This window comes from Megalobrama amblycephala, linkage group LG7, assembly GCF_018812025.1.
Source record: "Megalobrama amblycephala isolate DHTTF-2021 linkage group LG7, ASM1881202v1, whole genome shotgun sequence".
In the NCBI taxonomy this organism is placed as follows: domain Eukaryota; kingdom Metazoa; phylum Chordata; class Actinopteri; order Cypriniformes; family Xenocyprididae; genus Megalobrama; species Megalobrama amblycephala.
The window spans coordinates 26,558,897-26,630,985 of record NC_063050.1 but is presented as its reverse complement, the minus strand read 5'-3'; the positions used below and the strand labels follow the sequence as shown (position 1 = coordinate 26,630,985).

Here is a 72,089-nt window from a genome sequence, read left to right as displayed (position 1 = left end):
ACTGCAGCTTCAAATTGTTCTAGATCATCCCAGATGAGAAATAAGGGTCTTATCTAGTGAAACCATCCCTCATTTTCTGAAAAAATTGAAAATTATATAAGTTTTATCCATAAATGCTCATCTTGAACTAGCTCTCTTCTTCTTCTCTATTAGAAATCCGGCAGTGTAGATGCTGCTAAGCGTATTACTGCCCTCCTCAGGTCAAAGTTTGAACTAATTGTTATATACTATTGAATTAGCATATTGCATATAAAAATTTGTTCAAACTTTGGCCTGTGGAGGGCAGTAATACACTTAGCAGAGAAGAAGAAGAGAGCTAGTTCAAGATGAGCATTTATTGTTAAAACTTATATAATTTTCAATTTTTTCAGAAAATGAGCAATGGTTTCACTAGATAAGACCCTTATTTCTCATCTGGGATGATCTAGAACAATTTGAAGCTGCAGTGAAACTAATTTTGACCTTCAACCGTTTGGTGCCCATTCAAGTCTACTATAAGGAGAAAAATCCTGGAATGTTTTCATCAAAAACTTTAATTTCTTTTCGACTGAAGAAAGAAAGACATGGACATCTTGGATGACATGGGGGTGAGTAAATTATCAGGAAAAGTTTATTTAAAAGTGGACTAATCCTTTAAGACACAGAAACATAATGGCTATGTTTATGCAACTGGCCCCTGTGGTTTCACAAGGCTTAAGCTAGTCCTAGACTAAAATGCATGTTTGGGCTGTTTTAACTGAAAGCAACTTACTGACATATCTTAATATATTCAGCATTATTATTTTGTCTCAAGACGCAGTAATGAATTTTTCTAGTATACGTTTATAAAAGCTACTTAAAAGGCCTAATTCTGGCTTATGCTAAGCCCTGTCTGTGAAACTGGGCCAATATGTTTTTGTGTGTACTTATTTCAGTGTGAACCTTTTTCAAACTGAAAGAACGTTAAAATCACAGACCAAAAGACACACACACACACACACACACACACACACACACACACACACACACACACACACACACACACACACACACACACACACACCAGGAGTCCTGATAGTGCCATATCTGAGAAGTTTCCACCAACAGATGTTGAAAGGGAATTAATATGTCTTTTGAATGTATCTGCATTCCCAGTCCTTATCAGAGGTCCAGAATCTGTCATTGGAAACATACACACATTACAGAGACCAAGAATACAGGCAGTTCATTTTAAACATAAACTGTGCCTGACTCATGTATGATTTCCATGTTGCACCAACCACCATGCCATGTTTAAAGTCACTAAAAATCATTTTTGCTTGGTTTAAATATGAGCAGATTGTCGTGACCATGTCTGCATGAATAAATTCATTGAGTTTAGATATTTACATTAGCAAGCAGTTAAACAGCAGTACCTAATAAAGTGGCTGGTGAGTGTATATTTTATGTAGACTGCCAGTCAAAAGTTTGGAATAATTAAGATTTAGATGATCATTTTAAAATGAAAATTAAGATAAGTCATTTATGCTCACCAACGCAGCATTTATTGAATCAAAAATACAGGAAAAACTGTATTTTTTGTGAAATATTGTTACAATTTAAAACATTTTCTATATATTTTAAAATGTATTTTATTACTGTGGTGGCAAAGCTGAATTTTCCAATAGTATCCAGCTGCAGAACCACAGCGCCAGCAGTTTCAAACCAGCAGCGCCAAATTAGCAGCCGCGGTGTGGAGGTGAGGGGCGGAGCTTATAGAGTCTTAATAGAGTTGCAATATCTTTTGTAATTTTATTAAATATTAACTGTTTTCATGTGGATTTTGATTGGATCGATATCTACAATATTTAACAACAATACTTTTAAATAAAGTCTCTTTCAATTTATACATGCATATAAGATATCAAGATGTACAATGAGCAATATTTGAAAAAAAGTAATCATGTTAATGGATAATACAAATACTGCGTATTTGTTCATACTGCATGAACTAATGAAACATATAATGAAACAATATTTGACATTAAATGCCTATACTTTGTGTCTTTAAGTACTATTTGAAAGAACATTTATTAATATATTTTTTAAAAGTATTTGTTCTCATTAGTTTCATTAGTTCATGCCGTATGAACTAAAAATAAAATATTGTGTTAATATTATTCATTAACATGATTTTTTAAAAATATTGCTCATGATATCTTGAAACTGACTTTATTTAAAAGTATTGTTGTTAAATATTGTAGATATCGACTGAGTCAAAATCCATGTAAAAATAGCTCATATAGAATAAAAGAACAGTTGGTTCAACAGTTCATCATTGGTTCGACTTTATTAAGACTTTATAAGCTCGTCCCTCACTTCTTCCCTGTGTCTGCTGGTCTGAAACTCTGTCACATGATCCTTCAGAAATCATTCTAATATGCTGATTGGTGGCAGTGTGTTGTTCATTGGTTTTAGGTATAATCCATAGTATGTTATAGAGGAGAAGCAAAGGCCCCATGAAGCACCAGTACAGATGGATAAAGGGCAATGGGACATAAATGATGGCATTATAGGAACTTAAAAAGGTTCTCCTTTGCATTTAGACTATAAAGCCCTTTTTAGTTAAAACTGAAAACGTTCTTTAAATCCATTTAAACAATTCAGTACAGCCTCTCCCTGTACATATGTAGATAGGGCATCAAACTAAGGTGAAGTTCTGCATAGAGCACCCCTTTAGACCAGCAGCGGCAAACAATTTTATCTAATAGCATATTTCAAGCACAATAGACCTACCCTGGTTATTAAATGGGACTAGAATATATTCTGAAGGTTCCTCCGATGTTCCTCTCCTGCTGTCTATGATACTGAAGGACGCTCTCTTGGCCTTTGAGATGTAACTAGACAAATCTCCTGTGATGTCAAACACAAAAGCCAGAACTGAGGTCTGATTGAGGCCCATCAATCTAAAAAGAGAATGAGAGAGAGAGAGAGAGAGAGAGATGAAAGATTAAAGGTACAGTTCACTCTTCTATTCCCTTTACTGAATGAAAAATGGACAGTCTGGACATTATTCTGAATAGCCTATTTTGTGTTCCTAGAATCATACAGGTTTTGAAAGGTCATACTGAAGAAAGGCTTGGTTTCCTGTTGCCACTCGGATGTCTTCCAGCAGTTCCACAGTAGCGTTGATGGCCATTTCAGCAGCACGCTGGTGAAGGAAGCCATGATTTGAGCTGATGCCGTCCTTATTGATGCCTCCGGTGGGGTCTCTAGAACTGGTCCTATCAAGAAAGCCGCCATGGCTACATTTGCCTGACAGACACATATTTTCATAGAAATTCTGTTGAGAAAATAATGCATTTCAGAAATATTTGTTCTAGCCAGATAAGCATCAGAGCTACTCTTTGTTTCAGCAGCACGAGACAGCAAGCCAACCAAAATATTGGTTAATAGGCTATATTAAGCCTAATCAATATCAAACAAAGACAAGATCTGAAGGGTTTTTTTTTAAAAAAAACTTTTAAAAAAATTCAGAAATCCTTCAGTACCCTGTTGAAAAAAACACCATATGACGGTTAGGTATGTTTTGAAGAATGGCAGCTAGTTTGAGCTGGTTTATGCTGGTCCTTAGTTGGTCATGTGCTGGTTTAAGCTGGTCAAGTCCTGGTCCTAAGCAACTAGCTCCAGCTCAGGACCATCTTATAACCAGCACAGGACCAAACTAAGCCAACTAAGCTGAAGTATCAGGTTCTCAGGTTCGAGAACTATCTGACTTAGGCCTGAAAACCAAAACACCAACCAGTTCTAATGCATGAAATGCTAAGCTTCCCTACCTTCAGGTTTGTTTGAGGAAAACAAGTGGAAATATCCTGAAGTTAAGATCTTCTGCTGCAGTATCTCTGGGAGAATGTTGTCACTGCAGTCTTTTCCAACACAGCTTTTGCATATCTTTGTATTGGGACCTAGACATCCATCCAGAAACGTAAGTGTGTGTGGAATGGCACAATATTCAAAGTGTGGTAAAATTGTTATTTGGCTTTGGTGGGCAACTGTAAAGATGGCTAATCATCATATGATACAAGTGACTGGGGAATTTAATTTTGAGATGAATACAAAGAAACTACTTCAGAAACAGCTATACAGTGCGTACAGCACCTGCTAGATTGTTGAGGGGAAGGTCAGGTCTGATCAGAGTGCTGAAAGGAGCAGTGCTTCCCAGTTCCACCCAGTTACTGTGGCTATAGAAGTCCTGCACACAACAACACATTCATTTGTTAAATTGATCTTGAATTGAGTTGAGTACTCAATTCAGTTCAGTCTACAGGCTAATATGTTCTCCAGGACTAGCATACCTGTAATGTATGACATACAGCCCCCAGACTGGTGCGGGCAGACAAATATCTCCCCTGTTTCATGCTGACTTTCACTGCAGCAATGCCCTGAGTGATGAGGTCCCGTCCATTTTTGAAATCTTCATTATCAAAATGATGAGCAGTACTTAACAGCTTTCCATCCACAGCTGCATTGCTAAGGGAAGTCTGAGAAATAGCCAGACTGAAAGTGGGTATTTTTAATAAGGAGGAATATGAATTTGAGCAGGCTCTCTGGACGGCAGTTGGAGTCAATTTGCTGTTGATCTGGAGGTGAGGAGTGGGAAGTAGAGGGAAAAAAATGAACATGGGCCGAGTAATGTTTCCAGATAATTAGTATAACCTTGTAATTGCCACTAAATACATGGTTAATATCAATGTTAAGAAAAAATAAAATCATATTAACTAATAATTCTGGTCCTATACAGAAAGGGATTGCTATGTCAGTTTGCCTGTTTAAGTGTAATATTGTGATGATGTTCATCATTGTTGATTATCAAAAGTTAATTAATTTACAACTGGACATCTTTCTGTTTGTATGAAGGTGAAATATGTAATTGTAATAAAAATAAAATTATTTTGGTCATTAGTGCACATTCTTGTCGTGGTGCCATCTCTTCTGGGAAGTCCTGCTCCATCTGAGGAACTGCTAATGAGATGAATGAGAATGCTAATAGAGAGCTTACTCAAACCTTATAGACAAACGTCTGTGATCTGCGCTTCGATTTCAACAAATATGTATGTTTGTAACAGCAAACAAAAACGCATTACGCGATTACAATGGATCTTCAAATGCAGATGAACAAATTAATATTGGGGTGAAAAAATGTATACAAATATAAATATATGCAGTTGTATTCACCAATTTACCTGACATTCTACAAGTAGCCTATGTGAGTTCTGGTCAAATAATTTGAAGCATAACTAAACACCATGCGCAGTTCCCGAATTTGTTCACAACCATGAATTATTATTATTTCCTATTTTTTCTTACAGGTAGTGTAAAGTCTCGCCCCCGGGCAGCGGCTACATCACGACACACTTCTGCCATCTTGCGGAGGAAAGCTGCCTCAGTGATTTGTTGATGTGTGAGGGATCCATCAGCAGGGAGGATTTTGAATCCTGACGCCTGAGGGGGCTGAAAGAGAGCCCCCTGGAGGAGAAATACAGCCACTACAACCAGTGAAACCATGTTCACATTCACAACTGTGGGAAAATTCATAATGGGAATTAATTCATTTTTATTTATTTTTTAAGAAATCTGCCATATGTACCTTTTTCTTTTGTTTCCTGTCAAACCCCCTAATGAATAGTATCTCAAACCTGCAGATCAAGTCCTCCAGTTCAGATCAAGTCATCTTCAGTCAAGCTGAATTAGCACCAAACATGGCTGTCTAGCTACTCCTTTAGTTTAGTGTCTCCCTAATATAATATTTCTATTCGTCGTGGTTAACTGTGTGTTTGCATGTGTTTGTAGTGCTGTCTACGGTTGTCTTTTGAGGACAAGAAAGATAAAGACTGAAATTGAAAGTGGTGGCCAAAATGTTTAGTGGGGGTTCTAGGTATGTAAACACATAATCAAACTCACAAAACTCTACATAGGCCTATTGAACATGTATTAAAATGAAGACCTTTAGATTTAACAATAAATAAATAACCACAAACCTGTGTGATAGCTATATTTTTCTTTCTTGGAACAAAAAAAATAGTGTTTGAAATAATAACTTGTTTTTCAAAAAGTGTCTGAAAGTGTCTGAAAATTGTCAATTTTATTTTAAATTTCTTTCAGCTTTTAATCTAGCAAATGAGTGGTACATTTCTCAGATAAATACAATATAAAATCAGAAGATTTAACATCACACACACACACACACACACAAACAATGATCGAGGCATTTCATTACATTACCTTGTAATAGAGGTTCTCTTTCTATATTTATATCACTGTACACACGATGTCAACGTTACATGTAAATGTAGCAAGCAGCGGAGTAACTTTGTTTTAAAAAGTGGTTGGGGTGGGACGTGACTGGGGGGTTTCGGGGGACACACGTTTGTGAGCATCTTGTTTTGTAATTTCACTGGAACGAATAGAGTCTCTGCAGCGGCTAGATTGAAGCGCTCGTCCCTGTGAAGTCTGCACGAGCGCCAAGAGAACACTACTTCCGCCACTGATAAGAGCACTCAGCAATGCATGATTTCAGAAACAACACTTTCCATGCAGCGCCTGATCGCCTCTTATTTAACAAACGAACGATTAGTTAATCAAAATGGAGATGTTTCTTTTATATTAGTACATCCGTGCTGCGAGATGTCTCAAAAAAAGTTGTGGGGACATGTCCCACCCGCAAATTAGGCCTACGCGTGCATAAGTGATTGCATAAATGATACAATTTAAATACAACCTTTTTCCATTTTAAGCATCATTATATGCTTCTAATATATATATATATATATATATATATATATATATATATATATATATATATATATATAATAAATCACATATTGACCATATCTACAGAATCCACCCAGACTGTGATCTAATACCCTAAAATAACGAGATGCTTAATGAGAATAGAGGAAAAAGGAAGTAACACATGCTTTGCATAATGCTATTTGCCTTTTGCAATTAGACTTGATACAGTTTGTGCTGGAATCAAGTCTGGTTTCATTCCTGCTGGTGTTCCTGGTCCTTGTCCTGGAACAATAGCCATTTCTACCACCAATCAGGTGAGGGCTAATGTTAGGACTGGGTTAGGGTAGGACATGCACACCATTTTTATCAATTTAACATGTCCCTCCAGTTTAAGGTTAAAGGATTAGTTCACTTTCAAATGAAAATTAGCCCAAGCTTTAACTCAAGCCATCCTAGGTATATATGACTTTCTTCTTTCTGATGAACATAATCGAAGAAATATTAATAAATATCCTGACGCATCCGTGCTTTATAATGGCAGTGAACTGGACTCACAAGTGTGAGCTGAAGAAAGTGTCTCCATCCGCATCCATCCATACATCCATCATAAACATATAGTCCACATGGCTCCGGAGGGTTAAGAAAGGCCTTCTGAAGCGAAGTGATGCGTTTGAATAAAAAAAATATCCATATTTAAACAAGTTATGAAGTCAAATATCTAGCTTCCGCTAGAATGTCTTCCGTATTCAAATTATGGAAAAACGGAACTGGTGTTGCATTAGTTCCGTAAGTTGCATAAGGAAGGTGTAGGACATAAGCTTTTTGAAGAATACGGAGGGCGGTCTGGCGTAAGCACTTGCAAGGCGAGCATTTGTGTTTATAAAGCATATACTTTTTTTTTTTTTTTAGAGAATGTCCTATCGTTTCACTAGATAAGTCCCTTATTTCTCGTCTGGTATCGTTTAAAGCCCTTTGAAGCTGCACTGAAACTAATTTTGAACTTCAACCGTTTGGAGACCACTGAAGTTCACTATAAGGAGAATAATCCTGGAATGTTTTCATCAAAAACCTTAAATTCTTTTCAACTGAATTTTCATTTGAAAGTGAACTAATCCTTTAAGGTTGGGTTTGGGTTATAACTTTACAGGATTGTGTTCCAGTAAAACATGCTGCCCCATACCTGCAAAATCAAGATGTGCCGGACAGTCCTTATAACTCAAAAGGTTGTCCTGCATCCTCAAACAAGCTACAATTAGTCCAAAATGCAGCTGCTAGAGTCAAGAAAATAGGATCATATAACCCCTATTTTATCATCTCTAGTTTTTTTCCAACTGCTTACACACATTTTCAAAACTTTGCCTCTTTTTTTTAAAACTAATTTTAAAACAAATCCAAGAATTGCACACACAAAATACCTCACAACTCTTGCAAAACGAAGCACTGCTTTCAAAATATCACAAACACATCTCAAAAGCAAACATTTGTCTTTGTAAACACCTTTGCCATAATATTTTTGGATATATCATATTCACACAGTTATTCAAAACCTAAAGCTCTTCTTTCATGAGCTCCTATGTACATCTCTGTACAAGATTAAAAGTAATTAACAGAGAGATGTTGAAAAATTCTCAGTAAACACGAAAGCAAGATTGAAACCGAACTATTTATTTTTTTACTATAAGCATTTGTGGTTGTGAATTCAGTATTACACAGAAAGAAAAGAAATACATCAACCATGTGTAGATGGACAGAAACAATGGTTGTGTTTGAAAAAGGAAATCACGATACTTCCTGTTAGATTTTGTTAAAATTGTGTGTTGTGTTTTGCAAAAAAAAAGTGTTTTATGAAATTGAAAACTGAATCGAAGAATTAGTGTATGGTTTTTTGCAGATTTGGCATGTGGTTCTGGTGTTTGAGTGTCAGGTTTCAGAAATTGTGTGACAAGTAAGAATTTTGTGTGTAAGCAGTTAAAAAAAAAAAAAAAACTAAGTTCGATTACAAAGTATTGCTGCTGACTTTTAAGGCCCTAAATGGTTCAGCTCCAATGTATTTAACATATCTTCTATCGCCCTACTATCCATCAAGCTCTTTAAGGTCACAAAACTCTGGGATATCTACCTAGGATATCTAAATTCACTAAAGTAAAGAGAGCGTTTTCACATTTGGCTTCTAAACTCTGGAAGAGCCTTCCTGATAATGTTCGGGGCTCAGACACTCTCCCAGTTTAAATCTTAAAGACACGTCTCTTTTTCTGTAAAGCGGCTTTGAAATGATATGCATTGTGAAAAACGCTATCCAAATAAATGTAAACTGAATTTGTTTACTTAAATCTTTCAGTACTTAGATCTACTTTTTTTACTGTGTTTGAGCTAATGCTTTTAATTTAATAATCACTCTGCAACCAGTTTTCCTCCTCCTGTATTCATGGAGGACATTTAGGCTACTCATTCATGTGTCATCATTACAAAATGAAGCCACCCACACTGTCACATTCAAGTCAACTCTGACAAACGTTAGTGGAGGTAGCAGGGGTACAGTTCAGCCCTCCAGCAACAAGGAGATGCTAAATTAAAGTGAATAAAAAGTGATTTTATGCTCTAAGCTTGCCTAGTGATGCTTGCCTCTTGTGTGAATGTTTTTAATAATACTAAAACCAGATGAAGAATACAAAGAAATAAAGCAAAAGTGTAAAACTGTTAAAGGTGCCCTAGAATTAAAAATTGAATTTATCTTGGCATAGTTAAATAACAAGAGTTCAGTACATGGAAATGACATACAGTGAGTCTCAAACACCATTGTTTCCTCCTTCTTATATAAATCTCATTTGTTTTAAAGACCTCCGAAGAACAGGCAAATCTCAACGTAACACCGACTGTTATGTAACAATTGGGATTATTAATATGTACGCCCCAATATTTGCATATGCCAGCTCATGTTCTCAACATTATGAAAGGCATTACACAAGGGCAGCCAGTATTAACGTCTGGATGTGCACAGCTAAATCATCAGACTAGGTAAGCAAGCAAGAACAATAGCGAAAAATGGCAGATGGAGCAATAATAACTGACATGATCCATGATATTTTTTGTGATATTTGTATATTGTCTTTCTAAATGTTTCGTTAGCATGTTGCTAATGTACTGTTAAATGTGGTTAAAGTTACCATTGTTTCTTACTGTATTCACGTAGATCAGAGCCATGCCGTTATTTTCATTATTAAACACTTGCAGTCTGTATAATTCATAAACACAACTTCATTCTTTATAAATCTCTCCAACAGTGTGTAATGTTAGCTTTAGCCACGGAGCACCATCAAACTCATTCAGAATCAAACGTAAACATCCAAATAAATACTATACTCACATAATCTGACGCATGCATGCAGTATGCATGACAAACACTATGTAAAGATCCATTTTGAGGGTTATATTAGCTGTGTAAACTTGGTTTATGCACTGTTTAAGGGAAGCGCGAGCTCCAGGGGCGGAGAGCGCGAGCATTTAAAGGGGCCGCAGCATGAATCGGCGCATTTCTCATTATGCCCCAAAATAGACAGTTAAAAAATAATAAAAAAAAAAATCTATGGGGTATTTTGAGCTGAAACTTCACAGACACATTCAGGGGACACCTTAGACTTATATTACATCTTGTAAAAAAACGTTCGATGGCGCCTTTCAATGACAGGTAGGGTAAACGGTCACGTATTATGCTACCCCATATTCTATATAAGGAAATCTATTTATAAACAATATTTTGCAATATAGATTCATGAAGCAACAAAATAATGGAGCGAACCACTCGCCAACTGTTCAAGAAGAGATCAAGATCAAGGTTGATACTAGTTAGATTATGGTCAAGGTCGATGCAAGTTGATGCACACACAGCCACTTTCTGTATTACCCGTTTGTCAGGATGGAAATGTGCCAATGCTTGCCTTAAAAGATGTCCTTGGTGATGATAAAGATGAAATGCTATGAATAGCATGATTGTAAACACCATGCAGATGCAACAAAACTTAGAGCCGATGCTGTGAGCTGGCCAGTGGCCACTAGCAATTTATGGAGCTACAAAAAATACTCTGGACAAACAGATTTTAGAGAAACCTTTAACAATACAACGCATGAATAAACCAAGCAAACAACAGGCAACCATCATCTCAGTGTCTGAGACAATAAACTAGCTAGTAGTGTAGAAATACACTTCACCGCAAGATAAACTTCTGAAGAACAAAAACAACATTCTCAATAAGATTTTTTTTTTATAATTGTGTTTATTGATCCTGAAAAAAAGACATTTAATATGAGTTACGTGTGAACACAGGGACATACAGAGGTAATCCTTCATTATGGAAATGGATGACAGATTTTATAAGGCAGAATCTGACCAGCTAAAACGATTAAATGAAAGTCCATTTATGAATAACAAAACAAGTGGACATGTTTTGTTAGTGAAATTTGAGCTTGGGCTGCACAGGAAACATTTTTGAGTGTCATATCAGGCTTAGTTTTTGTATTGGTTCACCATCTCTTCCAGTTTAGCCTGGTTGGACCCCGAAAAATCATCCAGCTACAACAGAAAACAAGTGATTAAATCATCCAAACAATAACTGAAAGTAAATTAAACGCTGCATATTCATAGAGAGACATCTGTAACTTTGTACAGTTGATATGCGACTAATATTAGTTCAGTTGAGGACTTTATGCAATACTCAAGAAAGACAACAGAACAAACCTTCTTCCCGTTCTTGTAGAAGTGGAATGTCGGCATACATTTGATCTCACAAGACTGGGCTACATCCTGAAAAACACAGAACAACGTCACTTAAATAGTTTACAACTTTTTATTGCTCTCACCCTACTGCTTTAAGCTTAAAAAAATAATAATAATAATTTCAGCTTTTATGTATAGTTAAAAAATTCATTTGAAGGTAATTATGTAAAGTCAATGCATCATTCATATATGAATAAATGGGAAACAAGGAATCAAAGCAAAAACATAAAAGTATGACTGAGATGTAACCATAGCATTTTACACTTTATTCTAATTCTACTACCCTCTAGTGGTGTATGTCATGCATTAAAACAGCAAAAAAAAATACATAGATCAGTGCAAAGTTTTTTTCTGCCGATGTGACTTTGTTACAGGTACTTCCCTGTAGACATTTTCCATTGTATTGCACATACAATACCTGAAATGACTACACAGCAAGTATTTGCCCATCTATGTTACAAAAGAGAACCAATTACTGTGAAACAATCTTAATAAATTCTCTCTGATTGCAGCAGTTTCAGTCTAAACAGGTTTTGTACTGGCCTGTCTGTGACTCTAACAACAAATACACATTATTATTTGGTATCCTCTAACCGGCACTATTTAAGAAGACTGCAACATAACCTTTTGATTAAAAAAAATAAATAAATAAGTAAAATTAGGGTAGATAATACCTGACAAAAACTGTTACAAAGAAAAAAAGTAAAAAAAAAAAGATTCACGCCATGTCTTTCTACTCTGAGCTGTTCAGAATTATGCATTCCTATAGCAACACTTAAAGCAACAATGAATTTATGTAATCAATAGACAAAACACAATAAATGTTATTATAAAATAACAGTTGTCGCGCAAATGCTTAATACACTTTTAAAGTTTATTTAGCAGGATATTAGACGTTAAATGGTTATTTAATGAACAGGATAATATGATTGCGTTTACTGAGTTCGCTCTGGGGCAAAAGTAATTTTTTATATCGGGAAAAAGACCCACATTAGCTTCTGCTACTGCAGCAACTTGCATTTTTCTTTGTGATTTTTGGCACCAGCTTATCATGAACTGACTACTTACTCCTCTTCGTCTTGCTGGACGGAAATGGGGCTCTATTGGCAAATGTTTTATGCGATATTCCTATTTTGCACACACGTTAAATTTGCAACTTCGGATGAAAAACAAAGCTATTAACTCTTCCTTGCATCATTCCAAACCATAAGACTTTCGTTCACCTTCAGAACACAAATGAAGAAAATTAATGAAATCTGAGAGATTTCTGTCCCTCTATTGAAAGACTATTCACCCAAAACACTGACACTTCAAAACGTTCAAAGAGATTGTAAAATAAATCAACATGAATCGAACACTTTAACCAAAGTTTTCTAAAGAGACACGATCGATCGCTTTATATTAGTGTTTCTCAACGGGGGCATTCAGAGAACAACGGGGGGCGTTGGAAGCAAGATTTTAAAAAGGGGGGCATTCAGGTGTTCTTGGGGGGGCGTTCACGAGTTTACACCAAAGATCTAGGCAAGACAAGATTAAACTTGTAATTACTTGCAAAAGAATTGCTATAACATTCTAAAATCTGCCAGTTTAATGCAACATGTAAGTTACGTATAGTTTCTTTTGCAACGATTATTTTTCCAGTCATAGACCAGCGCTAAAGCGCTGACAAGAATTCACGTGCAGAAAAATGTGTTTTGCGCTGACAACAATCCAGTGATGGCTTGAATCCAGCGCTGACTAGAATCACACAGCGGAGGAATGGAAAGCTGACAAGCCATTAAAAAAAGTATTGACTTAAGAACCACTTATATTTTCAAATATTTTCAATAAATCATGTTTCCATTGACTCCGGTGATGAATTTTTAAATTAATGAAACTAAATTCTATTTATATGGTAATTTTTTTTTTTTTTTTTTTTTTTTTTTTTTTTTACATTTTTAGGCATTAAAGGTGCTCTAAGCGATCCTGGGTGGAGTAACTTCCTGTTGACGTTAGAAGTGTTGTCAAACAAAACAGAGGCTAGCTAGACCCTCCCTCCTCCTCCTCCTCCTCCTCCTCCTCCTCCTTCCCCTCCCATCCGTGCTTCCTGAAACAGTCATGAACGCGCATTTAAAATCATTCTTGTCGGTTATTGGCTGGAGCATGTTTATTATTTTTTGTGGTCCAGGCTGCACCAGTTTGTTTTAATTGCCATTTTCGGAGCTTGTGGCGACTACAGAGACCGCGTTTTTTTACAGTGTGTTCAGGGGACAGGCAGCTAGCGGATAGTGAGGAGATGTTTGCTCTATGTGACAAAAAATGTTTTGGCCTAAAAACGCGTGACATCGCTTAGAGCACCATTAACTAATGCCATTACCTAATGCCAAAATGTTTTCTTTGTTCACCAAGTAATTTACTGGTCAGGCATCATTGTTAACTCGCAAGACTGAAAGCAGAAAATGTCAATTTGATGGATAATTTAAATGTATTCTTTAATCACATTTAGGTAATGTATTAATTCCGCCGTCACATCTGAGCACGAAGCGCTGCTTGGATAGTTTCAAGCTAGTTAAAAATTAATAATACAATAATAATTGAATCTAATTGTTCATATGTGTTTATTCTGATAATGAACACAAATAAATCATGACAAACCAAATAAATTTGAATTGAATTAATTATACCATTGATGAAAACAAGCTGATACCAAGGTATTTAGGCCTATAATTCTAACATAATTTTTCATGTAAAAATCATGATTGTAATTATTTATTTTTTCGAAAGTAAGATTAATGTGAGCAGCTTCTTGCAATACTCTCCTAAATGCGTAACAAAACATTACCGCTTAAATGACCGTATAGCCGGTCGTTTTTACTGTCCAATGACAGCCTATATTTAGTGGCATGGGAGAGAGTCGGAAGTTGATTTGTTGCCCCTAAGAGTTTATAATAGCATATTTTAACTATATTTTCAAATGGATAAAAACTGTCAAATTGTTTTTAAATGCTGGCTTTATTAAACTGTTTTAAAGATATCAATAAACAGTCTCATATGTCTATTTATTTTTAATACTATTTATTAATTTATTGTTCCATTTTATTTAATGTTTTTACATTTAACATGAATAATCAAACATTTAACATAAAACAAGTATTGCACAACAATTTTCAGTTCGCTGCACTCAGGGCCCCTGAGTGCAGCGAACTGAAGTTCCACAGCAGAGCAGCTGAACGTCTTGCAACGGTAAATAAATATATTGTTGTTTGAATAAGTAGGCTACAATGTAGTCTTTGGGGGGCGGTAAGGGATCTGGATAACGGATAGGGGGCGCTGGCCCAAAAAAGTTTGAGAACCACTGCTTTATATGATGAACAGATTTAATTTAGTCATTTATTCACATATAAACATTGATCAGCAAACAAACAGAGCACTCAAATAAGGTAAATGGAAACCGCTTGATTCATATGGATTTATTTTACGATCTCCTTATGAATGTTTTGAAGCATCAGCATTTTGGGTGAATAGACTTTCAATGGAGAGACAGAAATCTCTTAGATTTTATTAAAAATATCTTTATTTGTGTTTCAAAGATGAACGAAAATGGGTTTGGAATGACATGAAGGTGAGTAAATAATGACAAAGTTTTTAACTTTTGGGTGAATTAACCTTTAATTATCCAGCTCTGTGCTTGCTACATTAAACCAAAAAGTATGTCTTTTGTTTAAATTAGAGTTTGTAACTACGAGTTCTACAAGGATGTGAATGCTTCTTTGGAATCTCATAATTGGGGCAATTCTGACATGAACGCAACTGCAATGCCTTGCATGTATGAAGATGCATTATACAGTTTTGTATTTGTGCAGCATATTACTTAACATGAGGTGGCATGAATTATTTTACAACACAACGGTCGCAACAAAAGAAACTGCAAAAGAAATCTCACCTGTGCGTCGTCCACGTCCACTTTGAGGAAGACCACATTAGCATAGGAAGGATTTTCAGACAGACCCTGGGAGTGAGTCAGATAAGTTCATTCCAACAACCCAATGAATATAGTGACTCAGATGCCAAAAAACAAAAGTTACTTACTTTGTAAAAAGGTGCGATGCTCTGACAAGGCCCACACCACGTGGCTGTAAAGTCAACCACTACAAGCTTATCACCTGCCTCAGCCAGAGCTTTGTCAAAGCCTTCCTGTGAACACAAGTCAATGCTGGATTTCATGTTCTGTCACCAATACTGTAAAAAGCCATTTTAAAAACCAGAGACTGTTGCTTTGGACCCTTTTTAATATACAGCAAAAACATGATTGTATTAAATTACAAAGACATGATTACATGAACCTTATCTGCCTTTACATCATTCCAGACTGTGGAGTGGAAGTGGAATTTGTTGAAAAGATAAAAGCTGCCACTCCACTCCACTCACATGCTGTTCCAGACCAGCTTTTATTAGTCTTTGCGCTGCTTGATGATGCACAAAGCTTGATGCTTTGCCTGGTTATGGAACAATTTTCATTCAGAGGGGAGAAGAAATAAACTTAATGGCTATATTTTTGTCAGTTACTCAATTATTTACTTGTTTATAGAACTGTTATTCAAAAAAAAATATAGTTAATAATTCTTAACTGAATTGTATAATATATTGTTTAGATAAATGCATATTTTTTGAGCATCTCGTTTGGTATAATTAAACATTATGTATATACCGACCACAAGCCCTCTAGTTACAACACAAAAAACCACATTGGTAGGCCACAACAGTTTATACATCTGTAATATTAAAATTTGGGCTATTATCTGGAACATAATCAAACAACAAGGGTTATTCGCGTAAGTTTAAACAAACAGTAAGAGAAAGTCAACATGACAGTTAATGATGCCCTTGTATGCAGTCTTGCCTCTTTCACTGCGGCAAATGATCGAAAAAAGAAAAACTCAGTCAGAAGAGTCCAACCCACGTGACTTGATGGCGCGCTTCGTCCCATCAGGCCGCGATCGCCGAAATAAACAAAATGATACAGGAGTGTGATGTCTTAGTTATCGAAGTTAAAACTGTAAATGGGAACGCATTTTTCCAACGGTAGGTTTAGACGGCACTTCGTTGTCATGAGCAGGAAGTTATGTAACAAAGCGGCATTCCAGGTGCCGCAAAACTATGTATTGCACGTGCGTTTTCATAATTTTACAACAAAACTTGTTGCAGTGCGAATAACGTGATACGAGAGCGGCATTTTTAATATTTTTTAGCTTTCGGGTGTTGTTGTGGCTAGGTAGACATTAGCTTGTGTAAAAACTGGTTAGCAGATAAGCTAACTATATTTTTCACAATCACAATCTGAACTGACATATTATTTAATGCTATCCCTTGCTAATACTTTGTGAATTCTCACTCAGAGCTGTTTATTTTTCGACAAACTTAATTGAAATCGGTTTGATGGGCAGCCGAGGGCTCTTGTGAGTCAGCAAAACGTGTCCTCCCTAGGCATACCGCGTGATTTTGCTTTTTTTTTGGTTAAATAAAGTTTTAAATGAAGGTCTTTTGAATTAAAGTAGCGCTCTTACCTGATCTTCAATGACGATGATCATTTTATCGCTTTACTGCAGCCTCTAGCTCAGAGAACAAACCTTCAACTCAACACGCCTGTCCAGAAATGGTCCGTCTGCTCTGCCTGATTCAAGCGTGTAGTTTAGCAATATCGATTCATTCAAAAGCCCTGCCCATAAACGCGCTGGCGGACAAGAGGCTAGAAATGCCACATTGTATGGGACTGTAATGTGGGAGTAGAACTGGACATTCTTGCTAAAATAAGCTTCTTTAGCTTTTTTCTCTTGTAAAATGCTTCAGATATTTTAGAGAAGTTGTTAAATCCACGACAGACTTCACAAGCAGTTAAACTAAAACAAAGCCAACCATGATTTAATATTGATATAAATATCATTTATAACTTTGCATGATCATATAGTTGATGGCATACCATTCTTTTCATTTCGCATTGTTTTTTCCTCGTCTGTGATCAGACACCAACCACTTTTAAATTTCCACAAACAAATGACCATACACTCGACACTTTAGCAATTCACTTAGGCTATGTTAACTTTACAGTGATTGTACATTTATATTAAACACTTTTAGTAGCCAGTGACAACTACCACGTTTTTTAGTATTGCAATATAATTTCACATTGTTATATTTCTGATTATCACAGTGCAGATATTTTATTGAATAAACTTGTGTTACTTTTAAAACATAGGTGTGAAATATAACAGTAAACATGTTCATAGAACATTCACGCTCAAAATCATGAATATCTGATTTAAACTCACACAAGCACTACCACAGGTGATGAATGACCTCTGCTAAAAGTCCATATCAAAATTAATAGTAAAGCAATGATTAAATGAAAAAATAAAACATTTAAATGAGCATGTTTATGATTTTTTAAAGTGGTCACACTGTTAATATGCACACAAATTGCCCACACAGGTAATTCTCATGTCTAGATGTGCTGTTCCTTTTTTCTGCTCTTTAGAACAGCCTTCAGTTTCACTCGGCCCGTTCTGTGATGTCTCATTCCATCCCATCCAATCACATGTTAATCATTTTCTTTGAACACTGATGAAAATGCATGAGATGATGGTGATGAGTGTGTTGTAATAGGGTCTGGAATAATTGCTCTTTGAAGTCTCTGAGTACGATGTTGCCACAGATACGAAACACTGCCTCTAGCAGCTATTCATCGTTTCCAGGTGTCTACATTTGGGAAGAAAGCCTTACAGCCGCATAAAGGTCATGTGAGCATGGTTGTATAGCCCTAAACGTTTGACTGAGGCATGAACATCATGTTATAGTTTAATAAATAGATCACAGTCTGTGAAGGTTTTCATTGTGGAACCTAGAACTTATTTAGAAACATCTGGTTTAAACCTGTTCACAGCGAATTGGGGTAAATGATGCAAGAATGCTAACTGATTAAGCCAAACAGATAATCAGCAAAATTAACCTCAACAAAAGTCCATCTGCTTAAAAATTAACTATATCACACATTTTACAAACACATGGATGAATGCAAACCTTCACATAAAAAAACAAACAGAAAAGACATTTTGTGGACTGCTGAAGCATCAAGTGCTGAAAGCATGGTCTACAGTCCATATCTGACATCCAATTTAAGAGCCAACATTTTTACATAAAGACTATAATTAGCATGTTTAGTGTTGGGTAACCTTGATGACAGCTCTTGTATCTAATCAGTCTGCAGCAATAGAGTGCTGATTGTAAAGTGGACCTGTCTCGCTCATTCCATTTCCTAGGTGTAGAGTGTAGACAGAGTAACAAGTGAAACAGAAAAAAAAATTAAGATTGAAAACATGGAAATAGTCCCAATGTAGGGGACAAACTAACCTGGAGGCAAAAGAGTGTCAACTCATCACTCCCTAAGAGTAAAGTGAACATGTGAATTTTTACCTGGCTGAATTGATCTTACAATAATAATAATGTACCCAAAACACCTTGTTAAAAACAAATTTTTTTCAATTGTACAGTAGACAAGCCATAATGTGTAATGCTGTCACCTTATGGTCACATATGCTATGGTCAAAAGGATGCATAACTTTGGACTGATGTCATCACAAAATATAGATAAAATTGACAGCTTTAATATTAAAAGCCATTTATACTCTGCAAAAATAACTTAAAATGTGCCTGTATTTAAAATAAATTATTTAATTATATTTATAGGTTACACAACTGATCATATCATATGTATAAATAGCAGTTTTAATAGTTATTTTATATTAAAATACTTTCTCCGATCTCAGTTTAATGTGCAAAGACATAAGTGTGGTCCTCACTACAGAACACAAGATCCAGGATATAGATCCAACTCCTCCCATTTTACCTATTCCTAAACCTACACGTCTCAGCCCCCTGGATCTAAACCTATCCATCTCCGCCCCCTGGATCTAAACCTATCCATCTCCGCCCCCTGGATCTAAACCTATCCATCTCCACCCCCTGGATCTAAACCTACCCATCTCCACTTTACATATCCCTTCACCTACCCGTCACCACCCCCTGGATCTAGATCCAACTCCTCCCACTTTACATATCCCTAAACCTACACGTCTCCACCCCCTGGATCTAGATCCAACTCCTCCCACTTTACATATCCCTAAACCTACACGTCTCCGCCCCCTGGATCTAGATCCAACTCCTCCCACTTTACATATACCTTCACCTACCCGTCTCCGCCCCCTGGATCTAGATCCAACTCCTCCCACTTTACATATCCCTTCACCTACCCGTCTTCACCCCCTGGATCTAGATCCAACTCCTCCCACTTTACATATCCCTTCACCTACCCGTCTTCACCCCCTGGATCTAGATCCAACTCCTCCCACTTTACATATACCTTCACCTATCTGTCTCCGCCCCCTGGATCTAGATCCAACTCCTCCCACTTTACATATCCCTTCACCTACCCGTCTTCACCCCCTGGATCTAGATCCAACTCCTCCCACTTTACATATCCCTTCACCTACCCGTCTTCACCCCCTGGATCTAGATCCAACTCCTCCCACTTTACATATACCTTCACCTACCCGTCTCCGCCCCCTGGATCTCAAGTGTTCTGCAGTGAGGGGCTACTGGATAAGTAAGCTATTTGTAGGATCTTGAAATGTGTAGAAATTGTGGTGGTTTTAAGTTTTTGTGTTTATGTTTATCAACAAAGTTTATTTTATTAGCACACTAATGGGTGAATCTGAGTAACTTTGAATATTGTGATATTTACTTTTTTTGAAGGAAGAGAGAAAAAAAAATAGTCTTCAGTTATTTGAAATATCCCTACATCCGACAGATTTTGACCCTTGTCTGACTTAATTTATGATCCCTTCAGCATTACACAATAAATGCATGTAATATCATCTGTTGTCCATATTTTCTTTTGAAATGATGACATGTTTGATGTTGATGAGGTTTGACATGCTTTGACATGCATCATCAACATTCAAATACCCCCGAAGCCATATTTATTGAGAAGATTTAAAAATATATTAAGACAGATATTGCCCTCAATATTTGGGAAAATCACATTAAAAGAGTCCTTTTTATTCAGTGTTACCGCTTTAGGTGCATTATTTAATACGTCAGCAGATTACAAAATGTTTGAACGGAATTTTCAGAGAAACCACAACAAAATATGAGTAATAAAGGATAAGAAAACAAGGGTTTGCCAATGCCCAACACTTAAAATGCCCCAGCATGTTATTTACTTCTAAATATGATTGCTTTACATCCTTTGAGTGCAACAAAACTTCTTCCTTCTAAAACACTGAAACCTGCTTATGGCATATTCAACATAAAACAGATTTGTCAGAAGAAAGAGCCTGCTCTTGAAAAGCCTGTTAAAGAGAACACAGTGAACAGTACAAATACTTGTTCAAACATCCTTGTTTTTAGTGCATGAAAGTAAAAAAAAAGTGCTGTTATGAAATTAAATACAGTATTGTTCACATAGTTATAAAGTTATTAAATATCTCATGTAATCATCCAGTTTCTTATGAATAAAATAAAGTTTTCATATATCAATGTAAACACAAATGCAGCCCTCTAAAACATGTCAGTTAATGTAAAATGCATTCTGCACTTAAATGTAAGTAAGCTTTGGATGGTTACACGTGTTGTATATGTGATACACTACGTGTTGTTGGTTATGTGGTCCAGTTGTTGCAGATGCATGAGATGGGTTAAGGCTTGGCTGTTGTCTTGCCTGGTTCCCTCCAGCCACCAAAAGCTTTCTCCAAGTAGAGGGCAGTGGCCAAAGAGAGACGGTCCTGTAATTTACCTGTCACAATCTGTACGCCCAGGGGCAAACCCTCTGCACTCAGCCCTAATGGACACTGGGTAACTGGTAGACCCAGGATATTAAAGATACCTGCAAAGAATACAACCGCTTAGAGCCTAGACCCCCTCCGGAAAGGTGGCCCATAAATGCCATGATACACCAAACCGACGGTCAGCTAAGCACCTGTAAGCTCAGTTTTGGCAGTGTGTTCGCACTGTCAACACTGTTGGACCCTGTTGGCAGCTTTTTTGCCGACTGAGCATGTTGAATCAGTGTCGGTGAAAAAAAGATTGCTTTGAGTGGCTGTGCTGGGGGTCGAGAAAGGTCCACGAGCAGGGAGCGCAACTGCGCTATATGTTGGTGCGCTGCCCACGAGGCTATTGGCGGCGACACAAAAAAGCATGTTGAATTGAAATTAAATTAGTCCACTGAGCAGCGTTAAGCGGTTTCTTTATAACGGGTTATGAATAGGCTACATCAGCGTCGATTAACATTATAATCTCTTTTATAATCAGCTTTTCTGCATATATACTGGCTCTGATAATCATAACATATACTTACGGCTTGCTCTACTTCTGCAAATAAGTTTTTGTGACTGAAAGACTTTGCTCTACCTGTTGCTTTGGTCTTTGTCAACACGTGCTTGGACCACCTGCTGGTGAGACAACTAACAGCAGATGCATCGGTACTCTTCTGCTATTCCTGCATTTCCTGAATGTGCAATGTTGAAATTTTCTGCAAAATTTGAAACACTGAATTTGTGGAAACAAATTTGTAAAGCGAAATAAACACTGACCGAAAATTGCCAGTCGAATATTATAGGTTGTATTTTAAACAGACTGAATATTTTGGAAGTGAAGCCTGGAAGGCGAATATGGATTATTGAATTTTTAAAAATGAAAATGTGGGCAAAATATTTTACATTTAAATATTCACAGTTTAAACATACAACAATGTTGAATTTCAGATACTAAAAATACAATGCATTAAAATGCAAGCCCTGTCAATGCAATGGATTTTTTTTTCAAATAGTGCAAATTAACATGCTTTTTAGTTTCAAATACATTTGTCATTATTTAACTTCCATAGACATGGCCGTCTGAATGAAGAAAGTGATCATCATTATTCATTTCAAAACAGTAAGCAAGTGCAGCTTTGTTCACGGTTTGTAAATCCATGGTCCTAGTTTTGGTTTCTCATTTTGAATTACTAAAATAGACTACTGCCACCTACTGATGTAGACTGTAATTTCCTCTCATGCAGACGCAGAACGTGTCTACTAGTGGGCCAATGGCTGTAGTCTTTGTGGTGTGTTCAAGCACAACTTTTCCCAGACGCATGCGAGGTGAGGCCACAGTTGGCTTTTGATGTTGGTTTGGTGTGTCGTGGCCTTAATATGTAGAACATGAGTAGATCAAAACCAACAACACTTACCAGTGTAAGAGAAGTTGAAGGGCGTGAAAATTGGGTGGTGGTGTTTGGGGGCAATCTGTGGATGAGAGGGGTACAGCAGCACTCCGTCTGTTCCTAGTAACTCCTCCAACTCCTGCTGCAGACTCTCCTTCTGCTGTATAATGAATGGAGATGGGTGGGAACTCTGGAATAGCTCAACTAGAGCCAGACCTGAGAAAGAGAGACAGAAAGGGACACTATTATTATATGTATTCATCTTAAGATACACTAAATACTGTCAAAAACACACGTCTTTGCAAAATCTGGATACTTTAGGGAACACTCAGCACAAGAAGACTTGCTAGTGCTGATCTCAGGCCAGTAAAGTTAATCAGAATTTGGGAGACATGGAGCAGAAGGAATTGAGAAATTCAATCAGTCACATGTAGAGTTAAAAGTACACAAGCTCATTTGCTTTGTCACAGACCTATTGCTGCTATAGTGTGAGAAGAAAATCCCAGAAACCACTTGAACAGCTCCCAGACTGGCCACACCTTCTTTCCGCTTTCACTCATTAGCTCCGCAAAGGTGGTGGGAGACTGAGATGGGGAAAAAGAAAATGACAAAACCATCGGATAAAAACTACGTTGACAACTAGAACATCATTCATGTTATGCAGAATCCTAACATACAGTATAAAAATTAATATGCTTGTATTGTAAGAAAACATGTATATAAAAAGGAAAAACAGGCTCTGTTCTGGTTAAGCTCAGACACTTAAACTTAAATGTGCAATATGTAAGAATTTTGCTGTAAAATATCCAAAAACCACTAGGCCAATGTTATATATTTTGTTCACTTGAGTACTTACAACATCCCAAATGTTTCCAACTATTTGTAAATTGTGATAAAATTGCAGTTTTAACCAAGACTCCAGGACGTGTGAGAAGAGACGCCTGTCAATTGCGTCATACCCGCGTTATCCTCGGTTTCCGGTTTTATTTTGGAAACACCAAAGACACTTAAATATATTACATGTTTTAAAGGTGCCCTAGATTCAAAAATTGAATTTACCTCGGCATAGTTGAATAACAAGAGTTCAGTACATGGAAATGACATACAGTGAGTCTCAAACTCCATTGTTCTTATATAAATCTCATTTGTTTAAACGACCTCCAAAGAACAGGCGAATCTCAACATAACACAGACTGTTACGTAACAGTCGGGGTGTACGCCCACAATATTTGCATATGCCAGCTCATGTTCAATGCATTACACAAGGGCAGCCAGTATTACCGTCTGGATGTGCACAGCTGAATCATCAGACTAGGTAAGCAAGCAAGAACAATAGCGAAAAATGGCAGATGTAGCAATAATAACTGACATGATTCATGATATCATGATATTTTTAGTGAAATTTGTAAATTGTCTTTCTAAATGTTTCGTTAGCATGTTGCTAATGTACTGTTAAATGTGGTTAAAGTTACCATCGTTTCTCACTGTATTCACGGAGACAAGACTGTCGTTATTTTCATTTTTTAAACACTTGCAGTCTGTATAATGCACAAACACAACTTCATTCTTTATAAATCTCTCCAACAGTGTGTAATGTTAGCTTTAGCCACGGAGAATAGCCTCAAACTCATTCAGAATCAAATGTAAACATCCAAATAAATACTGTACTTACGCGATTAGACATGTTGCATGACGAACACTTTGTAAAGATCCATTTTGAGGGTTATATTAGCTGTGTGAACTTCGTACCCTGAATCGGCGCATTTATAATGATAGGCAGTTAAAAAAATTAATAAAAAAAAAAAACTATGGGGTATTTTGAGCTGAAACTTCACAGACACATTCAGGGGACACTTAAGACTCATATTACATCTTTTGAAAACATGTTCTTCGGCACCTTTAATAGACAAGGTAACAACTGTTTGGTTACGTTTATAGACAGAAAACTAATTATGGTTATATAGCTCAACACGTTTAGTCTTATTGTTTAAATCTAGTTTTCTTGATTTTTTGCGAATACCATGCTTTACCATGCCTCAGAGAAAAACACTATTTTGTGAAGTAGCTAACATAACATAATCAGATGCAGCTTTATTTTTAGTAACAGTAATACAGCATTTTTTTCATTTTTGGGTGAACTATCCCTTTAATTATAACTTAATTATTTACAGAATTGCAAAAAACATCAAGAGGACACTTAACTGAATGAAAACAAAGAGCTAAAGTTAGCTTTAATTTGATACTTTGTCATCTTCTAAAATTGACTTCCATCTTTAAAATTTCAAGTTTAATATTTTATCCAATATAGCTGTACATTCACTTATTCAATATATTCAGTGTTATATACAAATACAACACACACCTTTCCATCCTTGCCAGGTGAAGCCATCATAGTTCCCCAGATCTGAAAGGAGTATTTGAGCTGTGGGATGAACAGCTCTTGGACCTTAACCCCAAGGTCTGCCTCTAAACGTTTGACCACCTAAAAATAAAGCCCATTTTGAGATGAATATCAGTTTTACTGAAGCCCATCTACACGCACCTGCTTACCATCTTCTGTGCCTGAAGCAGCTGTGTGTCCACTGGAGAGACTAAATGAGAGCCCCCATTGTGGGGAACAGAGAAGAACCTCAGCTTTTTCAAATCTACTTCAGTAGAGAGAGACAGTCTAAAGAGAGTGAAACAGAGAGACATTTTCATTTGGGATGCATTCATAATAGGGGTTCATTTAAACCACTGAAAATAATCAAGTTGAAAGAGTAAGATGAAAGCCACCCTATGAATATGCTGCAAGGAAAAATAATGAAACTATAATGCAAATACACAACCGTTCAAAAGTTTGGGGTCAGCAAGTTGTTTTTCTGGGAAGAAATTAAAGGTACACATACACAATGTAACTTTTGGCCCATAGAAGCCGTTACTGTAAGATAACCATTAATAGACTATAAACCATTAATAGACAGTAATTCTAAATTCCAGCACAGCGCTACAACAACCATCATGAAATGACCCTTCACAATAGATAATGCTTTACACTGAACTCTGTTAGAGAGCTACATATGGCAATTTATCTGTTCAATAAAATACCACTCTTACTTGTTGAGTAATAAAAATGCTATCTCCACGTCACTTTTACAACATTTCAAATCCCTGTTCTCGCCATCTCTGAAAAGCCAAGCCAATGTTGATTCTTGTTTTATTACGAGCTCATCGCATTCTTTTTTTGCCAGCAGACTCTCTATTCTGTGTTTTTAAAACGGGTGATTTGAGATTTAGCTGCTCTATGTCAAACTTTCTCTTGATGTGACAACTAACCTATTACACTCCCACACCATACACACGTCAAAGGGTGCTTCTCATTTCTCATTTATGCATCCTCCTTTTCTTTCCTCACCTCCTTTCCTTGCGTCTCAGCTCCACCCCCATAGGATGCAATGGAACGAAGCAAGGAAAGAAAATGAGGACGAAATAAATTCTTATTTGTATTTTGGAATATTAAACTGCAAAGGTAAAAAAATTTAATTATTGTGACAGATGTGAAGCGGAGGAGAATTTATACATGCGCCAGGTTTTTCAACAAGAAAGACTTCCGCATAGGATACACCTGTGCATCCTCGCTTATAGCTCCGCTAGAAGCTTCCTCACTCCTCGTTCTTTGCGATGCAAATAGAGAATTGAAATGTCCTTCAAGATGGCTAACGTTGATCAGTTTCCGGGTCACAGGCTGGAGGATGGAGGTGCAATGAATCGAGAAAGCATCAATTTGAGTATACAGAAGCACCCAAAGTAGCCGAAGCAACTTTTCTCTATTTACGGATATGATGAGACATGCACATGCAAGTGACATATTTACGCACTTTTCCGCAAACCATCCCAGCAGATTTAAAATATAAAATATAAACACTTATAATAGGCTTACCATAGTGAATCAGGGTAAGACAAAAACATGTTTTAAAAGAAGGATTGATGATGTATTGACTCATTCTTTCAATTTTATTCATTTTAAACAAAGTCTTTTTTTTTTTTTTTTTTAAAGTGACGGTGTACCTTTAATAATTGGGTAACACTTTACAATAAGGTTCATTTGTTAACATTAGTTGATGTATTAACTAACATGAACTAACCATCAGCAATACATTTGTTACTGTATTTCTTACTCTTTGTTAACATTAGTTAATAAAACTACAGCTGTTCAGTTCGTTCGTTATTCACAGTGCATTTATGTTAACAAATACAACTATTGATTTAATAATGTATTAGTAAATGCTGAAATTTGTTGAAATTTTAACAAAGATTAATAAATGCTGTAGAAGTGCAGTTCATTATTAGTTTGTGTTAACTAATGTAAACTAATGAATCTTATTGTAAAATGTTACCAATCATTTTAATCAGCAAAGATGAAAATTGGTCAAATAAATAAATGCTGTTTCTTTAACTTTCTATTCATCAAAGAATCCTGAAAAAATGTATCAGTTTCCACAAAAATATTAAGCAGCAAAAACTGTTTTCAACATTGACATTAATAAGAAATCTGCATATTAGAAGGATCTCTGAAGGATCATGTGACACTGAAGACTGGAGTAATGATGTTGAAAATCCAGCCTTGCCATCACAGGAATAAATTACATTTTAACATTTATTAAATAGAAAATTTAAAAAAATATTTTGCAATATTATTGTATTTTTTTCAAATAAATGCAGCCTTGTTGAGCATAAAAAACCTCTTTCAAAAAGATTTAAAATTTTTACAAACCCCAATCTTAATAAGTTAATATTTGCTCACAGTGTTGCTGTGAAGACTATATCTATCTAATTATTTTGCAAATATCATATTATATTACTTGTTTGCATTGGGTCCTCCCATGATGCTTAACATGGGAATCAGGTCTTCTGCATAGCGGCACATAGGTCCTGTACACAGAAATCCCATCTGCAGTCCCGAGGCGGGAGGATACTGTCCATCATTACTTACGATACCTGTATGTACAGAAAAAAACAAAATGTAGTTTGCGTTCCTAATGACATCAACCAACATTACTGTCATGACAAAGTTAAGCATATATACAGCAGAAACCACATACACCCTCTATAGACTGTCACCATTATTCTACCAACACACGCACACAACTGCACGCAGTCTTCTTACCTAATGATGGCTTGTGTCCAAAGATGCCATTGAAAAAGCAGGGAATACGGATACTACCCCCGATATCTGACCCAATTCCAATCACAGAGGCACCAGCACCCAATATACTGCCCTCACCTCCTGCAAAAGACAGTATTAACTACAATTATTATTATTTTTTTAATGTTGCCAGTCATCTTGGACTTATACTGACACCTAGTGGAGAGGATGCAACATAATGCAAAAGCAATAGTTCTCAGTTACAGATGCTCTTTGTAAAAATGCACTATTCACAGTCAGCCATTATTATTTATTCTGTGAGCAAAAATGTCAGATAATAAGGGGGTTACAAAGATACAGTGTGTATTGTTTTGCTGGTCATGTGATCTCAACATGGCAGCCACCATGAGGTGGCCAGTTTAGTGGATAGTTCACCCAAAAATGAAAATTTGATGTTTATCTGCTTACCCCCAGGGCAACCAAGATGTAGGTGACTTTGTTTCTTCAGGAGAACACAAATGACCGTTGCCGTCTGTCAGTCGTATAATGCGTGTCAATGGGAATTCCATCTATAAGAGTCAAAAAAACAAGCACAGACACATCTAAATTAAACCCTGCGGCTCGTGACGACACATTGATGTCCTAAAACACGAAACGATCAGTTTGTGCGAGAAACCGAACAGTATTTATATCATTTTTTACCTCTAATACACCACTATGTCCAACTGCTGTGAGCATCCGGTTGGTTAGGTCTGAAAACGCGCTCTGATGCAGGAAGTGATCTCTTGCGTGTATATGTCAATGAGAGATCACTTCCGGCGTCAGAGTGCATTCAGACCTCACTACCCAGATGTGCAGGGCAGCTGGACATAGTGGTGTATTAGAGGTAAAAAATGATATAAATACTGTTCGGTTTCTCGCACAAACCGTGTCTTAGGACATCAATGTGCCGTCACGAGCCGCAGGGTTTAATTTGGATTTGTCTGTCGTGTTTTTTTGACTCTTATAGATGGAGTTCCCATTGACATGCATTATAAGACTGACAGACCGCAACGGTTGTAGTTAAAAATCATCATTTGTGTTCTACTGAAGAAAGAAAGTCATCTACATCTTGGATGCCCTGGGGGTAAGCAGATAAACATCAAATTTTCATTTTTGGGTGAACTATCCATTTAATGGCTTTAAAGGGTTAGTTCACACAGAAATGAAATTTCTGTCATTAATTACTCACCCTCATGTCGTTCCAAACCTGTAAGATCTTTGTTCTTCGGAACACAAATTAAGATATTTTTGATGAAATCCTAGAAGTTTTTATCCCCCATAGAAAGCAATATAATTACCACATTCAAGGTCCAGAAAAGTAGTAAAGACATTGTTAAAATAGTCAATGTGACTGCAGTGGTTCAACCTTATGTTATGAAGCAACGAGAACACTTTTTCTGTCTATACAATGTAAACAGCATAGGTGACTGACAGGAGAGAGAGACGAAATTGTTGAATAAAGTTGTTATTTTTGCACACAAAAAGTATTCTCACGTCATAACATTAAGGTTGAACCACTGTAGTCACGTGGACTATTTTAACGATGTCTTTACTACTTTTCTGGACCTTGAATGTAGTAATTATGTTGCTTTCTATGGGGGATAAAAAAAAACCCTCAGCTTTCATCAAAAATATCTTAATTTGTGTTCCGAAGATGAACAAAGGTCTTACGGATGTGGAACGACATGAGGGTGAGTAATTAATGACAGAAATTAAATTTTATGTGAACTAACCCTTTAAAGCTGTTAAAGCTTTATTAGGCAACAAATATAACTGGATTCTTTATCTTGTGTGAGTGTGCATAATTTATTGAAATAATATTTTTTTTTCTAAAGCTGCTTTGAAACAATAGGTATTGTGAAAAGTCATATACAAATAAACTTGAATAAAATATACATATTTTGTTTAAAAAAAATATTAATTTCTTCAGGGGTAAAGAGTTTTTAGCGATGCAAATTTTAATTAAATAACTTTCTTTTTTTATTAAGCTTAAGTTTAATCAAAAATTACAGAGAGCACCTTTAACAGTAAAACAGTGCATAAAATTGAACATTGTATAGTAATTATAAAATAAGAGTGAGTGCAGGTTGGATTTTTCTGTCAGTTTTACTATGATTAAAGTGATCAGGATGTGTATATGTGTATAAAAATGACCTGAGCTGCCGCCTGAAATTCTCTCAAAGTCATAGGGGTTGTTAGTGATGCCATAGAGGTGGTTGTGGGACTCTAGCCACATACAGAGCTCACTGCAGTTAGTTACACCCAGTGGAATCGCTCCCGCCCTCTTCAACAGTGCAACAGATGGGGCATCTACCCCTGAAACCAGATCCCGTCTGCTCAACAGCCCTGTCGAGTTAGGCATGCCTGTTAGGAAGAACAGAAAGTGTCATCCTACAGATATATTCCATTTTGAAATGAAGAGTTTGTCAAAAATAAAATACCTTGCAGAGCAAAGGCCTCTTTAACACTGATGGGCACTCCAAGCAGAGGTAGCCTGTCTTCTAACACATCCTCTCCTCCCGTCTCCTCCTCTATTAGTTTGTCTACCTGTGCGGCTTCCTGAAGCGCTGCATTAAACCTGAGGAAAAGAGAATGTGTGTTCAGAGTCAGAATGAAATGTAGGTTGATTTTGCCCTTGAACTCACTCACCTGTCCTTCACCATGGCATTGATAAGTGGGTTGACTTCCTGGATGCGGTCAATGTAGGCCTGGACCACTTCAACACTTGTTACCTAGAGATATTTGAAGGAAATTAATAAGTGTTTGGAATGCATAATGCAGTAAAAGTCACTACAGCCCACAAATGTAAACAAAATATGTAAGACAAACATAGAAAGATGCAGATTCAAAGCTTAGGTCAGATCTATTGCGAATATAAATCATGTAGCTCTGTCTGTTCTGTTTCTGTCTCAATCTGTCTGTTCTCCCAAAAAAGAAATAAACATATGACAGACATACTGTATCAGTAATGCATATGGTAACAACAGTCTGGGGTCATTTAGGGGTATTTTTGAATACTTTAAATCTTTTATCAAAAGATTAAAGATTTATCAAATGTCCTGGAAAAAAATTAAATCATATCTTTCCCTTTCATGTTATGATGGATAGGCTGTTTTGATATTGTGTGCAAATATGATGTGTGATGGTAATAACATGTCACTTTTGGAGAAAAAATTAGGTAAGTGTTGAAAAAGCCTATTATAATATTTTTTTTTTTCCTGTTTATTAAATATATACAAGTCACAAACTTGTATTTTAAAACTACTATATATTATACATCTATACTTTAATACTGGAATCATTTGTTTTTTTTATACAAGTCTTTCTTTTAAAAGGGGGAACTGAAAATAAAACTTGATTTTAAGACAAAATAACTGGCCTGATACACAGACCTATAGAAGACTTTTAACATAGTTAAGGGAGGACACTACAGGCAAAAACACTGTTTTTTCAGGCACCTGTCAATTTTGAGATTTTGTACTTTTTGGCTTTTCATAAAGTGTTTTTTCAGACTGGTGGAAAGAAAACATCCAAAATACACTTTTAAGTGTATATTTTATAGCACTTTATCTATTTGCATCTATAGATTTCAGTTACAGTAAATATCTTTAAAGGCCATTTTCTCAAAATGAGTATTTTCTCCTGCTCGGAGTCAGAAATCTCAATTTCAGCAGAACTTACATACATCAAACAGTTTTATTCCTATCTATATTCTGACAGAGGGATTTGTAGATATATAATTTGCCTGATTTTATACAATATTTTATTCCTAAACAAATGGTGAAAATGGTGATTTTTTTTTTTTCTGGCTGTTGATAGTATTTTCTGATTTATGGGGTGATAAAAAGAGATATCCAAAATTCCCTCTGTAAAAACCTTTGAATTTAATATGTCCAAAAAATTTAATGAGAATTTTGAACCTGACATCATCCAATATTCAGATTTTTGTTCTAGAAATGTATGCAAATTAGTGCATATTTAATTAGATAATGCCTCATTTGCATATTTAAACATAACATTTTAGAAAACTTGTAATACAAAAATGTTTGCAATTATTAATGTAATCAATCAGCTGGGGAAGTATGATGATATCTATTAGTTATTTTTTTTACCCTATTCACCTGGGGTGTCTCACCTTAAGCCCTAAACAACATAGCTATTGATTTCATAAATGCTGCTGACCTTTGAACAGCCTTGAAAACTCGTGAATTCCTCTAGTGTGTAAATACGGTCCAACTCTGATTACCTACATTAATACAGAGAGCTGAACTATGATCAGAAGACAAACTGTGATGTTAAAAAGGCTCTGTGGTAAAAAATAAATAAATAAAATGCAATAAATAAAAGAAACTACTACAACTCCCAGCATTCATTGCAATTCACCTCGTCGCATCTCTTCTTCCTGAGTGGTGTGAAATATGGATCTTTACCGTAGCGTCATTCAAAGTGTAATCAACATGTCATTACGGTCATGCTTTTCATTATAATGATCAAGATCTAGAGCATATGGAGTTTTTTATTTACATCTTACTTCCTTTCGACGAATCTTTCGAGCAAGCTGCATCGCTGAGAGCAGCAGAAGTGGGTTATTGATGGGTGGGAGTCGCGAAACTCCATGCCGTTGTTGAGGTGCAAATAACTTAAAAACGGCGAATAACATCCACATAACAGCTCGAAGCAGCCGGCTTAAGAACCGCTCGAACCGGGTCAAAGCCATCGCCAATGAGCAGCAATGACACCAGTACGCAGCTTTGTTTCAAAGTGAAACAGGAATTGGCTCTTTACTGCCCTCTGCATGCAGAGTGGTGTTACTGAATCCTTGCAGATGGATACATGGTGACTAATGTTACAAAGTCATACACAGTCAGAAGTTTGGACACACTTTACAGATTTTATGGTTATGTCTGTATTGTATCGTATTGTATATTGTATTGTATTGTGGTCATCAAATATTTCCAGGGTTTGAGAGCCTTGCAAGATGCATGGAGAGGCCACCCATGCCATTTCAGCCTGCCAGACGTTAAGCTGAGGGATAGGAGAGGTCAAAACAGGAAATTCTGGGCCAGCCAGTGCAGAAACTTCTGGCTGTGGCAGGAACGGCTTTCACGTGAACCTCTGTGGCAATCATGAAATAAACTTCTTGGACCATTTTGACACTGTCCCTTAGCAAGTAATACCACCAGACACTAAGCTGTCTGAAGAAAGAACAGGGAAACTCTGTGGCTTAAACCATGAATGGAGAAAGATTTTCTCCAAACCAACCCAGAGGGAGAAAGTTGGATTATAACTTTGAACTTCCCTGCTGAAAATTACAGCATAAACAAGCATGAATTCCATGTTGGTCCAGGCTGATTTATGATTGTTAGAGCTGATATAGTGCTGGTCTAGCTGGTACAGCAGTCTTTTTGTTGTGATGAACAAAAATCCATGTTGCACTCAGGAGGAAGTACACTACTTTGCCTGCAGGAAAGAGATTTTGTCAAAAGGTTCAGTTTTTTTACTTTTTTTATGTGAATGTTAAGGGAACATTCCATTTTATAATTTTGCAAACATTATGGGAATGGTACCCTTGAAGGTTCTCTGAACATTCTGAAACAATGAATACATTTTTTAAAAAAAATCATTAATGATGCTAAAAAACATGTTTGTGCTAACATTTTGAGAACAGCTTGCACTGTAAGTGTCAGACTCAGCCACAACATCAGCGCCAGACCCTACTACTCCACCCACTCATTCAAACTCACCCGAATAGGCTACTTCTGCTCATTAGGACTCTGTTATATAGGCCAATCCCAATTCTCTTTTATACCCCTTCGGCCTTCCCCTTGCCCCTTCAAACAGAGTGGCAAGGTGTAGGGGTGAAAATATTCCCCTAAGAAATGGGACACCACTACTACACCATTATACATGTCATCATAGTTTTTTTTATTAGTAACATTCCTGTAACCTGTAACCTGTAACATTCTCACTCCCTATGTTTTGTGCTATATTTTGGACAGCGCTCAGTTTCAGTTCGAAAACGTATGAGCCTTCAGTTTCTCAAGATGATACAGAATGATACAGAATGTACAAGACTGGTGGAGCCGCTCTTCCATCGGGCCAAGTTTCATTCCATGCCAAGCCGGCCGGTGCGAATATGGTTTAATTTTCTGGTGCTGTGATAATGGAGCTCTTTGCAGTCAGTTGTTGCCTTGGTAATGCAAGTTTACAGACGATACAGTATGTAAATAGTGACTGCGGTATGAAGGATGACAGATGACAGATATTTCTTTTAACTGTATTATTCAGTTGTGTTCACATCATTCAAATAGCACTTTTTGCAAGCTACAGAGAAACTGGCAGACAGGTAACACACTAGTGATTGATCCTATGGAAATATCACTACACGCATTCTAGCAACACGGTAGTTGGTGTATGCAGGGAAATTTCTCATACCCCTTCGTTCGAAGTGTGGTCCCGAAAAATCTTCATTTGAATGGCTATCTGGCCCTTCCCCTTACCCCTACCACTCCAGCCAAAAGAGAATCGAGACACCCCTACCCCTTCACGTGAACGCTGAAAACGAAGGGGTAGGGGAAAAGGAAGGGGTAGAATTGGGATTGGGCTATACTCACCAGTCTCCACACATTCTTGTCTGGTTTCATCACTTGCTACCATGTGCATGGACTTACCTGACCACTTACCTGCCTAGTGGATTCCTATGGGTCATTGTCACCCTCTTCTTCCTTGTATCAACCAACATAACTTCATACCTGCAAAGTAAAAAGAGACATTCTATCAATATTTAAATGACGACTCAAGTGACTTTCACAATGCTGTTGACTTCTCTGATTCATTCCTTGTCGACACAGTAAAGAACATGTAACTTTGAATCTGCCATCTCCTCATCTGTTTATGACACAAGACCAGACCTAATACTACAAGATGGAATCAGGACTGTCTTACCAGTCAACAACCGATCCATTAGTCCAGTCACTCCATCAGTCACTACATCCACCAGTCACAGTCAAAGCATTGAACATTCATTCCATTCTGGGGAAACCTAGAAACTCTATTACCATCGAAAGTCCCACTCCTACAACTCAAGTGGAGATCTCCAGTGAGTTCCGGGCACTCCGGGATGTATTCAGCATACAACTGTCTACAAAGTTACCACCTCATCGGCCATGGGACTGTGCCATCGAGCTACTGCCTAGAGCCACATTGTCCAAAGATAAAATCTACCCACTACTGATCCTGGAGAAGAAGGCCATGTAGGAGTACATTGAGGAAGCTCTCAACCAAGGATTCATTCGTCCATCTACCTCCCCTGCCGCTTCCAGCTTTTTCTTTGTGCCTAAGAAGGACAAAGGTTTGAGGACCTGCATTGATTACCTTACTCTCAATGAACAAACCATCAAGTTCCGCTATCCACTTCCTCATGGTCCCTGCTGCTTTGGAACAACTGAGGGGAGCACATATATTCACCAAGCTGGACCTGCGTAGCACATAAAACCTCATCCGGATATGGAAGGGTGATGAATGGAAGACCGACTTTGTAACACCATCAGGCCACTATGAATATTTGGTCATGCCGTACGGGCTGTTTAACTCACATTCTGTATTCCAGGGATTTATGAATGAGGTGTTCCAGGAGAACCACCATCACTTTGTCATCAAGTATATCAACGACATCCTGATCTACATCCGGAACCAGGCTGAACATCACCAACACATTACGCAGGTCCAGCAAAAGCTATGAGAACACCAGCTTCTGAGTTTATCCTCAGGCTACCATCCACAATACAATGGGCAGACAGAAACGAAGATCCAAGAAATCGGATGTTACCTGCAGTCATACTGCCACAACCACCAACACAGTTGGAACTGCTACCTTCCCTGGGCAGAGTATGCTCAGAATACTCTTCATCAGAACTCTACTGGATTAACACCTTTCCAATGCATACTCGGTTTCCAACCGCCCCTGTTCCCTGGTCAGGTGAGCCATCGGAAGTCCCAGCTGTGAAACACTGGTTCCAGGAGAGCGAGAGTGTCTGGGACTCAGCTCAATTCCATTTGCAGAGGGCAGTAAGGAGGCATAAGAGCCAGGCCAACCTAAAAATCTGTGACTCCCATCTACCACCCAGAGCAGAAGGTCTGGCTCTCCTCAGGGACCATCCACCTCTGACTGCCCTGTCATAAGCTGAGTACCCGTTACATCAGTCTGTTCACCATCCGGATAAACTTACCTTCCAATTATAAAATTTCACCAACCTTCGATGTTTCTCTGCTCAAACCTCACAGTGATTCTCTTGTCTCTTCTCCCACAGGGTCTGTCGCAGCACATATACCTCCTCCTCCAGTGGAATCAGAAGAGGGGTTCATATTGGACTCCTGATGACTGGGCGGTCGTCTCGAATACCTCGCCGACTGGGAGGGATACGGTTCCGAAGAAAAACCTTGGGTACCACGAGATGACATACTTTGTTATATACTCACAGTCTCCACACATCCTTTTCTGGTCTCATCGCTCACTACCGTGTGCATGGACTTACCTGACCGCTTACCTAGTGGATTCCTACCAGTCATTGTCATCCTCATCTTCCTTGAATCAACCAGAATAACTTCATACCTGCGAACGACAAAGAGACATTCTATCAATAGTTAAGTGACGACTCAATGACTTTCACAATACTGTTGACTTCCCTGATTCATTCCTTGTTGACAACGCTATACAATAAAGAACCTGTCGCCTAACTGAATCTGCCGTCTCCTCATCTGTTTATGACGGTAAATGACATGAACAAAACATAATTAAATTGTTAATCAATTTTTTGTATGATGTAGGCCTAATCATCAGCACAAAATTCTGCCTAGTCATTTCTGACTGCAAACAATAGCCTAAGTGTGACTTTTTTATGATCATTTAACCTTTTTGAATCATGTCTACATTTTGTGCGTGTGTGTGTGTGTGTTCACATAGAAAGTGCCACAAAAGTCACCAAGTTTTGTCCATTCCACATTCCAATGAAGTAAAAAAAAATTCAAAATGCAAAATGATTTGTTCTAAAATGACTAAACAATGAGGGATACGAGATAAAACCATTTAAATAAAACTGTAACACCTTTTCCGTACGGACCTGGGTATCAGCTGAGGTTTTACACATTATAGCCAATAGCCTACAGAAATTATCTACGAGTTAAATTTGTTTTAATAATACAAAGTAGTTCCAAGACCAAGTCTGCATTTGAAAAAGGAGACTTTGGAAGAGAAGACCACATTTCACTTTGTTGAATCCTATTGATGAATTATGATAGATTCAGGCTTTTGATCACCTGAAAGTGAAAGTTTATGCAAGTAAACTGAATATATTTTATTTGAAAACATTCCATATTAATAATTTTGTTTTGTTTTAATATACTCGCTTATTAAATTTTGTTCTATTTCTAATGAAAAAATTATATGTTTATAAGCCTATATTTTATAAATATATTATTAGCTACTATACATAATATTTCACTTTAAAAGTTATGGACAAATTCATTGTGATGTAAATTTTATAAATATATAACGACACTGAAGACTGAACAACGCAATAATTAGTAGGCCTAAATCATTTTGGACCCATCATTTAGTCTGATTTAAGATGGTAATAGTGGCTTCGGATGAGAGGAGTTCACCATAATGTCAGAGGACGCATAGGAATAATTGCACAACAGTGACCAAATTGATATGATGCAATAGTTTTATTTTAAATAATGGGTCAGTGGCCTTTTTACGTAATGCTGACTCACGACGATGATATCATCCGCATGTTATGAACGTTGCATTGTGACATGAAATGTAAAGGGTGACATCATAGTTAAGCAACTCCAGAGCACTGGTCGCTCATTGGCTCGTATGCTTGATTGATGTATAACGCGGCCAATCAGAAGCCCAAATACGAAAGCTCATATCACGATTAAAAGCAAATGTAAAAAACTTATTCTTGCTGTGCAAATTTTGGCTAAAATTCATATTGCGCCGCTTTCGAACTCATTTAAGCAAAGATTTTCATGATTCGCAGCCTGTGGCGTCACATTGTTTTGTGGACTGTCATTCTCCTGAAAGTACCTAAAGTGCAGAATCACACCGGCATACGTTGGAGCTTTTACTGCGCATGCTCGACGCGCAATGTCCAGCCTTGCCAAGACCTGCCCCTATTCTTCACCAATGAACGGAACGGGCAAATTTACAAGCGGTGTAAGCGTTACACTATGGCCGAGACGGACAGTGACAGCTTGCGAACGAGATGTTGACAAAACATTGAAGATCTGCTAAATGCAACGTTGGTCCTCAAACGAGAAAGTGTTTTCTTCGATCTGCTGAAATCAGGTACAGTGCCATAATGTTCGGTGGCAGCCGCATGGGCCCGGCTACGTGCATGCCGTCCTTGGTTGCATGTGCATACTTAAAAGATGCTTTTATTATAAATTCGCATGTATAATAGAAAATAATATTAGGTCTGCAAAACGGTAGTCGCTATAAAAATCGTTAAAAGCGAAACATAAATTGCATTCAGAGCAAGCCCTGACAGCGGTCATGTCAGAAACAATCCGCAATGGATCCTCTCTGTAGCCAGACTTGACAGATGGTGCGGACACACCGCATTTCTTGCTGCCATTGGAATTATTTTGCTGTATTATTTAAAGAGCTTGAAATAAGATTGGTCCATACTGCTGGAATGATTTTACTCGTTCTTGCTGTCGTCATTTATTGGGCTTCATTTGATATATCAGCCCATGTCTATTTAAAAAAGGAGCAATGAGACTTATTTTTAAACCTTTTTTTGCAGGTGTTGTAAAAACCGGTGGGAGTGAAGCTACTGGCAAGCTGGCGACAGATATTGGGGAGGACAGATCTGCTTGTGAACTGTGAGCGATAACGCGCGACCTGTCTGGAGTAAAGACTGATTTAACGACCGGAATATAGGAATATGAAACATGGCATCATTCGCGAAACAGCCCGAGCTCACTCTTCATCATGTGCACTTATTTGCCCTTTTTGGAGAATATTTAATCCGGTAATTGTATGTGGTACACAGGATTGTACACCATTTACTAGTATTGAGCTGTTTTTGTAAGTGATTATTTGTAGTGCATCATCTCACTCGGGATATGGATATTTGGACTTGGCTGCGCTGAAGGGACCCGCTGCCTGCCTGTCCATCATAATGGATCAAGATGATAACCAAGAACCTCTGCATGCCCTTTACGGGCCTAACCGGATGCGGCCGTCATCGTACCGGGCACTGCGAAGTGCTGTGTCCAGCCTGGCACGAATCGATGATTTTTTCTGTGAAAAAATCGGTTCTGGGTTCTTCTCAGAAGTGTTTAAGGTAATCTTTCCCCTTTTTTTACACTTTAAAAATTATTTTCATGATTTGTCATAACAACATTTTTTCTTCTGTCAAATCAACTTAATTAATGTGGTTCAGATAACATAATATTTTGAGTTTCTGTTGATTAAACTAATCGCCTTCATTGTATTAACTCAAATTTTTAATTTCAATGAATTTTAAAGGGTTAGTTCACCCAAAAATGAAAATTCTGTCATTTATTACTCACCCTCATGCCGTTCCACACCCGTAAGACCTTCGTTAATCTTCGGAACGCAAATTAAGATATTTTAGTTGAAATCCGATGGCTCAGTGAGGCCTTCATAGGGAGCAATGACATTTCCTCTCTCAAGATCCATAAAAGTACTAAAAACATATTTAAATCGGTTCATGTGAGTACAGTGGTTCAATATTAATATTATAAAGCGACGAGAATATTTTTGGAGCGCTAAAAAAACAAAATAACGACTTATTTAGTGATGGACGATTTCAAAACACTGCTTCAGGAAGCATCAGAGCACAAATGAATCAGTGTGTCGAATCAGCTGTTCGGAGCGCCAAAGTCACATGATTTCAGCCGTTGGCAATTTGACACGCAATCCGAATCATGATTCGATACACTGAATCTTCCTGAAGCATTGTTTTGAAATCGGCCATCACTAAATAAGTCGTTATTTTGTTTTTTTGGCGCTCCAAAAATATTCTCGTCGCTTTATAATATTAATATTGAACTGTGTATTTAAAGGATTAGCTCACTTTCAAATGAAAATTACCCCAAACTTTACTCACCCTCAAGCCATCCTAGGTGTACATGACTTTCTTCTTTCTGATGAACACAATCGGAGTTATATTAATAAATATCCTGAGGCATCCGAGCTTTATAATGGCAGTGAACAGGGGGTATGAGTATGAGCTGAAGAAACTGCATCCATCCATTATAAACGTACTCCACATGGCTCCACAGGGTTAATAAAGGCCTTATGAAGCGATGCGTTTGTGTAAAAAAAAATATCCATATGAAGTAAAATATATAGCTTCCATCAGACCGCCTTCCGTATTCAACGAACGAAGAAAGTGTAAAACTCTTACAGTTCAAAAATCTTACGCTATGTCCTATGCCTTCCCTATTCAACTTACAGAACTGACATGATGCCAGTTTACACTTTCTTCGTACGTTGAATACGGAAGGCGGTCTGGCGGAAGCTAGATATTTTACTTTATAACTTGTTAAATATGGATATTTTTTTACACAAACGCATCACTTTGCTTCAGAAGGCCTTTATTAACCCCCCAGAGCCGCGTGGAGTATGTTTATGGTGGATGGAGGCACTTTCTTGAGCTTCATACTCATTGGTCCTGCTCACTGCCATTATAAAGCTTGGATGCATCAGGATATTTCTTAAAATATCTCAGATTGTGTTCATCAGTAAGAAGAAAGTTATGTACACCTAGGATGGCTTGAGTAAAGCTTGGGGTAATTTTCATTTGAAAATGAACTAATCCTTTAAAAAAAACATACATAGGTCCTAAAGTCTCATGAACTACAGAGTGTAATAGCTTTAGTTATCACTGCTTCTCAATCATCTTGTGTTGTATATAATAGCACAGTGTCATACGTATCCATGTTAAGAGCAACAGTGTCTGTGATTAATGATAAGACAGGTCGGTTCCACTCGACAGCATAATCAGATTACCAACCTGCCCTAATCTGTCTGCTTCATCACAGAGGGGTATGTGTGTGTTTGTTGGCCTATGTCTGCGTCGACTGTCTCAAGTCAAAAATACTCCTTTCATCTAAAAGTTTTTGCCTCTTTCAACAGTTGGTAGCTCCGATTTTCTTCTTTGAAAGCAGATAATGAAAAAATATTCTGGGTTATTTGTTTAAAACATAATTTTGATGTAAGTGAAACCTGACCACAACTGACTCTCATGAAGTTCAAACCATACCAAATTTAATAATTAACAAAAATAGTAAGACACTCGTTTTATACTTTTTAAGAATATTATACTTTTACAGCTATTTAGTACTTGTTGTTTATTCTTAATTAGTGGTTGGTTACATCAGTATTACAGATATTATTTTTTGCAGTAGTAAAGCTATGTGAGCATGACTAATAGGCCTAACTCATGAGGTCTGAAAATATGTGACGCATGACTTTTATTGCTCTCTATAAATAAAGAAAAACAGCTGTTTTGGCACAGATTCTGCAGAAAGCTGTGCATCTTACTTTTAAGAAATTTAATGTTTCATGAAAGTGGTTTGTGCCAAACTGTCAGTGGTCTTTTTTCCTTTTTCGAAGTCAGCATTTATTAAAGCATTTTTGGAATAAAATGGTGTCATAAAAGAATTACGCCTGACTGACAAATGAATCTTTGTTAAGGGACAGAGTATGAAATATGAATTATCGTTGTAGTTATAAATCAAAGTCAGTCCAATATCTGATTTATACACGTGGGATGATGAATGCTGTGGTGTTTGGTGAAGGATCATATGTGGGAGTGGGTGAAGCCCTTGTTTAGTTTTGCGTGTGACGTCGTATCCTGGAATCCAGCTGGTTAGGTGGGATGACTGGAAATCCAGAAAGCCTATTAGTGCCTAATGACTATTAATACTCAGCATACTGCACTGGATCTCTGTCTTACTCTCTCACACTAATACGAACCAAAAAGCCATATTTAATTCAGACGTAAAGAGAACTGTTGTATTATTGTAAATAAAAATCACAGCTTCTCTATTCATCACTAGGTTTTCTATCCTCAACTCCTCTATTTGCCTCACATTAAATGGCATACTTCAGAGTAATTCTGCTTTGTAGGGCCAGAAAAAGCTTTAGATACTCTTGTACAGATGTACAGGTCATCTACACGACTGAATGGCATGATCCATCAAGCACTTAGGCAGCTGTGAAGACCTGCTGTGGAAGTTTTAGGCACTCTGGTGCAGTGATTTACCCTGGAAAAAATTTGTGTAATAAAAAAAAAAAAAAAAAAAAAATATATATATATATATATATATATATATATATATATATATATATATATATATATATATATACATATATACATATATACATATTACTATTATTTTACTATTATTATTTTATATATTAATAAATATTACACAAATTATTTCCAGGTTTTATATATATATATATATATATATATATATATATATATATATATATATATATATATATATATATATATATATATATATATATATATATAGGAAAGGTATTGTTACGGTATGGTGGTGTAGAGATGAGGCAGATACGGATTTCCACAATAACATAGAACTTTAATCAAACAAAGGCAAGGAGAAACCAAACATACGCTTAACACAAACAGAGAACGGACGAGGAGTGAAGGGAGTGAGTGCAATATATGGGAGTGCAGACAATAGAGTCCAGGTGCAGGTGATGAGTGCTGATGAGGAGCTGACGAGGGAAGTGAGTGCAGGTGTGGAAACAGGAGGATCTTGGGATATGGAGTCCAGGGAAACAAGGGTTCTGTGACATTACCCCCCCCTCCCGGTAGGCGCGTCCTCGCGCCGTAGATGAAACAACCGGGAGGGGGGCGGGCGCCCTGGAGACCTCAAGCTGGTGCAGGGGGAGGAGCAAACTGGAGTGGAGGTCTCCAGGGCAGGTTCAAAAGCCATGGCGGGTCAGGGGCTGAAGGCAGCCATGGCGGGTCAGGGGCTGAAGGCAGCCATGGCGGGTCAGGGGCTGAAGGCAGCCATGGCGGGTCAGGTGCAGCGGGCAGCCATGGCGGGTCAGGTGCAGCGGGCAGACATGCAGCGGGCATACATGGCGGGTCAGGTGCAGCGGGCAGCCATGGCGGGTCAGGTGCAGCGGGCAGCCATGGCGGGTCAGGAGCCGAGGGCGGCCATTGCGGGTCAGGAGCCGAAGCCGAATTGTCGCCGAGCCCAGGCGGCGCTGAAGGACCGGCGGGAGATGGCGGAACCAGCGGCTCCGCCGACCGAAGCGCAACCGGGGCTCCAGAAGGCCGCAGTTGAACACAGACGACAGACAACAGAGTGAACACCAGGGGGAGTGAGGAAGCCAACTGGAAACGAGGGACGGAGGGACGGAGCGGAGACGGAGGAGTGCAGTCCAGAGGGGAGGGCAGGCTGACGAGGGACCAAGGTGTGAACGGGGGCAGGATGGAGACTTGTGAGGCTGGAGGACTGATGGACAACGGTGGAGACGAGGGAGGTTGGAGCCAGGGTGAAGGTAATCGCCCAGAGGTCTGAGGTGGAGATCTGGGCGAAGGGGCTTGAGGTGGAGGTGCAGTGAGTACATTAGTGGGAGGAGGCGGGAGAGGGAGGCAGGGAGGGAAAATAGTCTTTGCAAAGTTCATAATTGGAGCAGAGGGCTCGGCGGCGGAGACTGGCGCTGCTTGCTCGGCGGCGGAGACTGGCGCTGCTTGCTCGGCGGCGGAGACTGGCGCTGCTTGCTCGGCGGCGGAGACTGGCGCTGCTTGCTCGGCGGCGGAGACTGGCGCTGCTTGCTCGGCGGCGGAGACTGGCGCTGCTTGCTCGGCGGCGGAGACTGGCGCTGCTTGCTCGGCGGCGGAGACTGGCGCTGCTTGCTCGGCGGCGGAGACTGGCGCTGCTTGCTCGGCGGCGGAGACTGGCGCTGCTTGCTCGGCGGCGGAGACTGGCGCTGCTTGCTCGGCGGCGGAGACTGGCGCTGCTTGCTCGGCGGCGGAGACTGGCGCTGCTTGCTCGGCGGCGGAGACTGGCGCTGCTTGCTCGGCGGCGGAGACTGGCGCTGCTTGCTCGGCGGCGGAGACTGGCGAACTTGGCTCTGCGGAGACTGGAGAACTTGGCTCTGCGGAGACTGGAGAACTTGGCTCGGCGGAGACTGGAGAACTTGGCTCGGCGGAGACTGGAGAACTTGGCTCGGCGGAGACTGGAGAACTTGGCTCGGCGGAGACTGGAGAACTTGGCTCTGTCCAAAAGTCTATAAGCCAGGCCACCTCACTTGGTGGCACGCACAGGGTTGGAGCTGCAGGCTCGGAAAGGGCTGGAGCGGGCTCGTTCATCCCCTCAAATACAATTAAAATCCCCACAGGCACTGGAGCTGGCTCTGTGGGGACTGGAGCGGGCTCTGGAGAGACTGGAGCGGGCTCTGGAGAGACTGGAGCGGGCTCTGGAGAGACTGGAGCGGGCTCCGGAGAGACTGGAGCGGGCTCCGGAGAGACTGGAGCGGGCTCCGGAGATACTGGAGCGGGCTCTGGAGATACTGGAGCGGCTTGCTTCCTCCTCCTCCGCTTACGGGACCCAGTTGAGGATTGTGGGTTCCGTGTGGGGCAGGCAGGGAGTTCGCTGGAGGGGTATGCGGAGGAAGCCGGAGGTTGACTGACTGGCCCGGCCAACCGTGTCTCTGGATGGACTAGAGACAGACACCCATCCTGAACCCAATCAACGATAAATTTGGAATCATTTAACCACAAAATGGAATTTATGGTTTCGCTTAAGGAGAAACGATAATCGGGTTCACTAAAACGGATGGTGTCATCATCTAGTCCATCCAGAAACAGGGAGATCAAAACTGCTTCAGGCCAGTCAGACACATAAGCGAGCTCAACGAACTCCTCCACATACCTCTCCAGCGAACGACCAACCTGCAGGAGCCCGATGAGGCGATCGCCGGCCGACAGATGGATGAGAGGCATAGGAGGAGCACGAGCCAGGAAGCCAGGGAAAGTCTCCATCTTTTTTTTTTTGTGGAAAATCCGGTCGTTTTTGGTCCGTTCTTCTGTTACGGTATGGTGGTGTAGAGATGAGGCAGATACGGATTTCCACAATAACATAGAACTTTAATCAAACAAAGGCAAGGAGAAACCAAACATACGCTTAACACAAACAGAGAACGGACGAGGAGTGAAGGGAGTGAGTGCAATATATGGGAGTGCAGACAATAGAGTCCAGGTGCAGGTGATGAGTGCTGATGAGGAGCTGACGAGGGAAGTGAGTGCAGGTGTGGAAACAGGAGGATCTTGGGATATGGAGTCCAGGGAAACAAGGGTTCTGTGACAGGTATAAGGACATTAACTTTATATATAATAATATATAATAAAAAAATGTTATAAAAAGGTTATAAAACTTGTTTTCAGAGAATGTATCTTGAAATATAAGTGTATCACTCGTTAAGAACTAAATGTTAATAAATGTATTATTTTATGTTCATATGTATCCATGATTTTCATGAGAATATGTAAAAATATGAGTTATAAGCACCCTAGAGCTTCTACATGCAGAAACTTGATACTGATGTGCAAAATTATTATTTGTGATTTTCACTGAAAAAGACTATGGAATTTTAAATCAGAAAATCAACCTATAGATTTAACTCCTGTATTGGAGTATATATAGGCTGTTTTCAGTATATTGCAATTAAAGAAATACAATCACAGAAAAAAATAATCTTCTGTGGACAAAATACATTATTAATATAGACTGATCACGATCAGGCATAACATTATGAGCACTGACAGGTGAAGTGAATAACATTGATTATCTCCTCATCAAGGCACCTGTTAGTGGGTGGGATATATTAGGCAGCAAGTGAACATTTTGTCCTCAAAGTTGTTGTGTTAGAAGCAGGAAAAATGGGCAAGCGTAAGGATTTGAGAGAGTTTGACAAGAGCCAAATAGTGATGGCTAGACGACTAGGTCAGAGCATCTCCAAAACTGCAGCTCTTGTGGGGTGTTCCCGGTCTGCAGTGGTCAGTATCTATCAAAAGTGGTCCAGGGAAGGAACAGTGGTGAACCGGCGACAGGGTCATGGGAGGCCAAGGCTCACTGATGCACATGGGGAGCGAAGGCTGGTTCGTGTGGTCCGATCCAACAGATGAGCTACTGAAGCTCAGATTGCTGAAGAAGTTAATGCTGTTTCTGATAGAAAGGTGTCAGAATACACAGTGCATCGCAGTTTGTTGCGTATGGGGCTGCATAGTTGCAGACCAGTCAGGGTGCCCAAGCTGACCCCTGTCCACTGCTGAAAGTGGGCATGTGAGCATCAGAACTGGACCGCGGAGCAATGGAAGAAGGTGGCCTGGTCTGATGAATTGTGTTTTACATCACCTGGATGCCCAGGTGCGTGTGCTTCGCTTACCTGGGGAACACATGGCAACAGGATGCACTATGGGAAGAAGGCAGGAAGAGGCAGTGTGATGCTTTTGGCAATGTTCTGCTGGGAAACCTTGGGTCTTGCCATCCATGTGGATGTTACTTTGACACGTACCACCTACTAAGCATTGTTGCAGACCATGTACACCCTTTCATGGAAACGGTATTCCCTGGTGGCTGTGGCCTCTTTCAGCAGGATAATGCGCCCTGCCACAAAGCAAAAATGGTTCAGGAATGGTTTGAAGAGCACAACAACGAGTTGAGGAGTTGACTTGGCCTCCAAATTGCCCAGATCTAAATCCAGTCGTGCATCTGTGGGATGTGCTGAACAAACAAGTCCGATCCATGGAGGCCCCACCTCGCAACTTACAGGACTTAAAGGAACTGCTGCTAACATCTTGGTGTCAGATACCACAGCACACCTTCAGGGGTCTACTGGAGTCCATGCCTTGATGGGTCAGGGCTGTTTTAGCAGCAAAAGGGGGACCAACACAATATTAGCAAGGTGGTCATAATGTTATGCCTGATCGGTGTATACTGCCTTATCTTCTTTGACCAAAGAAAACTTTATATTATCAACTGCAGAGGTGCCCAAACTGCTACTACAAAGGGCCAAAAATCAAACTTGTTTGAGCGCCATGGGCTGAAAGTAAATGTTGCATTATATCCCTTATTTTATATTAAAATGGACATTTTACAAAAATGTTAACGCAAAAAGATTAGTTAGAACTTTATGTTTAGTTAGTTAGTTAGTTTATGATTAGTTAGAAAGTTATGTTTCAGTGGTGTGTTTTTCCCACCCTCTTGTGATATGGCATGGAGGGCCAAATCAAAGGTCATTGACCCTGATTTGGGCATCTCTGGTCTACTACATGTGTCATACAAAAGATTTATTTTTAGTAGTGTCACTGAATCCGTGTGTGTGTGTGTGTGTGTGTGTGTGTGTGTGTGTGTGTGTGTGTGTGTGTGTGTGTGTGTGTGTGGATCAGGTATTTTGATCTTGTGGGGACATTTTTTGGTTCCCATTAGAAACATGGATTTTTTGAAAAATGTAAAAATGCAGAAGGTTTTCTGTGATGGGTAGGTTTAGGGTTAGGTTTAAGGGATAGAATATAGAACGTTGGGGATAGTATATACAACTTTGTCATCTGAAGACTCAAGTTTGGTTTGAAGATGAAAAATAGTATAAAAAACATTGTCTATGTGTGTGTATTCTGCAGGTGCAGCACAGGATCACAGGCCAGGTGATGGCTCTGAAGATGAACACAATGGCCAGTAACAAAGCTAACATGCTGAGAGAGGTGCAACTAATGAACCGCCTTTGCCACCCCAACATCCTCAGGTGTGGCACTCACCATTTTTTCCTCTCTTTTTTTTTTTTTTTAAACAAAAATTAGGGAGTACTTCTCTCTGCATGCATGGAATGCTTTAAATCATGGAGGAATTATCCAAGGTTAAGATGCATATTCACAAAAGGAATGCAAACAATGTAAATAAATAAAATAATAATAATTTCAATACTCACCTTGATGTCTTTCTTAGGTTTTTGGGTGTATGTGTTCATGAAGGACAGCTTCATGCTCTTACAGAGGTAAGACATTGCACAGAAATCCTGACTACAAGAGTTAATCCTGGTTGATGTGATAATAACTGTAGTTTGACTACATTTACAGTTCATAAATGGGGGCAACCTGGAGCAGCTGCTGGACAGTGACATATATCTTTCATGGACTGTGAGGATAGGTCTGTCTCTGGACATTGCAAGAGGGCTGCAATATCTACACAGCAAGGGCATTTTCCACCGAGATCTTACGTCTAAGGTACAGACATTGAATTTCAATTCACTTATTTATTCTACCAGCACAAGGGTTGCCAATTTGAGCAAAGGAAAACAAGGGACAATCTTGGTTCTTTATAGGAAAATAATGGACAATATAAAGGACACTCAAAATATTTGTACTGTACCATGTAGTCTATGTCATTTCAGGGCTTGTTTACACCTGGTATTAAGATGCGTTTTAGTTGATCGGCTCACAAGTTAACAATTCTAAATACTAGGGCTGGGTATTGACACAATTTTCACGATTCGATTCCATTACTATTCACATGCTTTCGATTCGATTCGAATTCAGTATCGATTATTTTGGATGTAGTATTTCAGTTACAGTACATGGCAAATTTTCTAGAGGAAAAAAATATCTCAACTAATGCAGTAAACTACACATGTAAGTCAGTTGGTACTACTATAATAAAATTGAAGGTTAAATTAACTTATTTATATACAAACACTTAAATTACACTCAATGATTTTTTTATTATAAATAAAGTTTAGAATTACATTATCATATTTCTACTCCAAAATTATACTCCATCTACTCCAAAATATAAACATTTACATAGTGGCTGTCATAACTGATTTATTCAAACATGCATTAAATATTGAAGAACATTAAAAATTATAATGAATATCTAACGATGCATAGCTATATTTATCAGAATGTTGCTTTCTAGAGCGGTGTTTCCCAACCCTGTTCCTGGAGGCACACCAACAGTACACATTTTGAATGTCTCCCTTATCTGAACCATATATTTCTGGTCTTGGAGTTTCTACTAACGAACTGATGAGTTGAATCAGGTGTGTTTGATTAGGAAGATTTGGAAAATGTTCACTGTTAGTGTGCCTCCAGGAACAGGGTTGGGAAACACTGTTCTAGAGTACACTTTTGTAGCTGACTAATGAGGTTATGTTCACTGAATATGTTTTTCTGAGGTAAATGTGACATTACGTTACATTGTTTACAAGTTGATTTATTGACATCTTTCTGAGGTTAAACACTGATTGAGCTATTACACGAGACATGATATGGATTCCGGTAAGTTGTACTGTATATTTTAACATACCTTCAGATGTTTAGTCGTGTTTATTTCGTGCTGTAACTGGTATTAAAGCGGAGGAGAGGATGTTCACATGCGCTCGTGCTGCCGCTTCTCTGTAACTGAGGCGCTAAAGTGATCTGTCACGCCACATTAAACAGTGCCAAAACAGTATTTATTTTTTAAATCTCATAATAAGATGGACGTCATTTGAAATCTGAGACTTTGATTCATATCAAAAGTAACAAAGCACAAAGATTATTGCGATTTATTGGATGGGAGGCGCTACATATTCTGCTCATTCATTAACTGAAAACAGACTAGACTAATCGATTCTTAGGATTTAAGAATCGAAATTGCTTCTTAAAAATAAGAATCGATTAAAATCAAGAAATCGATATTTTTTACCCAGCCCTACTAAATACAGATGTAAACAGGTTGTAAAACATTTTGGGCTTGTCCACTTTCTACCACTTCCAGAGGTAGTCGAAAATGCATTTGACCGGATTGCTTTCATAGTGGAAATGCTCATGTGGTCAAATGCATTCGAACAGAGCAAAAGACCACCTACTCTCCTCTTACTGACCTAATGTGTAAACATTATGGAAAGTGCGCTAGCCAGACGGGATTTAAACTTTGTCAGCTGAAGACACAAGTTTAGTTTGAAGACAAAAAATGTACCAAGCACAATGTTCTCTCACCATTCCTTATTTCTAACACACACTCACCGCGTTCGGCCGGTCTTGTGGCTGTCATAAAAGGAACAAAAGCTGCTGCTCTCTGTGTGGTTTTCCGTTATTTTGTCCATTAGATCGAAAAATCTGAAAAACCCCATACTTTTACATGCCCATAGACCCTCCCCTTGAAGAAATCAGGAGAGAAGTGGTTGAAAGTGGACAAAAGAGATGGATTAAAATACCAGGAGTAAACAGTAATGTGTCTCTCTCACAGTACCGCAGCTCCCTATATGCAGAGTACGCAGTTTGCGTAGGGCACCAACTCCCAGGGGGGGCACCACCTTTGCTCAAAAAAAAAAAGTCTAAATATATAAATAAACTAATATTCTGTAGGTAATATAGTAATATTACTATTTTATAGTAACATTAACTTAAAAATAAATGTGAACAGAAACATATTAAAAAGAATTATTGAGAACGCAGTAACTTAAACACACGCAAGACGCAATTCCCGCTTCGCCCCCACCCCCACCCTGCGCTGAGAAGCGAAAAAGAAAAGAAAACAAGATTAATTACGTGCATCATTTTTGGTAAAGATATTTGTAGCCAGATTTCACGATTCCTCAATTTATTTTGAGTGCTCAATTTCACCAAAATATAAAATAAAAAGTAAAATCATAATTAGACCATTTTCTAATGTTTCATGATATATTAAACAATTTAAAATATGATAACATAGCATAACATAGTGCTATCATATATAAACCTACGCTAACATAGGAGAATACTTGTTTCTAAATGTTCAGGTTTCAAAATAAAAGTTTAAACCCTCACTCTGACTCTGCATGTTTTGATAACATGTTCTTGTTGAAGAAATTACAGTGGCTGCAGCATTTATATCATAAAGATGTGGACAAATATTAAAGATTAAGTGGACATTTCATTTGAATTAAATGTTGTTTATCCAATATTAAAAAAGGATTTGATCATGCATTTGATCAAACAATAGCAAGAAGTGTAACAACTACAATCACCTAGCCGCCGGCGCCCTCTGCAGGCATTTGATATAGAAGTTGATTGTTTACATTATGTATTACATTATGTATTTTGGCAGTGTTGTTAAAAAAACATACAATAACTTGCTTTTTTTATATTTGTTGAAACATTTATTACTGCCTCTTTGTTATTATATAGCCTATGTATTTTAAGTCATTTTAAAGACTGTTGTTTGCTTAGGTCTATTTTTATAACCACCAAAAAAAAAAAAAAAAAAAAAAACGGTACTGAGTTTGTGGAGGGGGTTGGGAGGCACAACAATACAGTTCTGCTTAGGGCACCCATTTGGCCAGTAGCGGCCCTGCTCCCTCGTCAACTTGTGATCCGATTGACCAAAACACCTCTTAATACGAGGTGTAAACAGGGCCTTGGTGTTTGCAGTTAAGTAAGTGTGCAATTGTTTTGCCTGAATTAAATGCTAGAAAGGAAATCTCTGACAGGAAACATTTGTTTTGCTTAACCTATTTATGTACAATAAATATTATCATTATAATAAATATTTAAAGGTGCCCTAGAATGTTTTTTCACAAGATGTAATATAAATCTAAGGTGTCCCCTCAATGTGTCTGTGAAGTTTCAGCTCAAAATACCACAGATTTTTTTTAATGAATTTTTTTATCGGCCTATTTTGGGACATCATTAACTATGCACCGATTCAGGCTGCGGCCCCTTTAAATCCTTACGCTCCCCGCCCCCGAGCTCTCGACTAAAAAACAGTGCATTTACAAAGTTCACACAGCTAATATGCTACACTGTTGGAGAGATTTATAAAGAATGAAGTTGTGTTTATGCATTATACAGACTGCAAGTGTTTAAAAATGAAAATAGCAATGGCTCTCTTGTCTCCGTGAATATAGTAATAAACAATGGTAACTTTAACCACATTTAACAGTACATTAGCAACATGCTAACGAAACATTTAGAAAGACAATTTACAAATATCACTAAAAATATCATGATATCATGGATCATGTCAGTTATTATTGCTCCATCTGCCATTTTTCGCTATTGTCCTTGCTTGCTTACCTAGTCTGATGATTCTGCTGTGCACAGATCCAGACATCCTGCCCTTGTCTAATGCCTTAAACATGGACTGGCATATGCAAATATTGGGGGCGTGCATATTAATGATCCCGACTGTTACGTAACAGTCAGTGTTATGTTGAGATTCGCCTGTTCTTCGGAGGTCTTTTAAACAAATGAGATTTATATAAGAAGGAGGAAACAATGGTGTTTGAGACTCACTGTATGTCATTTCCATGTACTGAACTCTTGTTATTCAACTATGCCAAGGTAAATTCAATTTTAAATTCTATGGCACCTTTAATTTAAAAATAGGGATTAACTACAGCTACAGGTTTTATTGCACTATGCAAAAAAAAAAAAAAAAAGCATAGAAAACAAAAAGCTCACAGGAAAAAAACATACATTGACTACAGCACAAGTTATAAATATTTAGTTGGGTTCATAATTTCTTCTTATGACAGCCTAGACAAAAATTATGTCCGCACAATTTGGCATGTTTTATTGCATTATCACAAATAAAATAATTGACTCCATGCACGACGACACAATATGCTTAGAAAATCTTTAGCAAATTTTTAATAATTTAAATAAAGGGTGAAAAAGTCAATTTACATAGGCTGGTTATCACGTTTGGCCACTAATGTTTATATATATATATATATATGCATTGTCTTGTGAAAAATAAAGTACACCCTTTTGAATTCTATGGGTTTATGTATCAGGACATAAAAAATCATCTGGTCCTTGTCAGGTCTTAAAATTAGGTAAATACAACCTCAGATGAACAACAATACTTAACATATTACACCATGTCATGGTTTATTTAACAAAAACTAGGCCAAAATGAAGAAGCTATGTGTGACAAACTAAGTACACCCTTACTGCTCTCATAGGAATTAAGAGTGTAAGTAACAGTCGGGCACTGCTAATCAAATGTCTTTGATTAACTCATCATCAGCAAGTGCGATAAAAGTTTTGGCAGTTTGCTGGTCTAGAGCATTCTGGTGTGTGTTTACACCTAATGCCAAATAGGAAAGACATCAGCAATCTTAGAGAAGCAATTGTGGTCCTACTTTATATTAGATGATAATATATAATATATTATAAAAAGTAAATATATCCCACCTAATATAAATTGGGACCGCAATTGTTGCTGCCCATCAATCTAGGAAGGGTTACAAGGCCATTTCCAAGCAATTTGAAGTCCATTATTCTACAGTGAGATTATTCACAAGTGGAAAACATTCAAGACCGTTTCCAATCTTACCAGGAGTAGACGTCCCAGCAAATTCAGACCGTCAGACCGTGCAATGCTCAGAGAAAAAAACCAAGAGCTACATCTCAGATTCTACAGGCCTCAGTTAACATGTTAAATGTTGAAGTTCATGACAGTACAATTAGAAAAAGACTGAACGGCTTAGGTTTGCAAAGTTGAAACTGAACAAACCACAAGACTTCTGGAACAGTGTCCTTTGGACAAACGAGACCAAAGTGGAGATGTTTGGCCATAAACCAAACAGCATATCAGCACAAACACCCCATACCAAATGTCAAGCATGGTGATGGGGGGGTGATGATTTGGGCTTGTTTTGCAGCCACAGGACCTGGGCACCTTGCAGTCATTGATTCGACCATGAACTTGTCTGTATACCAAAGTATTCTAGAGTCAAATGTGAGGCTATCTGTCCGAAAGCTAAAGCTTGGCCGAAATTGTGTCATGCAACAGGACAATGATCCCAAAAACACAATCTACAACAAAAGCTGAAAATGAAAATAATCAAGATGTTGCGATGACCAGTCAAAGTCCAGACCTCAACCTGTTTGAAATGCTGTGGCAAGAGCTGTGTATAAACAGATGCCCGCAAACCTCAATGAACTGAAGCAATGTTGTAAAGAAGAGTGGGCCAAAATCCAGAACGATGCAAGAGACTGATAAAGTCATAGAGAAAATGTTTACTTCAATTTATTGCTACTAAAGGTGGTTCTACAAGCTATTGGGGTGCAGTGTACTTAGTTTGTCACACATGGCTTCTCCATTTTGGCTTTATTTTTGTTAAATAAATAATGACACAGTGTAATATGCCATGTGTTGTTGTTCATCTTATGTTACATTTAATTAATTTTAAGACCTGCTAAAGACCAGATGATTTTTATGTCCTGATATGTAAAAAAACATAGAATTCAACAGGGTGTATTTTCTTTTTCAAATAACTGTCTGCATTCGGCCAAACTGATTTGCTGAAATCAAAACGCGGATGGTGAGACAGAATTGCCACTAATAACAAGTCCCATTCACTGTGAAGTGGGAGAGATCAGAGAATGGCAGAGAATTCTGCTTGGTTTTAAAATCTTCCACGAACTGCTATTGATATACAGTATGTATGGTCTCTCATATTCAGGGGAGCATAAGCAAAATCCCTTTAAAACTAGGTGGTCAAACAACATTATTTATTATATACCCTAGACTACACTACTGCCTTTGCAGGACATTCTGCTTTTTGTATTGGTTTAATGTGAAAAAAAAAGAAAGTCTTTTTACTGTGCTTGCTGCAAATTGTTACAGTTATTGGACAAAAAGGGAAGGTTAAGACTGTACAAAATATTAAAATATACACTCTGACACATTATTCTTTTACAGAATTGTCTGGTGCGTTGTGACAATGGTGCTTTTACAGCTGTGGTTGGGGACTTTGGACTGGCAGAGAAAATCCCTGATTATAGGTTAGTGCATCCCTTATATTATAACAGAAATAATACAGATTTATGACACACATTTAACCCAGAAATACAAGCAGAAGTATGACACTTATCTGGGAAGACTATATTCAGAACGCTATTCCAAACAACCATTACAACTCAATTACTGACTGAAGAGATGCATGAAATGTTTGTCTTGCTTGTCTACAGTGATGGTGTTGAAAAGCAACCCTTAGCAGTTGTGGGCTCCCCCTACTGGATGGCTCCAGAAATGTTAAGAGGAGAGCTGTACGATGAGAAGGTATCCTGTCCTTCAAAACGAACAAATCAACGTCCAATTCTGCTCATGTGCTTGTGTAACTTTATTTATGTCATTTTCATACCATAGGCGGATGTCTTTTCATATGGAATAATCCTTTGTGAGATTATTGCTCGAATTGAGGCTGACCCAGATATCCTCCCACGGACAGAGGTACGTCATGAAACACAGAATCAAGCATAGAATCAAGAAGCTGGTTTACCAGATATAGATCAAGCCTGGAGTTTCTGTGAAAAGTCAAATAATAGCTCAATTTAATCAAAGACAAAAACTTTGGAAAACCTTGTCTGAAAGTCTTTTTTCTAGTCTATTAGATTAGAAAGTCTGTTGTTTAGGTAATTTCAAGTTTGTCTACGTGTGTATTTGTATTCTGTTTCTGAAACAATGCATGTCTGAAGATGCCTGATCAGTGTAATTCATATGAAATGCAATTTTTCTGTTTGACTGTAGGATTTTGGACTGGATGTGGACACCTTTGGGCATATGGTGGGAGACTGTCCACCTTCATTCCTTTGCCTGGCTGTCAGTTGCTGCAATGTAAGATACATACCCAAACATACAATCAAACTGTACATTCAAAAACACATAAAACTGTATGAAACTGTTCATGTTATTCACTCAGTTTTTTATGTTTTAAAAAATAAATAAATAAATAAATAAATATAAAACATTGTGTGTTTTATATCTATATCTATGGTAGATGAGTGCAAACAGTCGTCCCGCCTTCTCTGAAATAGTAGTGACACTTGAGAGGATCGAGAGAGAAAGAGTGAAGACTGAAGTTCCAGTCATCCTAGGTAAGTGTATGTTACAAATAACATAGGCATTAATTAAAGAAATAAATTATTGATTTTAAGCTCACATGCATATTTATACACTACCGTTCAAAAGGTGGGGTCAGATTTTTTTTTTTTTTGAAGAAATTAATCATTTTGGTTACACTTTATTTTAGAGTGCTGTAGTTACGTTGTACCTACTCAAATAAGTACTGAGTACTATTAATTAACTACAGGTAGTAGTAAAAACTTTTCAATGGTTGTGTACATTATATGCAAATATAAAATACACTTTTTAAAAAATACATTTACTGGTTTAAACTTATTAATTATAGGTAACTATTTTTACAACACTCTTTACCACTCTTAAAGAAATAATGTCATCGTTGTGGTTTCCTCAGAACCCATTGCCATTGACGTCAGCCCGTATAGGAGAAGAAGCTCACCATGCTATCCTGGTGACCAGCGGCTGTCACGTAGTCAGTCAGACGTATTGCCCCCTGCCACATCACCATGTTTAGGCACGCCTGCACGGGTCAACCCATTCTCTCTTCGCCAAGACCTCAACGGTGGTCGCATCAAGCTGTTCGACACCCCTAGCAAATCTGTCATCTCTCTTACCTTTACCCTTCCACCACCTCCAGACCCTTGTGCCTCCCCACCACTAAACAGGAGCACGGGGCTCAGAGGACCCCCTCGAAGGTGTCGGTCCCTGCCGTGCACCCCCGATCTGGGTCAACAGCCACTCTTACGGGACCAAGAGTACTGGAAAGAGGAAGAGGTGGAGAGAAATGAAGAACTGGGAGATGGAATGAAAGAGAAGGAGGAGGAAGGACGGCAAGATGCAGTGGAGGACTCCGGCCTGGTTCTGGACTTAGATATGGTGTCTTTAGAACGGGTAGAAGAGGAGGAGGAAGAGGTGGAGAAGGAGGGCCTGAGCCTCACAGAGCCCATGGACTGTAGTAGTTCGCCCGACACAGCAGAAGGAAACATGTCAGGAAAGCGGCTTATTAGTGGTTCTTCTTATTCCCCATCCTTACAGTCCAATGGTTGGGTTACGCCCATCTCTAACGGACCACCGTTATTACCTCCCCTTCCCCGTTTGGACAACAACAATGGACTTCTGAGGCCTGGGCGGCCCTTTGCATGGGCTAGACTGAACGGATACCGAGGCCCCGGCCCAGAGCTTTTACCGCCCACTAACGAACAAGACGATGTCATGTCATGTCCGACCTGCTGTCTGGCTGGGTTCAGCTTCCCTTCCTTGTGCCTGCGTAGAGCTCCTCCCTCGCGCCGTGGACCCCCACGACGACCTTACAGGAACTTCAACAAAGGGGAAACATCTGCAGCCACAGCAAAAGGACTGCTCTGTTGGGGAGCAACGGGTCTGGCTCCATCCAGTACAACCTGTGAGCCAGGGTTACCTCTGCCAGAGGCCCAGACCTAAAGATGACCACTGCGACATCTCAGAAACTGCTCAATATTTACAATGCAACACAGTCAGGCATCCCCGATGTCAGTATGGTTATCTTACTGGATGAAGTGTGGGTTGAAACAGTGAAATTGAGGGATAGTTCACCCAAAAAATGAAAATTCTGTGGAACACAAAAGAAGATGTTCAGACAGTGAAAGTCAGTCAGGTCCAATGTTATTTAATTGTTTGGACAAAACATTTGAAAGATTCTTCAAAATATCTTCTTTCTTTTTTATAGAATAAAGAAAGTCTTTTGACACATGGGTGAGTAAATAATTTTCTAGGGCTACACGATATATCAAAATTGCACAGGCTGCAATTGAATTAAATAAATATATGCATTACCGGTTTCAAAAGCATGTGTGTAAATGAACACAGTGCCACGCTTTACTCTGAAAACGGCAGTGCATATATTTATTTGCTGGCAACTCGCCAAAATAAAACCTTGATAGTTTAATTTTTGAAAATAAAGTAACTAAGATGCAAATATTAGTATAATAATTTGATGGTTTTACTATAAATTATAATTATTTTTATTAAATACTAAATTTTTAAATTTTACAGTACAATAGTATTATTACCATATATTATTTTTTAATAATCACAATTAACAAAACATGACAAAAACAGTGGGATTGAGGCCAGTAAAATCTCAAGTGGAAAGAGATCTGTTAAAGCTATCTGATATAGCTTTTAGTACGTTATTGAAAACACCCCAAATTTTCCCAAATTGTTCAGCCCTTAAAAGAATGGTTCACACATTTTTCAGCTTTTTAAAGGTGCGATGTGTACATTTTAGGAAGATCTATTGACAGAAATGAAAGGCAATATAATATACATAACTGTTTTCATAAATGTGTGGTGTATAAAGACCTTACATAATGGACCATTATGTTTTTTTTACCTTAAAATGAACCATTTCTATCTACATACACTGCGGGTCACCTTACATGTTAAGTCGCCATTTTGCGCCGGCATGTTTCTACAGTAGCCCTAAATAGACAAACTGCTTTATAGAGTGTATTTGCTTGGCCTGATAATCTCTGCTGTTTCAGATGACAACATTTTTGTTCTGTGTTGGCTTCTCTATATTGCAATTCTCAACTTCACCGCTAGATGCCGCAAAAAAATTACACACTGCACCTTTAAATTATTTTTATTCTCTATGCAAATGCACTCCCCTACAAAATCACCCCTTTCATGACTAATTCTTTGCAAATATAGTTATATAAGTCATCAGCTGAAAATTTTAAATCGCAATGTATATCTCTTTTTTTGTGCAGTCCTAGAATTTTCTGTTTTGAGTGAACTATACCTTCAGATGTGTGCATGAGATACACACAAGTTAAAAGTGAGAAATGAAAGGCATGCTGGTTCCATAGTGCCAGTTCTTTATCATGGTCTTTTTTTTATTACTGTAATTCAGAATAACTTATATCATCACTGTACAATACTGTCTGCTGTTTATTGGGTGCTCTTTTTGGCTCCATAAATGTTTGATTGACTCAAAGCCACTGTGTTTAAAATGAAGAAAATGAAAAAAAAACTGTGTTTGTAATAAGGGAGACCCATGTGAAAACAGTGGCATGTCAAGCATTTGTGTATATCTCATGTATTTATTTATTAGATAAGCATTCCTCTGAAAGACTGAGTGCTCTTCACTTTGCTGTGAGGGTGTGTGACACTGGGTTCTGATGTCAGACATTTGTTGTTACATTTTTGTGATACACATGTATGTTTAGATGCAGTAAATCATGGTAATTATGTAAAATGTACTGTTTAATATGCATTTTTTTTTTTTTTTTGAAAATGTTTGAGTTTTACACAAATGAAGATGTGTAGGAGTGCCTGTAGAGGATAGCAGTATTCATTTTTTATCTCCCCCTAGTGGTCAGGAGGACACGCTCTTGTTAGATCACAGCTGCTGTTATTATTTAAAAAAAACAGATTCCTCTCACATGAGTCATGTTTGAGGACATTTACCTTCACATTTGATCTAGTTCAGTTTTTTTGTGATGTTCAAGGTATGGAATTGTATTTAAAAGCAAAAGAGCATCTTGCACAAAGTGTTTTCTGATGCCATTTACTCATGACAGTTATATGACACACCTCAACAAATCTGCTTTGTGTTTCATATTCAGTCTGAGAAGTTTTTTTGCATTGCTTTTTTAAGCAGAATCTCAGACAGCCTGTAATGCTGAATTACACCTCAGAAATACGTCCACTGTATTTCCTCATGCTTGTCAACGTACTTCTGCTTATGAGATGAGCATAGGAAGTTTCTGCATGCTGAGTACTGTACAAAAGAGTGATCTGTACATATTAATGCATGACAATAGGCAAGAAGCTGTCTAGCGCATTAAAACTTCCCTTCATACTGGCATCAGAGGTGAAGTTGTCTCAAGGCGTTTTTGTCTTATTCTGATCTGAATTCAGATGAGATATGAATGCAATAAGTGCTCTTGATTTAAGCAGTAAGTTATATTTCTTATAGTTTGGCGAGTGAAATGTTAAAATAAATTAACTTGTTATAGGTTCTTGAAAAGTATGTTTTCTAATACTAATCTGAATTATAGAATTGGGCTGTAAAACTCAGAAAGCTGATAATGAAATATCTGATTGATTTATAGTTTTCCATGCACACAAGAGAACTGTAATATATACAGCACAGACATTGAGAATTTGCCTCCTTTCTGTCAGTGATGAAGTGGTGTTATAGCGGATGGGGCATGGATGGATTTGTAAGGTCCATGTTACTGTATAAATATCTGTTTCTTTCTAAGAGAGAACCTCTTTCTCTGAAAACAAAGCACTTATTACTATGATTACTGTTATTAGTTCTGGGGAACAGCAGCTTTAATAAATGTCAACGAGTTGTTATTTATGAAAATGTCATGAAATAAAAAAAGATTGAATGTAGAAACTGTCATTTTTCAGACTCTGCTTTTATCTAGGCTGTTCTGGGTTGTTTTGTTTGAAGAAGAAAAATATGTATCTGCCATAATAAAACATTTCTACTGTCAGTCTTGTTCCCATCTGACAGTTTTGCTGAGAGTATAGTGAGAGAGTGGAAATGGGATCATATGCATGCAGGCCGGATTGGAACCTGCGTATAACAGCTCTTCTGTAGGTTAATGGCACTGTCCACTCAGTTATGGCTCATCACAATGTTTTATGATTCAGCTCTGTAGCTATTACTATTTCTGTCAACATTTCAAATCAGTTTTAATGTAAAAAAACTAAAGAATTATCCCAACAGGATATACTCTTATATATATATATATATATATATACTCTATATAACTTATTTTGCTTAAAATGAAGAAAAACATGCAGAGTGAAAAAAGCAAATTGTTTACACATTAAAGCAATTCTATTGTTATTATTAAAACAAGTCTAATACTTTCTTTGTCTAAAAACTAAAAAAGACAACAGTTTAAAGACATACTATACATTTAAAAATAGAAATGCTTATGAACAAGCTACATTTTCCTTACCGTTAATTTTTATGTGGATAAGTCAAGGATTCAAGTTTATGTTATGTGTAGCAAACATTTGTTTTTCATGATAGGCAATACCACTGTTAAAATAGAATCTTTAAATTATCAAACATGTTCTTCTGATGTTCTGCTAATATGTGAGTAAACAGCATACTACGCTGGGATAATAAAACAAAGTAGTCTATAAGAATTGTTACGTACTACACCTTCAAACAACTGAACGTAACATGGAGAGCGACACGTTAATATATAAGTTCCGTCTCCTGCTTCCACAAACACACAACTCAAAGTGGAAAAAGGACAATGTTTATTTTCTAAAACAAGGATAAGTTTACTCTAATTTATGAAATGAAACAAGTGGCTCAGCATTCGTGGGTTTAAATCGGCCAAAACAATAAACAAAAGAGGTTTATTCTGCCTGATTTTAGTCATCTTTCCTAGAACAAAAGAACAAAACAAAAATATACAATTCTAATCTCCCTGCTGACCAATAAACAGGAGAAAAATAGTAATTAAACAAAAAAAGGGCCTCCCACTTCTCACAAACAGTCCACTTAAAAGGGAAATTGCAACTATAGCCTATACATTTACCGGCCTATACCGCTAATAATTCAAACTCCACACAAGGAGGTTTAAGGGGAATAGGAGCACAATACTGCAATCCGGCAATGAAACACAGTTTGAATGGTGCACAGATCACGAGCTGATTTCCCTCACCTGTCACTTATTTCCCGTTTCCCTTTTATTCTCTGTGGTGTCTGTCCTTTGTTTTTAGTAGATTGTTTTGTGTGTCTCTTGTGTTTGGACCTGTTCCGTGTGTCGTTGTTTTCTTATCTGTTCTACTGCTGTGCCCAGAACATCTAGACGAGGAGTATACAGCTGGCCATGCGCTTGCTGTTCTGTCTTATTCCCCGTCCCGTTGGGTATCGCACCTGAGGTGGTCTCCACAGCCTGTGTCCGCAGGTGTCTGTACGGATGGCTCTGGAACTCTCGCACCTCCCTTTGTTGCCCATTTGTGTGTCAATACACTTTGGATATATGTTATACCCAGAAGTGTCTAATAAACTGTTGCACTATCCTCTGCTTTTGAGTTATTTCTTCACACACCCTGATACTCGGTTGCCTTAGGGAAACAGTGAATAATGGGCGACATGCATGTAAGTAAAAAAGAGAAATATGGCAAAATCATTTTGACATGCCATACTTCCTGCTGCCAACAGATGCCGCTTTGACTATTACTGACTATTTCTATATTGCTGTCTTTAGGCCAGGACTCTAGTCAAACATGTGAAGTTTGGAGCAGATCGGACATTGCATGCCCGAGTTACAACAACTTCCTGTTTCGTGGTGTTAATCATATACTTTAGCACTTAGCCAAGTGTTGCATGATTTCTAGCATGTTTGGTACTTCATGGCATATTTAAATGTGTTTCTGGGAGTGAATTACAGTGCAAAAGCATGCCATTTCCTGTTGCCAGCAGATGGCGCTATGACTAACTGAATATTGCCATGTAGATGTCTTCAGACCAGGACTCTAATAAAACATGTGAAGTTTGGGGCAGGTCCGACATTGTATGCTTGAGTTACAACAGCTTCCTCTTTCATGGCAAAACATCGAAGTTTGTCAGGCCACCGCGGACACACCCTTCAATGAAAACGGAAGATCTTTGCAATTTAACGTCACAAAGGCCTTTAGATTAGACTGACAAAATATGATGTTTATCTGATAAAATCTCTAGGAGGAGTTTGTTAAAGTATGTCTGGAAACCCAAAAGTGACGTTCAGACACTTAACAATTATTTTGAAAACCAATCTTTGAGAGCAGATTGAAATTTTAATACATCAAAATGTAAAGATTTGTTGTCCTTAGCAAGGATTCTTGCTAGTTCCGCCTGTCTCTCTGCTAATTCCTTTTGCATTTTCTCTTGATGTTCACTTGAAATTTACACGAACAAGAGCCTCAATCTCCCTCTTTCATTGTTCTTCATTCTCTTTCAGGATCTGTTGTCTCTGTTCTTCAGTTGCTCTCACTGCCCACTGAAGCATGTCATTAGTGTAGTATTTTCCACCATTATCACTAACCATTTCAGCTGCATAACCTGTTCTGAATCCTGCTTCAAATGATCAGTAGCGTCCTAGAATAGCATCCTCTGCATCTTTGAAATGCTTGTAGTTCTGTACTGCTGCACACAAATGCTTTAATGTCCTTCGATTTAAGTTGCTCTACATGTGTGAACAGTGCCATGGTCTAATGTATAGCTTCTTTACCGAATAATCTTCCAATGTATTCTGTTGTTTTTGCATTTTCTGTGAATCTTTCCAAATTAACAACTAAATGGGGACCAGGAGCAGAATGAGATAAGCAGAATATAATGTCTTTATACCTATTCACTCATACTTGTTGAAAAGACCAGGAGTTACAGTAACTTAAATTTTTCTTCCATTAATGATCCTAGTGTTATCGGAGCAAGAGTGACAGTGAGAACAGAAAGGAAGTGGAGAGCAGAAGCTGCAGTGGAAGGAGCTGAGGTGCAATTGCACCACAAAGTGCTGGTGGGAGCAGTTGCAAAGGGAAGATCTGGCCTCGGAAGCCTTGAAGTCCTACTTTTTGATAAAGCACAAGGGAGGGAGAGACGTCAGCTTATCCAAGATGAAATCAGGGCACTTGTAGAGGAGGAGATGATGGGCAGAGCAGTATAAATGAGACAGCAAGGTGCAAGGAGCAGGTGATGGAGCACAAGATCACATGGAATGATCTCTGGAAAATGGATTCACAGAGCATCAAATTCCACATAATGACTGTGTATGACATCCTCCCATGTCCATCCAATTTGCACCAATGGGCCCTTGAGGCACAACCAGCCTGCCCCCTCTGTGAGAGAATTGGCACACTTGAACAGAGTTGCTGCAGTAGAGTTCTCACCAACGGTCGTTATCAGTGGCGACATGACCAGGTCCTCAGGACAATAGCAGAAACCATCTGCAATACTCTTGGCTGAGAAGGGACACCATTCACTTTGTCAAAGAGGGAGAAAGACCAACTAGAGAACATCAGAAGGCAACTGGGCTTCTCTTTACTGCACAGAATAGGAGGATGGAAGCAGACCTTGGAAAGCGGCTGCAGTTTTCTCCCCACATCACAGAGACTACACTGTGGCCTGACATTGTCCTGTGACCAGACTCATCTAAGAATGCTCTGATGCTTGAGCTCACTGTACCATGGGAAGAACGGATGGAGGACGCCTTTGAACGGAAAAGAGTAAAGTATGAGGAACTGAAGAGTGACTGCCAAGGAAGGGTTGGAAAGCCAAGTGTTGGCCCATGGAGGTTGGGTGTCAGGCTTTGCAGGCCAGTCGCTGTGCAGGGCATACAGGGCACTTAGTATTACAGGAGAGAGATGAAGGAGAGCTATTCACACCATGCAGTCGAGAAAGCGTCTAGGTGGATTTGGCTAAAAAGGGCAGATCCATGGGTTGCTGCTAGGGCACAGGCTGATCAACCCTGGTCGGGTCACCTGGGTGAGGGTGTATGATATTCGAAAAGACCCGAAACACCCTGTGACCCCAGTTAAATTACTGATGATGTGCCCTAGAGTAGCATCATTAAGATGTTTCTGTAAATACTAGATTGGTCTCAGGTGTTCTAATCAGATAATAAGTAGGCCTATATAACTACACAATGTGTATTAACATATAACTAAGAAATTCTAAAAAATCTAAATAATAATTATAATAATAAATACATTCAAAAAAAAATTCTGTTCTGATCCAGCATAAATATATGTCCTCCTAAAATCCCGCCTGATAACCGAAATGATAGGGCCATTCATGTCAGGCAGTACATTTTCATGGTTTCATGTTTCTTACTTTTATTATTAAATTCACAGATTTTAAAGATGGAACTTATATTAGTGTGACGAGCAGGGCGGGCGAGAGCCGTGAGGGAACGGCGCGAGGCCGGTGACGCGAGTGATAATGAGCGTCACCTGCGAGGCGTGCCGGCCTCGAGTCTCTCACGGAGGAGCTCCGGAGGCATAAAAGGAGGAGCGACATCAATGAAGGACGAGAGAGGACCAGGCCTGGACTTTACGTTATGTTTTATTATGTTTGTGTGGCCGGCAGACGTCCGCGAGGGTCTGCCGGCATTACTTTCGTTTTGTTCTTTGTTTATTTTACATTAAAGTTACGTTGAATGTTCGCCGGTTCCCGCCTCCTTCTTCCCACATCTATGAACCTCGTTACATTGGTGCCGAAACCCGGGAGGAAGGAGGGACATGCTGTCGAAGAGCCCTCGCTGCTGAGGGGGATCGCGGTGCTGCGGAGTTCGGGCAGCGCGGGAGTGTGTGTGTAGACCGCGAGAGGCTGCCCGAGGCGGTGGTGCTGGAGCCTTGTGAAAGGTGGGACGGAGACCCGGATGCCATGCTCCTGGGACGGGGTGGGGTGGCTGCCGTCCTGGACCTGGAGGGAGCGGAGGAGTCGCCGCCGTCTGCCGTGGGCCGGAGCCTGCTGCCGTCCGCCATGAAGGGGAGGAGCAGGGGACTGGGGGACTCGCTGCCGGCTGCCCTCAGTCGGAGGAGCCATCGCCGGCCGCCAGGAGGCGGTCGAGGATCGGGCCGTCCACCGAGCGTCCAGTGCCACCGCATGGCACCGCGAAGAAGAGCCTCCCGGCTGGCTGAGGAGCGGGCGGCAGTGTGTCTGGGAACCGGACCAAGAATTTTTTTTTTTTTTTTTTTTTTTTTTTTTTTCCTCTCTCCCCTCTCTCGTCCTGTCGCTCCCCTTGCTTCCGTCTCCTTTCTCTCGTCTCGTCTGTCCTTACCCCCAGGTGCTGCGGCCGCCGAGACAGGCCCCGGGGGGGAGTAAGCGCAGTCGCGGGAGTACCCCCCGGCCTGCGAGGGGCGTTGGGGGTATGTGACGAGCAGGGCGGGCGAGAGCCGTGAGGGAACGGCGCGAGGCCGGTGACGCGAGTGATAATGAGCGTCACCTGCGAGGCGTGCCGGCCTCGAGTCTCTCACGGAGGAGCTCCGGAGGCATAAAAGGAGGAGCGACATCAATGAAGGACGAGAGAGGACCAGGCCTGGACTTTACGTTATGTTTTATTATGTTTGTGTGGCCGGCAGACGTCCGCGAGGGTCTGCCGGCATTACTTTCGTTTTGTTCTTTGTTTATTTTACATTAAAGTTACGTTGAATGTTCGCCGGTTCCCGCCTCCTTCTTCCCACATCTATGAACCTCGTTACAATTAGTTTTCTTTTCATCAAAACTTAACAATTCACTAAACATGGGGTGGATTTTAAATCATTGTACTGCTTTTTAATATGCTATGCACTAACTTCCAAAATGAAAATATAAACAAAACACAAAACATCTTTTTTGAATAATCTTTGAATATTGTTTTAATGGGTAATCAGTGCTGTTAAGTATTATATCTTAATAATATATATCTTAAATGTTAAAGATTAAGTGTTAACTGTTAAGTGAAAAACTTGTTTCAAGTTGTCATTGCAGTTCTACAAAGTATTTAAAAGGATTTACGTCTTGTTACTGTCTGGGTGTGGTCAAGATTTCAGTATAAAGAGAGTTTGTTGTCTTTATTAAAACAGGTACTGCATAACAAGAATAATAAGTTTAGCTCTCTGACAAAAGCACATACTTTTCACATTCACATGCACCAGCACATACTGGTGATTTATGGTTTGCCAATGGCTTTACCAGTTGCTACTTTTGTCTTTCAATTACTATATTCTGAAGTCACACAGCAAGTGTCATAACAGTAATGTAGTAAAGTAATATTGTAAAGTAATAAAGTCACGTTCGACGTATGTCAGTAGTGACCGACGAAGTGGGTTGCCCCTTGGGGGGGGGGGGTTGTTCTACGTGTTGTTTATTTATTAAATATTTACTTTTTTTCCATAGAAGATTGATAAATTGATACCTGGTATTTCCGAGATGGTTTCACCCAAGTGGGCGGGGCCTATAGTATATAAGAGCAGCGCTCTTTTAGGAGTGAGAAGTGCAACTGGAAGTGCAATTGTGGACTGTGGAAAACCTTTTCAGTAGAAGGAGATTCGGTCAAGAAGTTCAGTGTAAATATATATATTTGTTTTTTTTTTGTGGTTTTTTTGGATGTGTGTACACTTTGGAGACTGTTTGGACTGAAAATAAAGATCCCTGCACTGAAGTGCTATTGTGGCTGAGCCATCATTCTTGTGCCAAGAGTTTTTCCCAACACGCCTCGTCACAGGGACCTAGCGTCTAGTCAGCGCTCCAGCAGAGGATCAGATGTCGACTGCTACATTGGAGAGAGGGTTGTTGGGCTCTGGACATGAAGATGAGGCTGAGTGTTCCACGGTTGTGATGTGCTCATGCTGAATCAGATTCAGACTTAACAACTGTGCTTCCCGGGCCCTGGGGGCGTCGTGCGATGCGTGCTCGCCTTGCCCCGTCCCCTGTCTTTAGCCCGGATGTGCATTAAAAACATGGCAGTTTGGAAGCCTTTTTTAGTGTCAAGTATGGAACACCAAAAGGGCCATAATCTGCATTAAGTTTTTTCTCTCTCACTACCCTCTGTGGTGGAGTGGCAGAGCTATGGGCACACCACCTCTGCCCCGCATGGGTCTTGGCCCCCGGCAAGTCCGTGGAAGGCCAAAGCACTCATTGCATATGGTTAGTTCTGAGTCAGGGTTGAGCTACGCATGATGCAAATCATAGCGCAGGCCCCTGGCCAGACAATGTCTTGCAGAGGTGTGTCGTCGTCAAAGTACGCTTTCTCGATGCTCTCATCTCACAAGCTGGCCTAAAACCCAGCCCGCTCAGTGCAGCCAACCCAGTTGGCAAGCGAGAAGCGGTCCTGGAGAAATGGCGACCTGGAGCTGAGGTAAACAGTTCTTCGGGGGTGATGCTCGCATCGCTCCCTCCCCGGAGGAGGGCCGGGTGGAGAATTCTGGTCTGTTTTGTTGGGTGGTCTGTTCCGCCGCTGGCTCTCCGGAGTCCAGCGGTACCCACGAAGTAGAACTGTTATCTGATCCTCCAGGTCCCAAGAGGGTGTGGCTGGCAGTGTGCAAGGCCCCGCCTCGCCACTCTCAGCCCCTTCTCACTTCACCAGCAGGTTCCAGTGTGATGGTTCAGGCCGCACCCCATGTGCCGTCTCCCATTCACACTGCTACCTCGCAGAGTTTGACCACACTCTGGGACGCAACCATGCCGTCCGAGTCAGGTCCCCGTACTCTGCTTGCGGCTGTCAGCGTGCGAGGCCCCGCCTTGCCACTCGCAGCCCCCTCTCACATGGTTTGCAGTGATCAACCTGAAGGACGCGTACTTTCATGTCTCGATTCTGCCTCGCCACAGACCCTTCCTACGGTTTGCGTTCGAGGGTCGAGCATATCAGTACAAAGTCCTACCCTTCGGGCTGGCCCTGTCGCCCCACGTCTTTACGAAGGTTGCGGAGGCGGTCTTTATTCCCCTCAAGGAACAGGGCGTTCGCATTCTCAACTACCTCGATGACTGGTTGATCCTGGCCAGTTCGCGAGAGCAGTTGTGCGAACACACTCGGTCACCCGGACTGCGCGCCTCACCGAGGAGCGCGTCCAGTCGGTGTTGAACTGCCTGAGTACGCTCAAGCGCAGGACAGCGGCCCCACTGAAAGATTTTCAGAGGCTCCTGGGGCATATGGCATCTGCAGCCATGGTCACGCCGCTCGGATTGCTCCATATGAGTGCCCTTCGAACAGGTGTCCAGGCACGCTGTGGTCTCCACAGATGCCTCTGCCACTGGATGGGGGGCCACGTACAATGGGCATGCAGTGTTGGGTCTTTGGACGAGGCCTCAACTGCATTGGCATATCAATTGCCTGGAGCTGCTGTCAGACAAGCACGTACTGGTCTGCTCGGACAGCACTGCGGCCGTTGCGTACATCAACTATCAGGGTGGTCTACGCTCCCGTCGCATGTCGCAACTCGCCCGCCATCTCTTGCTATGGAGTCAGAAGCATCTGAGGTCGCTTCATGCCATTCATGTCCCAGGTGTGCTCAACCGTGCAGTCGACGAGCTCTCACGGCAGCCTCCACTTGCGGGCGAGTGGAGGCTCCATCCCCAGGCGGTCCAGCTGATCTGGCAGCACTTCGGCGAGGCCAAGATAGATCTGTTTGCCTCCCCAGAAACTGCCCACTGCCAGTGGTTCTATTCCCTGACCGGCGGCACGCTCAGCACAGATGCCCTGGCACACAGCTGGCCCCAGGGCCTACGCAAATATGCGTTTCCTCCAGTGAGCCTTCTCGCACAGCTCCTGTGCAAGGTCAGGGAGGACAAGGAGCAGGTCTTGTTAGTGGCTCCATACTGGCCCACTTGGACCTGGTTTTCGGACCTAATGCTCCTCACGACAGCCCCTCCCTGGCCGATTCCTCTGAGGAAGGACCTCCTGACTCAGAGATGGGGCACCCTGTGGCACCCGCGTCCCGACCTGTGGAACCTCCACGTGTGGTCCCTGGACGGGATGTGGAGGTTCTGAGTGATCTCCCACAAGTGGTCGTAGACACCATCAGTTCCGCTAGAGCTCCTTCCACGAGGAGCCTCTATGCGTTGAAGTGGAACCTATTTGTTGAATTGTGCTCCTCTCACCAAGAGGACCCCCGATCATGCTCGGTCAGATCTGTGCTTTCCTTCCTGCAAGAGAGCCTGGAGCAAAGGCTGTCTCCCTCTACCCTCAAGGTGTATGCTATCGCCGCACATCACCATGCAGTTGATGGCAAGTCCCTGGGGAAACACGATCTGATAGTCAGGTTCCTGAGGGGGGCGAGGAGATTAAATTCTCCTTGCCCTTCCTCCATACCCTCTTGGGATCTCTCCCTGGTTCTTACATCTCTCAGGGGTCAACCCTTTCAAACCTTTGCAATCAGTCGAGTTAAAAGCACTGTCTCTTAAGACCAACTCCTGGTTGCATTGGCTTCACTCAAGAGGGTAGGGGACCTGCACGCATTTTCGGTCGATGAATCGTGCCTGGAATTTGGGCCCGGTGACTCTCACGTCATCCTGAGACCCCGGCCCGGATATGTGCCCAAGGTTCCTACCACTCCCTTCAGAAATCAGGTAGTGAACCTGCAAGCGCTGCCTTCGGAGGAGGCAGACCCAGCCCTAGCTTTGCTCCGTCCCATCTGCGCTCTGCGTGTGTACGTAGACAGAATGCAAAGCTTTAGGACCTCAGATCAGTCTGTTACGGAGGCCAGCAGAAGGGAAAGGCTGTCTCCAAGCAGAGGATGGCCCACTGGATAGTGGATGCCATCGCCTTGGCGTACGAATCCCAGGGCGTGCCTTGCCCGCTCGGGTTGAGAGCCCACTCCACCTCATGGCGCCTCGCTGACAGATATCTGTAGAGCTGTGGGCTGGGCGACACCTAACACGTTCGCTAGATTCTATAGCCTACGTGTAGAGCCGGTATCTTCCCGTGTACTCGCTTCCACTAGCCGGTAGATGCATTGAACCCGCTCTAAGTGTCGGCTTGCAATGCCACTCCCGCCCCCTGGGCTGGATACGTGCATCCTTTTACTCCAGTCGCATTTCCCGCTTGATGAACCCTGTCGAGTTCCTCCGCCTCCCCCTTTGGCTTGGACATTGTGGAGTGTCTGATGCCAGGCCAACATCCGTCACTAACGTTGTCTGTTGGCTGGGTTCCATATGTTGCGATCCCTCTACGTGAGCGGTCCCATATGTGTAAATGTCCCGGTCAAACTCCCTACGGTGAGCCCGTGTCTTTCCCTTAGCAGAGCCAGCTCTGCTGTCACTTGTCATATGAGTCTCCCCCTACCCAGGTGGAGCCATCCCAGGGACTCCATATGCGTACTGCCCCACGGGCCAGTCCATATGTGTATTCTCCACGTAAACTCCTCCCCCACAGGGTAGGTAGTGGCCTCCGCAGCGTCCCCTACGGTTTCGCTTTCCCAGTGTAGTCTAGTTTATTTAGTGGGTATGTCGGAACAGCAGTAGACTCTCTCGGCGTAAGCTCGCCCCCTTCACCATCCCAATTGGTGCGACGGGTGGCTAGAGCTTGCGCTGGGCACTGGAAGGGGTTTCGTAACTGTGGTGCTTTATTTGGGATCCCAATTCGTCGGTCACTACTGACGTACGTCGAACGTGACCAACTGAAAGGGAACGTCTCGATTACGTACCTTTGTTCCCTGAAGGAGGGAACGGAGACGTACGTCCCATCGTCACAGTTTCTGTACCCTCGCTGTAGTGCGGACACCAGTTGTCTCCTCAGCGAAAAACAGAGTGCGATTGCATCTGCTTATTATTTATATACAACGGACGGAGGTGGTGTGCATTATGCAAATATTGCAAGCCAATTACATTGGCTTGTTTTAGTTAACTCGAAGCTGATAGGGCTCTCTAGCGATATCACAATTTGTCGGTCACTACTGACGTACGTCTCCGTTCCTTCCTTCAGGGAACGAGGGTTACATACGTAACCGAGACGTTTTTTTTGTTTTGGTTATAATTTTTTTTTTCCGTCCCTTGCTGCAACCTACTGTGACACTCAAGCTAATAGCTTGCAAATACAATGAACAACATATTTATTGTTTGTTGTTTTCTTTTGAAAGTCATGTTACATAAAGTGACATGTGACATAAAGTACGCCCATGAAGGCATGAAATTATCTAAACACCTTTTAAAGAAATATAGAACAAAAAAAGGTCAGCAGAGGACTATATTTGCATTAGTCATTTGTGAATCTAGTTTGGTAAGTATGTCAGCAGTAAAGAACCCAACCCCTTTTTGAAATGTATACTTCCAGTTTTGTACAGAGATTATGTGACTTTGTCATCATTTAACCTTTTGTAAAGGTCACTGGTAAATTTAGGTTGTTTTTCAAAGGTGTATTTACTTTAAGATGCATATGTAAAAGGCTCAGTGAATTCATCTTCATACAGTCCATGCAACAGTTCTGGCTATATATATTTCAAAACAATTGTCTTTATGTTAAAGTTAAAAATTTATATGAAAGTTAATTTCAAACTGAAGATCTGGCGCATTGCTGCCACATACATATTATTTTTTTCCACTCAATTATGTCGTTCAAACGACATCTTTTCTCGTTCAAACGACATATTATTTCGTTCAAACGACATCGTTTCTCGTTCAAACGACATATTTTCTCGTTCAAACGACATATTATTTCGTTCAAACGACATCTTTTCTCGTTCAAACGACATATTATTTCGTTCAAACGACATCTTTTCTCGTTCAAACGACATATTATGTCGTTCAAACGACATCTTTTCTCGTTCAA

General features: G+C 39.6%; 4 protein-coding genes across 8 annotated transcripts in view; 1 reads left to right on the top strand and 3 right to left on the bottom strand.

The window, feature by feature from the left end:
* Positions 1–6,490, bottom strand: part of LOC125272142 (von Willebrand factor A domain-containing protein 7-like) — an 11,119-nt gene extending 4,629 nt beyond the window's left edge. Inside the window, exons 1-8 of one of the 3 annotated variants that reach the window (XM_048196766.1) lie at positions 6,241–6,490; positions 5,326–5,537; positions 4,314–4,598; positions 4,117–4,210; positions 3,795–3,923; positions 3,087–3,273; positions 2,755–2,924; positions 1,043–1,155 (exon numbers count right to left, since the gene is read on the bottom strand). In XM_048196766.1, coding sequence (XP_048052723.1) covers positions 1,043–1,155; positions 2,755–2,924; positions 3,087–3,273; positions 3,795–3,923; positions 4,117–4,210; positions 4,314–4,598; positions 5,326–5,523 — 1,176 coding nt within the window. In that variant the 5' untranslated portion in view covers positions 5,524–5,537; positions 6,241–6,490. Of the gene's footprint in view, positions 1–1,042; positions 1,156–2,754; positions 2,925–3,086; positions 3,274–3,794; positions 3,924–4,116; positions 4,211–4,313; positions 4,599–5,201; positions 6,002–6,240 lie in introns of those variants that run through there. The other 2 variants (XM_048196765.1, XM_048196767.1) reach the window with 2 other exon arrangements.
* Positions 6,491–11,001: 4,511 nt separating this feature from the next.
* On the bottom strand, positions 11,002–17,224 carry zgc:56493 (Thioredoxin-like). The gene is made up of 5 exons (XM_048196764.1): positions 17,065–17,224; positions 15,590–15,694; positions 15,444–15,509; positions 11,483–11,548; positions 11,002–11,317 (listed from the first exon to the last, which is right to left on the bottom strand). Exons 1-5 carry the CDS (start codon positions 17,086–17,088, stop codon positions 11,252–11,254), a joined length of 327 nt encoding a protein of 108 aa, XP_048052721.1. The 5' UTR covers positions 17,089–17,224; the 3' UTR covers positions 11,002–11,251.
* Positions 17,225–20,580: 3,356 nt separating this feature from the next.
* faah2a (fatty acid amide hydrolase 2a) lies at positions 20,581–32,712 on the bottom strand. 3 transcript variants are annotated; one of them, XM_048196760.1, is made up of 11 exons: positions 32,453–32,712; positions 30,571–30,653; positions 30,363–30,499; positions 30,076–30,285; positions 27,901–28,020; positions 27,596–27,731; positions 25,305–25,422; positions 25,117–25,236; positions 23,227–23,338; positions 22,782–22,970; positions 20,581–21,437 (listed from the first exon to the last, which is right to left on the bottom strand). In XM_048196760.1, exons 1-11 carry the CDS (start codon positions 32,636–32,638, stop codon positions 21,250–21,252), a joined length of 1,599 nt encoding a protein of 532 aa, XP_048052717.1. In that variant the 5' UTR covers positions 32,639–32,712; the 3' UTR covers positions 20,581–21,249. The 3 variants fall into 3 exon arrangements, with proteins under 3 accessions (XP_048052717.1, XP_048052719.1, XP_048052720.1); XM_048196762.1 differs by having other exon boundaries at positions 32,446–32,580; XM_048196763.1 differs by lacking the exon at positions 32,453–32,712 and adding an exon at positions 32,104–32,207.
* A 5,287-nt stretch (positions 32,713–37,999) lies between these two features.
* Positions 38,000–60,231, top strand: tesk1a (testis associated actin remodelling kinase 1a). Its single transcript, XM_048196759.1, has 11 exons — positions 38,000–38,275; positions 38,736–39,278; positions 47,634–47,755; positions 47,956–48,004; positions 48,087–48,233; positions 54,685–54,767; positions 54,954–55,044; positions 55,132–55,215; positions 55,513–55,599; positions 55,763–55,859; positions 56,240–60,231. The coding sequence occupies exons 2-11, from the start codon at positions 39,114–39,116 to the stop codon at positions 57,283–57,285; spliced, it is 1,971 nt and encodes a 656-aa protein (XP_048052716.1). The 5' UTR covers positions 38,000–38,275; positions 38,736–39,113; the 3' UTR covers positions 57,286–60,231.
* The last annotated feature ends 11,858 nt before the right edge of the window (positions 60,232–72,089 follow it).

Coding starts and splice junctions, on each gene's coding strand:
- faah2a (XM_048196760.1), bottom strand. CDS start 32,638: ATGGCTTTGACCCGGTTCGAGCGGTTCTTAAGCCGGCTGCTTCGAGCT. Junction 30,654..32,452: donor GAAAGATTCGTCGAAAGGAA/GTAAGATGTAAA, acceptor AAATATCTCTAG/GTAACAAGTGTTGAAGTGGT. Junction 30,286..30,362: donor AGAGGCCTTTGCTCTGCAAG/GTATTTTATTTT, acceptor TCTTCCTAACAG/GCATGCCTAACTCGACAGGG.
- zgc:56493 (XM_048196764.1), bottom strand. CDS start 17,088: ATGATCATCGTCATTGAAGATCAG. Junction 11,549..15,443: donor TGGACGTGGACGACGCACAG/GTGAGATTTCTT, acceptor TGTGTTTTTCAG/GATGTAGCCCAGTCTTGTGA. Junction 11,318..11,482: donor TCTACAAGAACGGGAAGAAG/GTTTGTTCTGTT, acceptor TTTCTGTTGTAG/CTGGATGATTTTTCGGGGTC.
- tesk1a (XM_048196759.1), top strand. CDS start 39,114: ATGGATCAAGATGATAACCAAGAACCTCTGCATGCCCTTTACGGGCCT. Junction 55,600..55,762: donor TGGCTGTCAGTTGCTGCAAT/GTAAGATACATA, acceptor TATCTATGGTAG/ATGAGTGCAAACAGTCGTCC. Junction 55,860..56,239: donor TGAAGTTCCAGTCATCCTAG/GTAAGTGTATGT, acceptor TGGTTTCCTCAG/AACCCATTGCCATTGACGTC.